Source organism: Salvelinus fontinalis, unplaced genomic scaffold, assembly GCF_029448725.1.
Source record: "Salvelinus fontinalis isolate EN_2023a unplaced genomic scaffold, ASM2944872v1 scaffold_0083, whole genome shotgun sequence".
Classification (NCBI taxonomy): Eukaryota; Metazoa; Chordata; class Actinopteri; order Salmoniformes; family Salmonidae; genus Salvelinus; species Salvelinus fontinalis.
Window position 1 is genome coordinate 312,802 of NW_026600292.1, and position 72,089 is coordinate 384,890.

Sequence of the window (72,089 nt, forward strand, 5' to 3'; positions counted from 1 at the left end):
GCGTTTTGGTCCAATCCATGCTCCTCCTCAGACGAGGAAGAGAACAACCGTTACAGTATCCGCCCACTTCTTCCCCGAAGTAGACCTTGTGAGCATCTTAGATTTGCATGTTTCGCTCTCTGATCGGATTGTCTGAATTCACTAGTCGAGTGTCAATCACAGAAAAAAAAAACATGGATGAAAAAGCATTTTGAGAAAATGTGAATCCCTCGTTCGTTTCTCTGGTCCCTGTCAAAGACATAGACTGTGTATAGGGCAAAGACTTCAGCTTCACCTGTTCCACTGATATGGATTCAGCAAACAAATATGGAAACTCCAATGTTCACACCAGTCTCATACTTTTAAATCCATGACGGAAAGAGTGAACTTGCACACTTGGGAAACGGTTGGGAATCGGGATCTCAGTCTCAGGCATCTTGTTACCAGTTTCTTATTTTGTTATTTATCCAAGTGGATGAGGACATGATTGTGACATTTGAAGAGAGACAGAAGGCTGCAGTAATGTTGAGATGCCAGTAGGGGGAGCTCTAGTCTATAACACTGGAACCTTCCGTAGCACTTTGATGCAGCTGATGAGGAGTGATGGGTCACATTATGTGAGGAAACACATTAAGAAACCCTATAGAACAGTCAACACTTTGTTGTGGATCTGTATTTAACGAAAATACTACGTTGAAAATGGGCTGCATTTAGGCAAAATGTAGGCCCACTCCTCAAATGAAGAAATGTAAATAGCTATGTGGTCTTTAGCAGTAGATCCAGTACATCCCTTTCTGACATGCTGTTGATGCATGTGATTGTCTTAAATCCCTGACTAGGCTACTTTCTAAATGTGTCAATCACTAAAATCACACTACAAGGAAAATTGTCTTGGTTTGTATTTACATCTGAATAACATAGGATTTCTTCCATCTGTGTTTTAGAGTGATAACTAAGTGATAAAGGGATTTACAGTGATATAGTTTTTTAGTCACACTTTATTTGGATGGTCTGGATAGATGCTCTACAGATGGTCATGATATCAACAAACTTCCTGTTGATAAGTTACTGCTTTTATTTACTCTTTCTACTATTTTCACTGTTACCTTGACACAGCTCTCTCTCCACAGTGTCCATCCTGACCCTAACTGGGACACACACACCACTGAAAATGAGGACCAGACACTCTGGCAGTAAGTATGTTATAACATATTCATTAATGTGTTTATTTTGTATGCAGTTTTTGTGTTTGTTTGTGTGAGTGGATAAGTGGGTGAGTGAGAGAAAGACAGAGACAGAGAAGAGAGATGAACACAGAAAGTAGAAGTGAGAGAGAATGCTATAGAGCAGTGTGTAAAGTGCTCATACTGTGTTTCCTGTGTCGCTGTCTCTCTCTGAGTGTGAAAATCTCCCCCAGTGACACGTTCACATCTCTTCAGAGAGACGCTCAGCCCTCCGTGTATCAGACCATCCAGGGGAAAAAAACACCACAGAACCTGGACTGATAGAACCACCACAGAACCTGGACTGAAGAGAACCACCACAGAACCTGGAGGGAAGAGAACCACCACAGAACCTGGACTGATAGAACCACCACAGAACCTGGAGGGAAGAGAACCATCACAGAACCTAGACTGAAGAGAACCACCACAGAACCTAGACTGAAGAGAACCATCACAGAACATGGACTAAAGAGAACCATCACAGAACCTAGACTGAAGAGAACCACCACAGAACCTGGACTAATAGAACCATCACAGAACCTAGAGGGAAGAGAACCACCACCGAACCTGGAGGGAAGAGAACCACCACCGAACCTGGAGAGAAGAGAACCACCACAGAACCTAGACTGAAGAGAACCACCACAGAACCTGGACTAAAGAGAACCATCACAGAACCTGGACTGAAGAGAACCATCACAGAACCTGGACTGATAGAACCATCACAGAACCTGGACTGATAGAACCACCACAGAACCTGGAGGGAAGAGAACCACCACCGAACCTGGATAGAAGAGAACCACCACCAAACCTAGACTGAAGTGAACCACCACAGAAGCTGGATTAAAGAGAACCATCACAGAACATGGACTGAAGAGAACCATCACAGAACATGAACTGAAGAGAACCACCACAGAACATGGACTGAAGAGCTATGGCACCAAACCAAATCTAGACCTTACACCTCTATTCTCTTGCTAATATATTGTTATAAACCAAATCTAGACCTTACACCTCTATTCTCTTGCTAATATATTGTTATAATATCTTGAAGGTCCACCCAAATTACAAAATGACACATTGGTTTCACTACCCTTTTAGCAGTCTATGAACATGGTGTGACAGGAATCCATGCTTTGGTTAATTTTCCCCTGGCACTGTTTCCACTTGCTAACGTTTTAGCATTCGTGGCACAAATCCCATTCGTCATGTGACTGATAAGCGGCATTTCTCGCACATAATTTCGAAATCATTCAAAAGTTTAAAAAAAATGCGTTGTGAAGCTCAACAAAGTCACTTACAGAAGATTTGAACATGATGTGAGAATGTTCTTATGTGAAATCTTAATATCAGTCCCGTGACTTGAATGGGATTTTTGTAAATGTGGGAGTGTTCAACATTGCAGCTGACTTTATAGGCGAGTCGAGATCTACAAATAACCTTGCATGATAAATAACTACTCAATATTATTTATAGATCAGTCAGTCACAATTTACCCATGATACATCACAGTTTTGATGCTCTCGAACACTGTCTGTGTGACTGAGGAAGGAAGCCCTCTCTGCATCAGCTTCTTGGTCCCTAACATAGAGTTGGATAGAGGGTACATCTATGCATCTTTGTCATGACAGCTTCTGTAACAGAATGGGAAGTGCCATTGAGGGCTATTTCGATTTTAAAGAAGTTAACTTGTTATGGCTGCAGGGGGCGTATTGAAAAACTGGAAAATATGTGCCCATTTTCAAACGGCCTCTTACTCAATTTTTGCTCGTACAATATGCATATTATTATTACTATTGGATAGAAAACAGTCTCTAGTTTCTAAAACCGTTTGAATTATTTCTCTAAGTGGAACAGAACTCTTTTTACAGCCCATTTCCTATCCGGAAGTGAGATTTCCAAAATCGATGTCTCTCTTCAAGAGCTTGTCTATAAAAGGGCATGTCACTTAGGACTGTAGAAACACGTCATACGCCTTCCCCTGGGTGTCATGCGGAAGTGAGAGCAGAAATGACTTGATTATCTCGTCCTGGGATTGAACACAACCTCTTGGAGTGAGAGTTGCGCACTTTATTTTTTTTTCTGGGCGCGAAGTAGGACCTGGACTCGGCTCCTGGAAAACCCTCGTTAAAGGTGAATATGATCTCCGGCTTCGATTTTATTTGATACATGTCACAATATCATCCTAAAGTATGTTTTTTCAATATAGTTTAATTATATTATTGAAATTTATTCTGGACTTTAGACGTGATGCGACGCAAGAATTTTGTCAAGACGGAGAGGTTAGCGCCGCACGGCCAGTGTGCTTGCTAATTCAAGAGGGAAATCGTTCGTTCTGGATCCAAATAAAGACGGTTCTGAACAAAGGACCCCTTGGAGACCATTCTGATGGAAGATCAACAAAGATAAGGACCCAATTTGGGATGCTTTTTCATATATCTGTCGAACTGTGCTATCGCTCCCGTTTGACTAGAATCAATGCTGCTGTGTGCTAGCTATTGTAGTAAGCTAATATAACGATATATTGTGTTTTCGCTGTAAAACACTTCAAAAATCGGAAATATTGGCTCTATTCACAAGATCTGTGTCTGTCATTAGCTATCCACCATATATTTTTCTGAAATGTTTTATGATGTGTAATTAGTAGTTGACGTTGGTGTCTGTATTTTCTCTGGCTACTCCCGTGCGATTTCTGACTGTAGCTATGATGGTAGCAGTAATGTAAAACTGATTTATAGCTAAAATATGCACATTTTTTGAAAAAAACATAGATTTATTGTGTAACATGTTATAGGACTGTCATCTGAGGTAGTTTTTTCTAGGTTATTTAGGTTGGTTCTAGGTTAGTTAGGTTGGCTTGTGCATGCTACTTGCATCCTACTTGTGCTGTGAAAAATGTCTGTCCTCTTTTTTATTTGGTGGTGAGCTAACATAAATATGTGGTGTTTTCTCTGTAAAACATTTAAAAAATCGGACATGTTGGCTGGATTGACAAGATGTTTATCTTTCAAATGCTGTATTGGACTTGTTAATGTGTGAATTTTAAATATTTAAAAAAAAAAAATAGATTTTGAATTTCGCGCCCTGCACTTGAGCTGGATGTTGTCATAGGTGTACCGGCGTCGGGCTGCAGCCATAACAGGTTAATGTCTTCTTCTTCAACTTCCTTAAGTTTAATGACAGTTGGCAAACCAACTGAAACGGTGTATTCAATGGCATTAGCCATGCTAAAACAGGATTTGAAACAAATACGCCCTCTATTAAACTCTATGGACACTGACTCATTCAAAGTTTTATCAACCACAGAACTCAAACTACACACTCAGTGTGTTTATTTAGACTGACAGTAAGTTAACTTACAACACGTCTACCCTTCACTCTGTAAGTATGCTTGACGATAAATTAAAATATGTATCTTTTATAATTTGTTTGTAAACATGAACTTCTGTATCCTGTTATGTGCATGGCGATGCTGTTGGAATGTATGTTGTATGGTCTTCTGTTATGTACAGTATACTCTGTAGATATATTTCTGCATATTAATCTGATACAGTATTGTACATGGGGTTTCAAATATAATACTTTTGCAGGCTATTTTAAGGACTCTGAGAGCAATAGATTGTTGTGGAGACTTGTTTGAAAATGGCCTAAAGAAAGAGTGAGAGTAATAGTGGATGGGTGGATGCTTCATAAGAGCTTTAGGAGTAGTATTAACATGAGACACGGTGATGTTGGGTTGTGTTTAGGAGTAGTATTAACATGAGACACAGTGATGGTGGGTTGTGTTTAGGAGTAGTATTAACATGAGACACAGTGATGGTGGGTTGTGTTTAGGAGTAGTATTCAATCAATTTCAATTTTATTTTATATAGCCCTTCGTACATCAGATAATATCTCGAAGTGCTGTACAGAAACCCAGCCTAAAACCGCAAACAGCTAGAATGCAGGTGTAGAAGCACGGTGGCTAGTATTAACATGAGACACAGTGATGGTGGGTTGTGTTTAGGAGTAGTATTAACATGAGACACAGTGATGGTGGGTTGTGTTTAGGAGTAGTATTAACATGAGACACAGTGATGGTGGGTTGTGTTTAGGAGTAGTATTAACATGAGACACAGTGATGGTGGGTTGTGTTTAGGAGTAGTATTAACATGAGACACAGTGATGGTGGGTTGTGTTTAGGAGTAGTATTAACATGAGAGACAGTGACGGTGGGTTGTGTTTAGGAGTAGTATTAACATGAGACACAGTGTTGTGGGTTCGTTGGTTTAGATAAACACAATCACTTTCCTGTTCTACTTTCCTGTCTGTCCTCTGACAGGCCTCCTGAATCATATCAGAAATCTATATATGCACATTAGACTTTATAGAATATGGTCCTCTGTAGCTCAGTTGGTAGAGCATGGCACCTGCAACGTGATGGGTTTTGTTCCCTGGACCACCCATACGTAAAATATATGCACATATAACTAACTGTAAGTCGCTTTGGATAAAGGCATCTGCTAAATGGCATTATTTATGGACAGCAGACTACAACACACTACACAGTCAATACAGCAGGCTATGGTGATGTTCATTGATGCCTCTGCTAGATAAACTTACTACTAGTACTGTACAACAGAGGCTGGTGGGCAGAGATATAGGAGGAATGGCTGGAATTAATGGAACAGTATCCATTCATTCTATTCATATTACTGCACAAATGAATAAGGACATCAGGACTGGAGGCTGCAGTAATGTTGAGATGCCAGTAGGGAGAGCTCTAGTCTAGAACACTGCAGTAATGTTGAGATGCCAGTAGGGAGAACTCTAGTCTAGAACACTGCAGTAATGTTGAGATGCCAGTAGGGAGAACTCTAGTCTAGAACACTGCAGTAATGTTGAGATGCCAGTAGGGAGAGCTCTAGTCTAGAACACTGCAGTAATGTTGAGATGCCAGTAGGGAGAGCTCTAGTCTAGAACACTGCAGTAATGTTGAGATGCCAGTAGGTGGAGCTCTAGTCTAGAACACTGAACCTTCAGTACCACTTTGATGCAGCTGATGAGGAGTGATGGGAACGGGTCATATTTAACCTGTTTATAAAATGTAGGCCCACTCCTCAAATAAACAAATGCAACTATTTTTTGACATTATTATTAGGATGGTGCAGTAATGTTGAGATGCCAGTAGGTGGAGCTCTAGTCTAGAACACTGCAGTAATGTTGAGATGCCAGTAGGGAGAGCTCTAGTCTAGAACACTGCAGTAATGTTGAGATGCCAGTAGGCGGAGCTCTAGTCTAGAACACTGGAACCTTCAGTACCACTTTGATGCAGCTGATGAGGAGTGTAAATTGAATGTGTTTGTAGAATATAATGAATGACATCATGGAACTGACCAAATGTAAATGGAACTTTGACCTGTTCCATGTAGAACTGAGGGACAAGGCAACACATTCTAAGATATTATAAACATTCAATATAGTAGGCTATAGTAAACATGATTCTGTATTTCGTCAATAGAATACATTGGAAACGGCCACATTTAAAAAATGTTAAACCCACTCCTCAAATGAAAAATTACAACTAGATATGCAGTCTGTTGTATATTTTCTTTTGATATATAACTTCCCCTTATGATGTTCTGGTCTGGTCCTCATGCATGTTAATGACTTAAAGAGGAAGGAAAGGAAGTTCTGCGTCAGCTACTTGTGTTCTACTTTAAATATGTATCAACCACAGAACGGACACTTACTAGCAGTTCCCACTCACTACCAGTAAGTTGACTCACTGTACAAGACCTCTCCCCTTCACTTCACTCTGTAAGTACTCTTGACAATGTCTTGAAATATAGTTTTGGGATATTTGTTTTTAGGCGTAAGTCATATTCTTGAGGGTAATGTATCATTTACTTCTTGTTATGTTTTGATCTGTGTTTTGGTTGTTACATCAGGGTCAGTATTCATGAAGTGTCTCAGTGTAGGAGTGTTGATCTACATAGTGGGGGATTTGTACATTGCTAGACATGACCGCCTTGTTGACCTGATAGCCAGCTAGGTGAGACAAGTAGTCTCACCGACAGCACACATGCATAAACATTCTTGTGTAAAGGGTCACCTTGTTGACCTGATAGCCAGCGAGGTGAGACAAGTAGTCTCACCAACAGCACACATGCATAAACATTCTTGTGTAAAGGGTCACCTTGTTAGCACCGGAGAAGATGGCTGCCGTTTTATGGGCTCTTAACCTCTTTGGGCTGCAGGGGCAGTATTGAGTAGCCTCACCATAAACATTCTTGTGTAAAGGGTCACCTTGTTAGCGCCGGAGAAGATGGCTGCCGTTTTATGGACTCTTAACCAACTGTGCTGTTTTGTTAGTTTTTTCTTGTTGTTTGTAACTTATTTTGTACATAATGTTGCTGCTACCGTCTCTTATGACCGAAAATAACTTCTGGAAATCAGGACAGCGATTACTCACCTTGAACTTAATGAAGAATTTCTCTTTAATGAGTTGGACGAGAGGGATTTACTCCAGACACCCGAACAGGCCCTCATCCCCGTCATTCGCAGGAGAAAGAGACGGAAAAGATTTTGAGGAAGAAGATCGGGGTGCCTTGTGACGAGTGGTTAATGTGCCGTTGCCATCTGTACTATTGGCCGACGTACAATCATTGGATAATAAATTGGACAAACTAAAATCACATATATCCTACCAACGGGACATTCAAAACTGTAATATCTTATGTTTCACCGAGTCGTGGCTGAACGACGACATGAATAACACAGCTGCTGGGTAATACACTGTATCGGCAGGATAGAACAGCAGCCTCTGGTATGACAAGGGGTGGCGGTCTATGTATATTTGTAAACAACAGCTGGTGCACGATATCTAAGGAAGTATCAAGGTTTTGCCCGCCTGAGGTAGAGTATCTAATGATAAGCTGTAGTCCACACTATCTACCTAGAGAGTTTTCGTCTTAATTTTTCGTAGCTGTCTACATACCACCACAGACCGATGCTGGCACTAAGACCACACTCAATGAGCTGTATACCGCCTTGAGCAAACAGCAAAACTCTCATCCAGAGGCGGCGCTCCTAGTTGCCAGGGACTTTAATGCAGGGTAACTTAAATCTGTTTTACCTCATTTCCACCAGCATGTTAAATGTGCAACCAGAGGGAAGAGGTTAAATGTGCAACCAGAGAGGAAAAAAACTCTGGAGCACCTTTACTCCACACACAGAAACGCGTACACAGCTCTACCTCGCCCTCCATTTGGCAAATCTGACCATAATTCTATCCCCCTGATTCCTGCTTAAAAGCAAAAATGAAAGCAGGAAGCACCAGTGACTCAGTCAATATAAAAGTGGTCAGATGAAGCAGATACCAAGCTACAGGACTGTTTTGCTAGCACAGACTGGAAAATGTTCCGGGATTCTTCTGATGGCACTGAGGAGAACATCACAGTCGTCACTGGCTTTATCAATAAGTGCATTGATGATGTTGTCCCCACAGTGACTGTACGTACATACCCCAACCAGCAGCATTGTATTACAGGTAACATCCGCACTGAGCTAAAGGCTATAAATGCCGCTTTCAAGGAGCGGGAAGCTTATAAGAAATTCCGCTATGCCCTCCGACGAACCATCAAACAGAAAAGAAGTCAATACAGGACTAAGATAGAATTGTACTACACAGGCTCCGACACTCGTCGGATGTGGCAGGGCTTGCAAACTATTACAGACTACAAAGTGAAGCACAGCCGAGAGTTACCCGGTGAGCCTACCAGCCGAGCTAAATTACAAGAGCCTACCAGACGAGCTAAATTACTTCTATGCTCGATTCGAAGCTAGTAACACTGAAACATGTATGAGAGCATCAGCTGTTCTGGACGACTGTGTGATCACGCTCTCCACAGCCGATATATGACCTTTAAACAGGTCAACATTCACAAGGCCAGATGGATCACGAGGACGTGTACTCCTAGCATGCGCTGACCAACTGGCAACACAGCTTCAAGTTCCTTGGTGTCTACATCACCAACAAACTAACATGATCCAAGCACACCAAGACAGTCGTGAAGAGGGCACGACAAAACCCATTCCCCCTCAAGAGACTGAAAATATTTGGCATGGGTTCTCAGATCCTCAAAAGGTTCTACAGCTGCACCATCGAGAGCATCCTGACTGGTTGCATCACTGCCTGGTATGGCAACTGCTCGGCTTCCGAACACAAGGCACTACAGAGGGTAGTGAGAACGGCCCAGTACATCACTGTGGCCATGCTTCCTGCCATCCAGGACCTCTATACCAGGCGGTGTCAGAGGAAGGCCCTAAAAACGTCTCCAGCCATCATAGTCATAGACTGTTCTCTCCATTACCGCACGGTAAGCGGTACCCGGAGCACCAAGTGTAGGTCCAAAAGACTGCTTAACAGCTTCTACCCCAACCCATAAGAATCCTGAACAGCTAATCAAATGGCTACCCAGACTATTTGCATTGCCCCCCCCCCCCCTCTTTTTACTCTGCTGCTACAGTACTCTCTGTTATTATCTATTTATAAGTCACTTTAATAACTCTACCTACAAGTATATATTACCTCAATTACCTCAACTAACCGGTGCCCCCGCACATTGACCCTGTACCTTTACCCCCTGTATATAGCCTCACTATTGTTATTTTATTGCTGCTCTTAATTATTTGTTACTTTTATTTATTAATTTTTTTGTTGTATTTTTCTTATAACTACATTGTTAGTTAGTGGCTTGTAAGTAAGCGTTTCACTGTAACAATACACCAGATATTGTTGTTGTGGGGAGAGGCCAGGGGGAGGTGCTCATTGTGGAAGTGGGCTGCTCATTTAACTACTACATAGAGCAGGTCTTTACTGAGAATCTGCTTAAATACCAGCCCCTCGTGGTGCTTGGACAGCCTGGGTGGAGGTGCTAGCTGGTGGAGCTGATATTTGTCCGTCTCGGCCACTCTCACAGGCTTGCAGTGCGTGGCCTCCAATTTGCTGGCCTGACAAAAACTAGGGCAAAACAATTGGCTAGGTATTGCTCTGTTTCAGCTGTTGTGGGCAGCATAGCTGTTTGGAGAGTGCCATGCATTCAGGGACCTTTGAAAAGTTCAATTTGATTGGTGATTCAAATAAACTATTTAAAATGTGTGTGTGACACAGTTGATTTAGCTGAGAGCCCTTCAGGACCAGACTAATAGGGAGTAGGGTTGACATCTATACTGTGTAGGATGTGTGTTTTAACTTTCTACATCCATAACAACCAGCTCTCTAGACTTTGATACAGACTCCATGGGCCTTCAATACAGATGGTCTATGTGTGTGTGTGTGTGTGTGTGTTGTCACGAGTGTAGAGAGTCAGGAGGCAGTTGCAGGTTTAGAACTACTGAAATCTATTAAAATAGTAAAGTACTCAGGAAATAGCAGGAAAACAAGCAACATTTACAATGACCGACAAAGACAAATGACAGAGGGAGTATAAATACAGTGATAGAGTGGGGATTGGAACCAGGTGCGTGTGATGAAGACGAACAAGTCCAGGGTTGATGAGTGAAGGGTGTTTGCCAGCAGCAGGTTTGGCAGCAACTAGAAGGCCGGCGACGCCGAACGCCTGAGCTGGACAGGAGGGCGAGCCAAAGCAAAGGATGATGTTGCTGTGCGTGTGTGTGTGTGTGTGTGTGTGTTTGGGTGTGTGTGTGTGTGTGTGTGTGGGGGTGTTTGTGAGTCACTTGCTGTTCAGCCTCACACCTTAGGGATAGGAGCTATCATTGAACCTTGTGGTCAGAAATATGTGTTTACAGTACTACAGATTTGTTCAATAAGTGATTGTTGTTGTTTATAATGATGATGATGACTATTGTATGGTATAGGGGGTTTTGGGTAGAGTGTATGGGTTTGTGTTGAGTGTAGGTGTCTAGGTATGTCTATGGTTGCCTGAATGGTTCTCAATCAGAGACAGCTGTCATTCATTGTCTCTGATTGGGAGCCATATTTAAGGCAGCCATAGGCATTAGACTGTTGTGGGTAATTGTCTATGTGTAGTGTTTAGTGTCAGCACTATTTGTTTGAATAGCTTCACGGTCGTCTGTTTGTTGTTTTTGTTCGTATGTTCGTCTTCAAAATAAAAAGAAGATGTCGTTCTGTCACACTGCGCCTTGGTCCTCTATACAAAGTTACGACGATCGTGACACACACACATTACATACATAGTGCAATAGACTTACAGACAGACAGTATTCACATAGACAACCATATAGAACAATACAACACAACACAATATGAGCCTGGTTCATTTTCAGTAATGAGGCCCTGTACCCCATTTACAGCTTATACTTCATTGTCTCAGTTGGAGTTATTCACCAGCTATAGAGTGAGTTGTTGTTTATGTTTCTAAGACTGCAGGGTGGGAGATGCAACAATGGCCTTGAGAACAGCAGGAAGTGTGTTGGTGGTCTTTCTCTGGTCTGTGACAGGTATGGTCTCATTCCTGTCTTTTAGTTGCTCTGTTTGTCAATCTACAGATATTTCTAAAAGCACAACCACTTGTGTTCTACTGTCAACACATTCGGCAACTCCACTTCACTGTAAATAGTTATCTTTCACACCTCACTGAGTGATGCTTATCTGTGGTTTCCATTCACACTCAACTCAGCAACTATGGAACACAGTGTTAGTGTGAGTCAAAAGACCTTGAACTTAACGTAACGTCCTTGTGATGTCTAACTGTGTTTCAGTGGTACTGGGGCAGAATGGCTGGAGTGTTACATACACCCCTCAGAGTATCTGTACATTGAAGGGGTCAACAGTGGAGCTGACCTGCTCTTACACATATCCCAGTGGTACAGTCACAACAACCTTCTGGTTCACTAAATGGGAGACTGGTGTAGAACCTGAAGATCTAGGTCAGGACCCAGAGTATACAGGTCATCTGGAGTATCATGGGGATAAGAAGAAAGACTGTACCCTGAGAATCACAGACCTGAGAGAGAGAGACTCAGCTACGTACAAGTTCAGATTTATAACAGATCAGACTGAAGGGAGATATTATGGAGATCCTGGAGTCACTCTGTCTGTAACAGGTACAGTTACATGCTTAATACTGCTAGTCTGTTCAATTAATATCTATTGTCCATTTAGGTCTAGAAATTGGATTTGTATATATGAAACAGATTTAAGAATTAAATGTGTTTGAGAATGTCTTGCATCATGTGATTAAACTATAGAACAAGTGATTCAGGGTTTTAATGTTGTGATCTACTCCAGCTCTGCAGGTGGTGACTTATTCAAGTTGGCCAAATTCGGTGAAAATTACCTGTAGCACCACCTGCACTCTGACTGACAACCCCACCTACATCTGGTACAAGAACGGACAACATCTAGATGAGAGCACCTCTCCCCAGTACAGAGACCCAGTCTCCAGTAACTATGAAGACAGCTACTCCTGTGCTGTAAAAGGCCATGAGGATCTCCACTCTCCTGCAGTGTGTGAGTATGAATTCAACTCAGTATTCTAGTATAACTTTTCAAGTATAACTCTTCTGTCTGCTAAACAGCCTCACAGTTGTCTAACCAAACTGCAACACTTTGACAAGACAGGATGGCATAACTACTTTGGATTGCTGAAACTCACAATTCCACTGTGGAAATAATGCCCTCTTTATGTTTCAGGTGTTCAGTATCAGAGCTGCTACAGAGTGACTTACACCAAGAGGAGAATCTGTGTCTTGAAGGGGTCAACAGTGGACATATCCTGTACTTATGTTGGTTATTATTATACCACATCATCATTCTGGTTTAGAAGTGTTAAGTCGACCCCTAAAGACCTAACCAGAGACCCAGGGTATGCAGGTCGTGTGGAGTACACTGGAACATACAGAGGTCCCTTCACCCTGAGAATCACAGATCTGAGAGAGGAGGACTCAGCTGAGTATCGCTTCACTTTTAAAACAGACAACTTTGAATGGGGTCATAGTTTCCCAGGAACAACTCTGTCTGTCACAGGTAATACTACACTGTATGATACAACTGTAAATCATAATGAATTACAGGAGAAAATATATTAACCATCCTGTTAACACAGAGGTGTATGTGGTTTTATACATATTGTTTCAGGTCTGCAGGTGAAGGTGACTCCTGCTGCAGAGAGACAGAAGACACTGACCTGTATCACCACCTGTACTCTGACTGACAACCCCACCTACATCTGGTACAAGAACGGACAACGTCTAGATGAGCCCACTTCCCAACAATACACTAGTAGTGTTGGGTCATTCTGCGGACAGTTACTCCTGTACTGTAGAACACCATGAGGACCTCCACTCTCCTGCAGTGTGTGAGTGTTTCTTTAATACATTATACTGTGTGTTGGTTTCGCTTTGTCATTTGAGAACTTTTAGCATTTCTAGAAAGAACTGAGAATATAATCCAGTTGACCTCTTGTTATGTCACTGTGTTTCAGGTGTTCAGGGTCAGTACTGCAACAGAGTGACCTACACCAAGAGGAGAATCTGTGTCTTGAAGGGGTCAACAGTGGACATATCCTGTACTTATGTTAGTTATTATTACACCACATCAACATTCTGGTTTAGAAGTGATAAGTCGACCCCTGAAGACCTAACCAGAGACCCAGGATATGCAGGTCGTGTGAAGTACCCTGACAAAGAGAGATGGAGATATAACGGTCCCTCCATCCTGAGAATCTCAGATCTGAGAGAGGAGGACTCAGCTGAGTATCGCTTCACTTTTAAAACAGACAACTTTGAATGGGGTCATAGTTTCCCAGGAACAACTCTGTCTGTCACAGGTAATACTACACTGTATGATGCAACTGTATATCATATTGAATTACAGGATAAATAAATTGACCATCCTGTTAACACAGAGGTGTATGTGGTTTTATACATATTGTTTCAGGTCTGCAGGTGAAGGTGACTCCTGCTACAGAGGGACAGAAGACACTGACCTGTAGCACCACCTGTACTCTGACTGACAACCCCACCTACATCTGGTACAAGAACGGACAACATCTAGATGAGAGCACCTCCCCCCAGTACAAAGACTCAGTCTCCAGTAACTACATTGATGGTTATTCCTGTGCTGTAAAAGGCCAGGAGGATCTCCACTCTCCTGCAGTCTGTGAGTGTTTATTTAATTAATAATACTGTTTAACCTGTGTGTGTTGGTTTCACTATGAGAACTTGAGAACTTTTAGCATTTCTAGGAAGAACTGAAAATATGTCACGATCGTCTTCTTGACAGAGATTGGACCAAGGCGCAGCGTGTGCAAAAGACATCCTCTTTTATTGAGAAGAGAGAGAAAACACAAAACGAACACTATATACAAACTAACAAAACAACAAACGACCGTGAAGCTAAATAACGTAAGTGCACAGACAAGCAACAAACGTTCAACATAGACAACTACCCACAAAAGCCTACTGCCTATGACTGCCTTAAATATGGCTCCCAATCAGAGACAATGAATGACAGCTGTCTCTGATTGAGACCCAATCTAGGCAGCCATAGACATAACTAGACAACCTCACTCTTCTCTACCCCATACACATACAACACCCCTAAACTAAACAAAAACACACAAAGACAACCCACCCCAACTCACGCCCTGACCAACTAAATAAATAACAGAAAAAGGAACAATAGGTCAGGAACGTGACATAACCCCCCCCTTAAGGTGCGAACTCTGAGCGCACCAGCATAAAGTCTAGGGGAGGGTCTGGGTGGGCGTCTGTCCACGGTGGCGGCTCTGGCGCTGGTCGTGGTCCCCACCCCACTATAGTCACTACCCGCTTTCGTAGCCTCCTCCAAATGGCCACCCTCCAAATTAACCCCACCGGACTAAGGGGCAGCACCGGACTAAGGGGCAGCACCGGACTAAGGGGCAGCACCGGACTAAGGGGCAGCACCAGGATAAGGGGCAGCACCAGGATAAGGGGCAGCACCAGGATAAGGGGCAGCACCAGGATAAGGGGCAGCTCCGGACTGGCTGGCGGATCCTGGCTGGCTGGCGGATCCTGGCTGGCTGGCGGATCCTGGCTGGATGACGGCTCTGGCGGATCCTGGCTGGATGACGGCTCTGGCGGATCCTGGCTGGATGACGGCTCTGGCGGATCCTGGCTGGATGACGGCTCTGGCGGATCCTGGCTGAATGACGGCTCTGGCGGATCCTGGCTGAATGACGGCTCTGGCGGATCCTGGCTGAATGACGGCTCTGGCGGATCCTGGCTGGATGACGGCTCTGGCGGATCCTGGCTGGATGACGGCTCTGGCGGATCCTGGCTGGATGACGGCTCTGGCGGATCCTGGCTGGATGACGGCTCTGGCGGGTCATGGCTCGCTGACGGCTCTGGCGGGTCATGGCTCGCTGACGGCTCTGGCGGGTCATGGCTCGCTGACGGCTCTGGCTGGTCCTGTCTGGCGGAAGGCTCTGGCTGATCCTGTCTGGCGGAAGGCTCTGGCTGATCCTGTCTGGCGGAAGGCTCTGGCTGATCCTGTCTGGCGGAAGGATCTGAAGGCTCATGGCAGACGGGCGGCTTTGCAGGCTCAGTACAGACGGGCGGCTTTGAAGACTCAGTACAGACGGGCAGTTCATTCGGCGCTTGGCAGACGGACAGTTCAGACAGCGTTGGGCAGACGGGCAGTTCAGGCGCCTTTGGGCAGACGGGCAGTTCAAGCGCCGTTGGGCAGACGGGCAGTTCAAGCGCCGTTGGGCAGACGGCAGACTCTGGCCGGCTGAGACGCACTGTAGGCCTGGTGCGTGGTACCAGAACTGGAGGTACCGGGCTAAAGACACGCACCTTCAGGCTAGTGCGGGGAGAAGGAACAGGGCATGCTGGACCCTGGGAGCGCACATTAGGCCTAGTGCGTGGTGCCGGAACTGGTGGTACCGGACTGGGGACACGCATCTCAGGGCTAGTGCGGGGAGAAGCAACAGGGCACACTGGACTCTCAAGGCGTACTATAGGTCTGGTGCGTGGTACCGGCACTGGTGGTACCGGGCTGAGGGCACGCACATCAGGGCGAGTACGGGGAGAAGGAACAGTGCGTACAGGGCTCTGGAGACGCACATGACGCTTGGTGCGTGGTGCTGGAACTGGAAGCACTGGGCTGGATACACGCACCACAGGGAGAGTGCGTGGAGGAGGAACAGGGCTCTGGAGAGGCACAGGAGGCTTAGTGTGTGGTGTCAGCACTGGTGGTACTGGGCTGGGGACACGCACCACAGGGCTAGTGCGAGGAGCAGTAACAGGACGCACAGGACTCTGGAGACGCACAGGAGGCTTTGTGCGTGCTGTAGGCACTGTCTTAACCAGACGGCTAGCACGCACCTCAGGACTAGTATGGAGAGCTGTTCCCGGTGACATTAACTCACCAACACGTTCATTCGGACGGATGCCGTGCCTCATGCACCAAACCAGTACATCCCTCATAACTCTCTCCTCCAATTTCTCCATTAACTCCTTTACTGTCTCTGCGTCGCTCACCTCCAAATCTGCCCTCACCGGCTCCTTACGGTAAGCAGGAGGAGTTGGCTCACGTCTCCCGACTGACCCAACTAAACTACCCGAGAGCCCCCCCCCAAGAAATTTTTGGGTTTGACTTACGGGGTTCCAGCCTTGTTTCCGTGCTGCCTCCTCATATCGCCGCCTCTCTGCTTTCGCTGCCTCCAGCTCAGCATTGGGGCGGCGATATTCTCCTGGTTGAGCCCATGGTCCCTTTCCGTCCAATATTTCCTCCCAAGTCCACGAGTCCTGGTTTCTCTCACGCTGCTTGATCCATGGTTGGTGGGTAGTTCTGTCACGATCGTCTTCTTGACAGAGATTGGACCAAGGCGCAGCGTGTGCAAAAGACATCCTCTTTTATTGAGAAGAGAGAGAAAACACAAAACGAACACTATATACAAACTAACAAAACAACAAACGACCGTGAAGCTAAATAACGTAAGTGCACAGACAAGCAACAAACGTTCAACATAGACAACTACCCACAAAAGCCTACTGCCTATGACTGCCTTAAATATGGCTCCCAATCAGAGACAATGAATGACAACTGTCTCTGATTGAGACCCAATCTAGGCAGCCATAGACATAACTAGACAACCTCACTCTTCTCTACCCCATACACATACAACACCCCTAGACTAAACAAAAACACACAAAGACAACCCACCCCAACTCACGCCCTGACCAACTAAATAAATAACAGAAAAAGGAACAATAGGTCAGGAACGTGACAAAATATAATCCAGTTGACCTCTTGTTATGTCACTGTGTTTCAGGTGTTCAGGGTCAGAGCTGCAACAGAGTGACTTACACCAAGAGGAGAATCTGTGTCTTAAAGGGGTCAACAGTGGACATATCCTGTACTTATGTTGGTTATTATTCCACCACATCAACATTCTGGTTTAGAAGTGATAAGTCGACCCCTAAAGACCTAACCACAGACCCAGGGTATACAGGTCGTGTGAAGTACCCTGACAAAGTGACTGGAACATACAGAGGTTCCTTCACCCTGAGAATCACAGATCTGAGAGAGGAGGACTCAGCTGAGTATCGCTTCACTTTTAAAACAGACAACTTTGAATGGGGTCATAGTTTCCCAGGAACAACTCTGTCTGTCACAGGTAATAAATACTACACTGTATGATGCAACTGTATATCATATTGAATTACAGGAGAAATAAATTGACCATCCTGTTAACACAGAGGTGTATGTGGTTTTATACATATTGTTTCAGGTCTGCAGGTGAATGTGACTCCTGCTGCAGAGAGACAGAGAACACTGACCTGTAGCACCACCTGTACTCTGACTGACAACCCCACCTACATCTGGTACAGGAATGGACAGAATGTACAAGATAACTCCTCCCCCATGTACTCCATCATCAGTGAGAATGAAGACAGCTACTTCTGTGCTGTAAAAGGCAGTCTCAGCTCTCCTGCAGTGTGTGAGTACAGTTCAATAGTACAGTATTCTACTCAGCAAGTATCATGTATTCAGGCAAAAGAGACATCTTACTTTATCAATCATTACAAAACAAATACATATTTTTTACTAATTGTTAATATTACTCCGATAAATGTTTGGTCTTTTACGTCAGATAAACCAAAGAACACCTCAGTGTCAGTCAGTCCCTCTGGTGAAATAGTGGAGGACAGTTCAGTGACTCTGACCTGCAGCAGTGATGCCAACCCACCTGTCCAGAGTTACACCTGGTGGTTCAAGAAGAATGGAGGTGGCTATCAGAGTATGACAGGACCACAGCATGTCTTCAGTCAAATCCAGTCACCTGACACTGGAGAGTACTACTGTGAGGCCCAGAATGAGATGGGGACAGACAGGTCTAGGACCATAAACATGGATGTGAAGTGTGAGTAAAGTACAGCTCAGTGTTTGAATGGTAAGGTAGCAAAACAATTGTAATTCAATTAATTAGTCCTAAAGCATATCATCTCCAAATGAGTATTTGTTAACGTTTTGTGTGAGTTAGAGTTTTAGATAGTTTTATGATATTAACAGAGAATATATTTTTGACATGTCATTTGTAAATATACTACTGTCCTACCCCTCTGACAAATTCTCCTTTACCAGATGACCCAAAGAACACCTCAGTGTCAGTCAGTCCCTCTGGTGAAATAGTGGAGGGCAGTTCAGTGACTCTGACCTGCAGCAGTGATGCCAACCCACCTGTGAACAAATACACCTGGTACAAGAAGAATGGAGCTTCACTGACAGCATCTGAAAAGACATACAATTTCACGACCATCAGCTCTGAGGACAGTGGAGAATATTACTGTGAGGCTGAGAATAAATATGGACGTCTCAACTCTTCTTCTGTGTCTGTGGACGTTCAGTGTAAGTACACCTAACCTCATCTTTTAATCAGAGGATCACATTTAAATTCATATTTCAATCACAAGTAAAATACTATTTAAAACAATGTTGTTACATATTGTCCTCCAGATGACCCAAAGAACACCTCAGTGTCAGTCAGTCCCTCTGGTGAAATAGTGGAGGGCAGTTCAGTGACTCTGACCTGCAGCAGTGATGCCAACCCACCTGTGGACAAATACACCTGGTACTTTCAAAATAAGACTTTTCTAAATGGATTTGGACAGATCTACAACATAAGTAACTTCCAGTCTAAGGACAATGGACATTACCACTGTGAGGCCTGGAATGGAAGAGGATCTAGGAACTCTACAGCTCTGATGATCATTTTACCAGGTGAAGTTCCATCTTATATATTTCAATACAAAACAATGTTTCAAACTAATATTAATAATTATGCTTTGGCTTATCATATTTTGTTTTATAATTATATATACATTGAGATTAGATCAGTTAAATATTGCACAATTGTCCTGGACTACATTTATGTTAAATTTATAAAATGCCTGTCACGTTCCTGACCTTATTTTCCTTTGTTTAGCTTTGTTTAGTTGGTCAGGACGTGAGCTGGGTGGGCAGTCTATGTTATGTGTTTCTATGTTTAGGTTCATTGGTAATTGACCTTATATGGTTCTCAATCAGGGACAGGTGTTTGACGTTTCCTCTGATTGAGAACCATATAAAGGTAGCCTGTTCACACCGTTTGTTTGTGGGTGATTGTCTTCCGTGTCAGTGTTGTTACCACACGGGACTGTTTCGTTTGTTTAGTCTGTTCCTCGTGTTTTTTTGTAAGTTCTCATGTTCAGGTCGGTCTACGTCGTTTTGTTGTTTTTGTAATTTATTCAAGTGTGCTTCGTGTTCGTCTTCTTTAAAATAAATTCATGTATTCCACAAAAGCTGTGTTTTGGTCCGATCCCTGCTCCTCCTCAGACGAGGAGGAGAACAACCGTTACAATGCCAGTACTCATATCATCCATATTTTATTTTAGGGAAACAAACAGTTCTGACTGCAGCTGTAGGAATCATAGTTGTTCTTCTGGTTCTCATCCTCTGTTTCTCTGGACTCATGTGGTTCAGGTGAGTGAACTTTTAAAGATTATTTCACTCTATTTTTATTAAATTAATTTGTTCATTGATTCATTCATTCAAGAAAAAATAAATAAATTCATGTGCAAACCAGGAAGAAGGCCTCCAAATCCATCTCTGACACAAGAGACACATCAGAGAATGTACAGGTGAGTCTGTTATTATCAGATTATTTGTATTGCTTTGTGGGACATTTCCACTCATGTTGTCTGTCCTCTCTCTCCATCAGGGAGACTCTAGTCCAGTGTATGACAACATCTCAGGCATGACCATGACCTCTACTGCAGCACAGACAGCAGCCACCGTCGACCAGGATGACGTTCACTATGCCAGCGTCCACTTGTCTCGCTTCAAAAACCAGGAAGTGCCTCTGTACTCCACCGTCCAGCTGCATCAACCACAGAAACAGGACCAAGATGTCCAATACGCTGCTGTGAAATTCAACCTCCCCAGTTCTGCCACCCAGTGAGCATATTCTGCCATTACAACAACATAGAGTCTATACTATATAGAACATTGTGAACACAGACAGCATCAAGGTCATTCATATGCTGCTGCTTATTGGAGGAGAGGACAATGATGTCATTAAAATAAGCAAAACAGTTGACCCCTAGTGACCCCTCATTGCTCCCTGAGAACTCCCTCCATCACTATCTGAAGGGTTGAAGGAGAAATCTTCATCTCAAATGACATTTCATTGAACTCATACTATGGTGTAACAGTGGACATTTTGAAAAGTCACAGTTTTAATGTCTGAAAGGTTCCAGGGGTTTTCTTCAGGCCAAACAGCATTTCCTGAAACTACAAACTCTACAACATACATCTCAAGACAGTTACTATGACATGTCTATAATGAAGGAGTGATGTGATGTGATGAGGGTTTTGAGTAACTGTTCTGCTTGCATTCCAAATGGCACCCTATTCCCTATTTAGTTCACTACTGGTCTAAAGTAGTGCACTATAAGGGAGTAGGGTGCCATTTGGGACTCAATTTCAGTTTAACGTCTGTTTCTTTCTCCAGGCCCACGGTGGAACAAGCAGCTGAGGAGGACTCCTCTGTTCTCTACAGCACAGTCAACAAACCCAGAACCAAGAAGACCTGAACACAACAAACCCAGAACAAGAAGAACTGAACACAACAAACCCAGAACCAAGAAGACCTGAACACAACAAACCCAGAACCAAGAAGACCTGAAAACAACAAACCCAGAACCAAGACGACCTTGTATATCTGGACCCGTATATTCAAACTAGTGGTATAATTAAGCAATAAGGTCAGAGGGGGTGTGGTATATTGGCCAATATACTGTACCACGGCTAATGACTGTTCTTCTGCACAACACAACGCAGAGTGCCTTGATACAGCCCTTAGCCGTGGTATATTGACCATATACTACAAGCCCGAGGGCCTTATTGCTATTATAAACTGGTTACCAACATAAATAGAAAGTAAACAAATATTTTTGTGTCATACCAGTGTTCTATTGTCTGATATACAGTACATGAAATGAAATGCTTATTCAGCCAATCAGCATCCAGGACACAAACTACCTGGTTTATAATAGTATCTAATAATATACAGTGCATTCAGAAAGTATTCAGACCCCTTGACTTTTTCCACATTTTGTTACGTTACAGCCTTATTCTAAAATTAATTAAATCGTTTTTTTCCCCCTCATCAATCTACACACAATACCCCATAATGACAAAGCAAAAACAGGTTTTTAAAAAGGTTTGCAAATTGATTAAAAATACAAAATTGAAGTATCACATTACGTAAGTATTCAGACTCTTTACTCAGTACTTTGTTAAAGCACCATTGGCAGCGAGTCTTTCTTGGATATCATGCCACCAGCTTAAATTTTTTTTTTACAGCAAGTAAATTTTGTTATCTGTTACCCAAATAAATAAAATTAGTTTCTATACACTTTATATATAGTTTGCTAGATTTTTTCAAATATTTGTTTAAATGTTTTTATGACAAAGTTATAGCACGATAGTGCCACAAAATTCAGGAAGTAGTTCTGCTTGATGCAATGTTTCTTATTACTTTATAAAAACATTACTAATGTGTGAAGTGTAAACAAATCGTAAACAAATCATAAACATGCCGCTGTAATTCAGCGGCAACGCGTCGTATAGTTCACAATCCACTTTGTTCAGAGCAGCTGTGTGATGCACAACAATGCCAGTTTATGGAAGTCACATCACTTGATTGTCAGAGGTAACAGAGTTAACTTCTAGCTGGCTAGCTTTCGGTTTCAGTGAACAACGTCTGCTTCATGTAGCTAACAAGCCAGCTGAGATAGCTAGTTCACTGAATTCATCTGCCAGTTCCACGTCAACTCTTAATAACACGATATCTTTACATGCGTGGTTTATTCTGTATCGATTTTCTATCATTTTCAAATGTTATTTGACATTTTATTTTGTGTATTTTCATTTGTATTTTTATCTGATGCCATCTTCTGTTTGAATCCTCCGCTGGTATCCCCTGAATCCGCCCACTTCTTCCCCGAAGTAGACCTTATGAGCATCGTAGATTTGCATGCTTCGCTCTCTGATCGGATTGTCTGAATTCACTAGTCGAGTGTCAATCACAGAAAAAAACAACATGGATGAAAATACATTTTGAGAAAATGTGAATCCCTCGTTCGTTTCTCTGGCCCCTGGCAAAGACATAGACTGTGTATAGGGCAAAGACTTCAGCTTCGCCTGTTCCACTGATATGGATTCAGCTAACAAATACGGAAACTCCAATGTTCACACCAGTCTCATACTTTTAAATCCATGACGGGAAGAGTGAACTTGCACACTTGGGAAAGGGATCTCAGTCTCAGGCATCTTGTTACCAGTTTGTTATTTTGTTATTGATCCAAGTGGATGAGGACATGATTGGGACATATGAAGAGAGACAGAAGGCTGCAGTAATGTTGAGATGCCAGTAGGTGGAGCTCTAGTCTAGAACACTGGAACCTTCAGTACCACTTTGATGGAGCTGATGAGGAGGGATGGGTCACAGTATGTGAGGAAACACAATAAAAAACCATATAGAACAGTCAACACTTTGTTGTGGATCTGTATTTAAAGAAAATACTACATTGAAAATGGGCTGCATTTAGGCAAAATGTAGGCCCACTCCTCAAATGAAGAAATGTAAATAGCTATGTGGTCTTTAGCAGTAGATCCAGTGCATCCCTTTCTGACATGCTGTTGATGCATGTGATTGTCTTAAATCCCTGACTAGGCTACTTTCTAAATGTGTCAATCACTAAAATCACACTTCTTCTTTCTATGCACTGCTACAACGGTACGTTGACTCACTGTACAAGACCTCTCCCCTTCACTATGTAAGTTGACGAGATCATTAAATATACACTGCTCAAAAAAATAAAGGGAACACTAAAATAACACATCCTAGTTCTGAATGAATGAAATATTCTTATTAACCTCTAACGAGCCTCTACCCCGGGTCCGGGATCACCCCCCACCCCCCCACACACTGATTAGCATAGCTAGCATAGCTTCACAAGTAGATAGTAGCATCTAAATATCATTAAATCACAAGTCCAAGACACCAGATGAAAGATACAGATCTTGTGAATAAAGCCACCATTTCAGATTTTTAAAATGTTTTACAGGGAAGACAAAATATGTAAATCTATTAGCTAAACACGTTAGCAAAATACACCACTTTTCTAACTCCATCAGTTTCTTACTACTTCAGGTGCTATCACCAATTCGGCTAAACTAAGATATTGATAGCCACTAACCAAGAAAAAACCTCTTCAAATGACAGTCTGATAACATATTTATGGTATAGGATAGGTTTTGTTAGAAAAAAGTGCATATTTCAGGTAGAAATCCCAGTTTACAATTGCACCGACCATCACAAGACGACTAGAATTACTATAGAGAGCAACGTGTATGACCAATTTACTCTTAATAAAACATTTCATAAGAATAGACAAAGCATAGCAATGGAAAGACCCAGATCTTGTGATTCCAGACAATATTTCAGATTTTCTAAGCGTTTTACAGCGAAAACACAATAAATCGATAAGTTAGCATACCACATGTGAAAACGTTACCAGAGCATCGATTCCAGCCAAAGAGCGCTATAACGTAATCACCGCCAAAATATATTAATTTTTTCACTAACCTTCTCAGAATTCTTCCGATGACACTCCTGTAACATCATTTTACAACATACATATACAGTTTGTTCGAAAATGTGCATATTTAGCCATACAAAACCGTGGTTACACAATGAAAATACTAGGAAATCAAGCCTCAAAATGTCTGACGTCATCTTTCAGAGTGATCTAGTTTAATTGAAAGCTAATCATATACTTGACTAAAAAATACAGGGTTGACAGGAATCGAAAGACAAATTAGTTCTTAACCTATTTAATCCCATCGGTCACAAAAGTGACCGTAAAAAACTTTTCGGTTATAAGGCTCTAAATCTTTTATTGAATGACGTATCAATGCATTTACAGCAAATATTGAAATAATAAAGGGTCTCAATGAAAGATGTGTAGTGTCACATGTTTAGTGTAAATTGTCACATGACCAGAGCTGTTTACTTCCTGGTTGCACCATGAGAAGAGGATGGCTGATTCAAAGCTCCCAAACAAAAGGTTAGTAAAGTATGTTAACATAAAGATAGGACAAAGATTTTTGGTACACATCATCTTTAAGGTGTCTAGTATTGATACATGCATTTGCAATTACTCAACTTTGTTCAGTGTGGTCATAGAATGTGTAAACATGTTGACGGCAACAATAGTGACCCGTGGGATATCACAGTGCATCTAGGTATACACATACTGATACACATACATAGGTCTTGTTCTACCTAACTTTCTACTCTGTTCTTTCTTTTAGTTTCACTTTGAGTCAAGTTCGGGATATGTTGGATCAAGGTGACTGCCCAGACAAGGCATGCAACATTGCAGTTATCCCTCAAAATGAGAAAGATGCTGTCCTGAGTGATTGTGATAGCGATGGGTCAGATATGGACTATGGACAAGCCATTTGCCAGCCAGGCTGTTGAATGCATATGCTGAAACATTGCAAACAGATCATGACAGGAACAACGTTATCAGTGATGATGACCTACCCCTCACCCCCCCCCCCCCCCCCCATCCACAACCTCCCCCACCCCCCTCCATTGTTGGTCTCTACCCACCAGAGGGTCCAGTCAGAAGAGCCAAGGGAAAAGCTGCAGGTGACCAAAAACAAAGATTGAGTGTTCAAACGAACGAAGAGGCCTGCCACCGCTGTGATTCCAAAACACATAGTATACAGCCCAAATATGCAAAAGTTTGGCACGAAACCACTGAGCCACGGAAGGAGGTCTTTACTGGCTGCTACTGTTGAAGATCAGGCAAGATATGACAAAGCTTCTCACTGGCCAATCAACACGATGTACCGGTTCCAGAGAAGTCGTCATTGTGACAAACGCACTACCTATGCATGTGAGAAATGCAAAGTGCCACTGCACATTGAGTGCTTCAAGATATACCATGGACAGTAGAAAAGGAGATAAGAGCGAATGAAAAAGGGCTGAAAAAGACAAAAGAAAAATAGAAAAGTCGATAAAGGGTGAGGAGAAGCAGTAAAACGGACTCTAGGAAGAAAGGAAAAGTCGACGAAAAAGACAATCAAAATGACTGAAATGTTTTTGGAAAAGAAGGTCAATTGATTCAAGACACACTGTATGACAGTAGGTCTGACTCATCACAGTTTAAAATAGTTATGCACAAACTAATCTTGCACTTGGTTCTGAAGCCTACCTCTATGATATATATACAGTATATATATATATATATATATAAGCACTCATTGTGCAGTGGCGCTTTTTATATAAATAATTGTATTTTGTTCAGTGTAGGCCTCTACTTGAATGCATATTCTACAGGCTACCTCTATCCTAAATGTTACCTTTATGTTCAGTGTCGGCCTCTACTTGAATGCATATTCTACAGGCTACCTCTATCCTAAATGTTACCTTTATGTTCAGTGTAGGTCTCTACTTGAATGCATATTCTACAGGCTACCTCTATCCTAAATGTTACCTTTATGTTCAGTGTAGGCCTCTACTTGAATACATATTCTACAGGCTACCTCTATCCTAAATGTTACCTTTATGTTCAGTGGGAATGAATCACACGACTGCTATACAGTTGTTAGTGAATGTTGCACTAAAATGTCACAATGACAATGTTACAATGAATATTGCACTAAAGTACAAGTTCAAATGTTACAATAAAGTTACAATATTAATGTTTCAATACATGTTGTACTAAAGTAACAATGTATGTTACAATAAAGTAACAATGTTACAATGTATGTTACAATAAAGTAACAATGTTGAAATACATTGATGGTTGTTTTTTGTCTTTGCTCTCAGTGTTCATATCGATGTAGTGTAATGGTTTTTGATGTGTAAAATAGTCACACTAGAATGTGACGGGGCATTCTAGAGGCAATGCTGGGGACTGCCAGTGACAGAGTTTTAAATGTGTTAATAACTGTGTTGGGATTTATAAGAACTTTGATAACTGCATAGGAGAAATATGTTAATTTAGTATACGTAACATTATCCCACTGGTCACAATTGTGACCGACCATAAAACACACTTTTTCACCTACTTTTCCATAAAAATTTCAGAAAAGAATGATTGATTACTTCAAAGGGTTACTAATGACACTTGATTTGGATATTTTCATGTCTGGGAAAAATTCGGGATTAAATGGGTTAATGCAACCGCTGACTTACATTTTTAAAATTATCCTTACTTTTCAATACAGGGTTCGCCAAGTGACGCGATAACAAACAAAATGGCGAAATATGCGTTTAAAATATTTAGACAGAACAACGATTTATCATATTAAATATTGCTTACTTTGAGCTGTTCTTCCATCAGATTCTTGGGCAATGTATCCTTTCTATGTTGTAATCTTCTTTTGGTCGATAGATGTCCTCTGTCCTTCGAAATGTCCACTAACAACGACCGAGACCCCGAAACGTTCCCAAAGCTAGAAAGTGCACGACAAAGAAATTCCTCAGAATCGCACTAAACGGATATAAATTGCTATAAAACGGTTCAAATTGACTACATTATGATGTTTTTAACAACTATAACGAGTAAAAACATGACCAGAGAAATATTGCTGGCTAAACAACGATTTGGAATGAGGCAAGTCCGATGTCCTTCACGCTTCAGGCGCGCAACGAGAAAGGGAGGTACCTCCACGTTTTGTTCTTTTATAGTGGCTGTGATTGTGCAATCGACTCCATTCAAAACGTGATGACGTACAGACACCCAGAGGAAGACGTAGGCAGTGTCGGTTTCTTCATAGCATTCACTGTCACCTTAAAAACAGACTCCAGATCAGGGGTAAAAATTTCTGAAATCTGACCCCTGTCATGAAAAGTGCTGTAGATATAGTTCTGTACCACTCAGAGACAAAATTCCAACGGCTATAGAAACTAGAAAGTGTTTTCTATCCAATAATAACAATAATATGCATATTGTACAATCAAGAATTGAGCACGAGGCAGTTTAATTTGGAGACCAAAAAATGCTAATGCGGAACAGCACCCCCTATAGTTGCAAGAAGTTCTTAACTGACTTGCCTAGTTAAATAAAGGTGCATTTAAAAGAAAAAAAAAGTTACTTAATTTCTTAATTGATTGGTTGATATCTTCATACATTCATTAATAATATACAACAGGAAGAAGGTCTCCACATCCACCTCCAACACAAGAGACACAAAATATGCTAATGCGGAACAGCACCCCCTATAGTTCCAAGAAGCTAAATACTTTTTTCTTTACAAAGTTGAATGTGCTGACAACAAAATCACACAAAAATTATCAATGGAAATCAAACTTATCAACCCATGGAGGTCTGGATTTGGAGTCACACTCAAAATTAAAGTGGAAAACCACACTACAGGCTGATCCAACTTTGATGTAATGTCCTTAAAACAAGTCAAAATGAGGCTCAGTAGTGTGTGTGGCCTTCACGTACCTGTATGACCTCCCTACAACGCCTGGGCATGCTCCTGATGAGGTGGCGGATGGTCTCCTGAGGGATCTCCTCCCAGACCTGGACTAAAGCATCCGCCAACTCCTGGACAGTCTGTGGTGCAACGTGGCGTTGGTGGATGGAGCGAGACATTATGTCCCAGATGTGCTCAATTGGATTCAGGTCTGGGGAACTGTAACGGCAGCCGTTCTCCTCTTCATCTGAAGAAGAGGTGTAGCAGGGATCGGACCAAGACGCAGCGTAGTTGGTGCTCAACATATTTAATAATACGAACTGTGAACACTACAACAATACAAAAATAACAAAATGTGGCAAACCGATACAGTCCTAGCTGGTGCAGAGAAAACATAGAGACAGGAAACAACCACCAACAATCCCCAACACAAAACAAGCCACCTAAATATGATTCCCAATCAGAGACAACACAAAACACCTGCCTCTGATTGGGAACCATATTAGGCCAAACATAGAAACAGACAAACTAGACACACAACATAGAATGCCCACCCAGCTCTCCGTCCTGCCAAACCGGTTATGCTGGAGGATGTTGCAGGCAGCAGAACGTTCTCCACGGCGTCTCCAGACTCTGTCACGTCTGTCACATGTGCTCAGTGTGAACCTGCTTTCATCTGTGAAGAGCACAGGGCGCCAGTGGCGAATCTGCCAATCTTGGTGTTCTCTGGCAAATGCCAAACATCCTGCACGGTGTTGGGCTGTAAGCATAACCCCCACCTGTGGACGTCGGGCCCTCATACCACCCTTATGGAGACTGTTTCTGACCGTTTGAGCAGACACATGCACATTTGTGGCCTGCTGGAGGTCATTTTGTAGGGCTCTGGCAGTGCTCCTCCTGCTCCTCCTTGCACAAAGGCGGAGGTAGCGGTCCTGCTGCTGGGTTGTTGCCCTCCTACGGCCTCCTCCACGTCTCCTGATGTACTGGCCTGTCTACTGGTAGCGCCTCCATGCTCTGGACACTACGCTGACAGACACAGCAAACCTTCTTGCCACAGCTCGCATTGATGTGCCATCCTGGATGAGCTGCACTACCTGAGCCACTTGTGTGGGTTGTTGACTCCGTCTCATGCTACCACTAGAGTGAAAGCACCGCCAGCATTCAAAAGTGACCAAAACATCAGCCAGGAAGAATAGGAACTGAGAAGTGGTCTGTGGTCACCACCTGCAGAACCACTCCTTTATTGGGGGTGTCTTGCTAATTGCCTATAATTTCCACCTGTTGTCTATTCCATTTGCACAACAGCATGTGAAATTTATTGTCAATCAGTGTTGCTTCCTAAGTGGACAGTTTGATTTCACAGAAGTGTGATTGACTTGGAGTTACATTGTGTTGTTTAAGTGTTCCCTTTATTTTTTTGAGCAGTGTATATATATATATATATATGTGTGTACTGTATCATTTTACTTTTACTTACATTTTTGACCTATAGTTTTGGTTTTGACATCAGGGCTGGTATTCATTAAGTGTCTCAGAGTAGGAGTGCTGATGTAGGATCAGGTCCTACCGGTCCATATAATGATGATCTAAAAGTCTAAACTGATCCTAGATCAGCTCTCTTACTCTGAGACACTTGGTGAATATGGACCCTGGACTGGTTTAATGTATCAGGTGGAGTTATTCACCAGCTATAGAGTGAGTTGTTGTTTATGTTTCTAAGACTGCAGGGTGGGAGATGCAACAATGGCCTTGAGAACAGCAGGAAGTGTGTTGGGGGTCTTTCTCTGGTCTGTGACAGGTATGGTCTCATTCATAACTGTTTTAGTAATGTTATCTTAATGTTATTCTGGTGTGTTCAGTGGCATCGTCTGTTAGGGGCTTCTGCTTTTCTGGAATAGTTATCTTTCACACCTCACTGAGTAACACTTAGGCCTTTTCTGTGGTTTCCATTCACACTCAGCAAGTAGAGTACGGCAACAAGGTATGGACAAATGCTGTTAGTGTGAGGAAATGGGTCTGTAATGTAGAAACACTATAATGTGTGATTGTGTTGCAGTGTTACTGGGTCAGGATGTTACGTACACCACTCAGAGTATCTGTACCTTGAAGGGGTCAACAGTGGAGATGTCCTGCTCTTACACATATCCCAGTGGTACAGTAACAACTACCTTCTGGTTCACTAAACATGATGCTGAGGGGAATCCTGTGACTCTGAGTGATGAACCAGACTACACTGGTCATGTGATGTACTGTAGCAACAATAAGAATGGTCACACCCTGACGATCAGAGATCTGAGAGAGTGTGACTCAACTACTTACAAGTTTAGATTTATAACAGATCAGACCGTAAGGAAATATAGTGGTGATCCTGGAGTCATCCTGACTGTCATATGTACAGTTACATTCAATTAAGCTAAACTGTTGAATTTTGTCTTGCTTTGTATTTATGTCTGTATAACAGGATTTCTTCCATCTCTGTATTAGAGTGATAACTAAGTGATAAAGGGATTTACAGTGATATTGTTTTTTAGTCACACTTTATTTGGATAGTCTGGATAGATGCTCTACAGATGGTCATGATATCAACAAACTTCCTGTTGATAAGTTACTGCTTTTTTAAAACTCTTTCTACTATTTTCACTGTTACCTTGACACAGCTCTCTCTCCACAGTTTCCATCCTGACCCTAACTGGGACACACACAGCACTGAAAATGAGGACCAGACACTCTGGCAGTAAGTATGTTATAACATATTCATTAATGTGTTTATTTTGTATATAGTATTTGTGTTTGTTTGTGTGAGTGGGTAAGTGGGTGAGTGAGAGAAAGACAGAGACAGAGGAGAGAGATGAACACAGAAAGTAGAAGTGAGAGAGAATGCTATAGAGCAGTGTGTAAAGTGATCATACTGTGTTTCCTGTGTCGCTGTCTCTCTCTGAGTGTGAAAATCTCCCCCAGTGACACGTTCACATCTCTTCAGAGAGACGCTCAGCCCTCCGTTTATCAGACCATTAAGGGGAGAGAACCACCACAGAACCTGGACTGATAGAACCACCACAGAACCTGGATTGATAGAACCACAACAGAACCTGTAGGGAAGAGAACCACCACAGAACCTGGACTGATAGAACCACCACAGAACCTGGATTGATAGAACCACAACAGAACCTGGAGAGAAGAGAACCACCACAGAACCTGGACTAAAGAGAACCATCGCAGAACATGAACTGAAGAGAACCACCACAGAACCTGGACTGAAGAGAACCACCACAGAACCTGAACTGAAGAGAACCACCACAGAACCTGGACTAAAGAGAACCATCACAGAACATGAACTGAAGAGAACCACCACAGAACATGAACTGAAGAGAACCACCACAGAACATGGACTAAATAGCTATGGCACCAACCAAATCTAGACCTTACACCTCTATTCTCTTGCTAATATATTGTTATCATATCTTGAAGGTTCACCCAAATTACCAAATTACACATTGGTTTCCCTACCCTTTTAGCAGTCTATGAACATGGTGTGACAGGAATCCATGCTTTGGTTTATTTTCCCCTGGCACTGTTTCCACTTGCTAACGTTTTAGCATTCGTGGCACAAATCCCATTCGTCATGTGACTGATAAGCGGCATTTCTCGCACATAATTTCGAAATCATTCAAAAGTTTTAAAAAATTAATTGTGAAGCTCAACAAAGTCACTTACAGATGATTTGAACATGATGTGAGAATGTTCTTATGTGAAATCTTAATATCAGTCCCGTGACTTGAATGGGATTTTTGTAACTGTGGGAGTGTTCAACATTGCAGCCGACTTTATAGGCGAGTCGAGATCTACAAATCACCTTGCATGATAAAAACTACTCAATATTAATTATAGATCAGTCAGTCACAATTTACCCATCATACATCACAGTTTTGATGCTCTCGAACACTGTCTGTGTGACTGAGGAAGAAAGCCCTCTGCATCAGCTTCTTGGTCCCTAACATAGAATTGGATAGAGGGTACATCTATGCACCTTTGTCATGACAGCTTCTGTAACAGAATGGGAAGTGCCATTGAGGGCTTTTTCCATTTTAAAGCAGTTAATGTCTTCTTCTTCAACTTCCATAAGTTTAATGACAGTTGGTAAACCAATTTAAATGGTGTATTCATTGGCTTTAGCCATGCTAAAACAGGATTTGAAACAAATACGCCCTCTATTAAACTCTATGGACACTGACTCATTCAAAGTTTTATCAACCACAGATCTCAAACTTCACACTCAGTGTCTATTTATTGAGACTGACAGTAAGTTAACTTACAACACGTCTACCCTTCAATCTGTAAGTATGCTTGAGGATATCTTAAAATATGTACCTTTTGTAATTTGTTTGTAAACATGAACTTCTGTATCCTGTTATGTGCATGGCGATGCTATTGGAATGTATGTTGTATGGTTTTTCTGTTATGTTCAGTATGCTCTGTAGATATATTTTGCATATTAATCTGATACAGTATTGTACCTGGGTTTCACATAAAGACTTGTACATGCTATTTTAAGGACTCAGAGCAATAGATTGTTGTGGAGACATTTTGAAATTGGCCGAAAGTAAGAGTGAGAGTGATTTGGTGGATGCTTCATAAGAGGTTTAGGAGTAGTATTAACATGAGACACAGTGATGGTGGGTTGTGTTTAGGAGTAGTATTAACATGAGACACAGTGATGGTGGGTTGTGTTTAGGAGTAGTATTAACATGAGACACAGTGATGGTGGGTTGTGTTTAGGAGTAGTATTAACATGAGACACAGTGATGGTGGGTTGTGTTTAGGAGTAGTATTAACATGAGACACAGTGATGGTGGGTTGTGTTTAGGAGTAGTATTAACATGAGACACAGTGATGGTGGGTTGTGTTTAGGAGTAGTATTAACATGAGACACATTGATGGTGGGTTGTGCTTAGGAGTAGTATTAACATGAGACACAGTGATGGTGGGTTGTGTTTAGGAGTAGTATTAACATGAGATACAGTGTTGTGGGTTGTGTTTAGGAGTAGTATTAACATGAGACACAGTGATGGTGGGTTGTGTTTAGGAGTAGAATTAAAACTTCTTCAGGCTGCAAGCCCGACACCGGTACACTTATGACAACATCCAGCTCAAGTGCAGGGCGCGAAATTCAAAATGTATTTTTTAGAAATATTTAACTTTCACACATTAACAAGTCCAATACAGCATTTGAAAGATAAACATCTTGTAAATCCAGCCAACATGTCCGTTTTTTAAAATGTTTTACAGCGAAAACACCACGTATATTTATGTTAGCTCCCCACCAAATACAAAAAAGGACAGACATTTTTCACAGCACAGGTCGCATGCACAAAGCCAACCTAACTAACCAAGATCCAACCAAACAAACCTAGAAACAACTTCCTCAGATGACAGTCTTATAACATGTTATACAATAAATCTATGTTTTGTTCGAAAAATGTGCATATTTGAGCTATAAATAAGTTTTACATTGATGCTACCATCACAGCTACAGTCAGAAATAGCACGGAAGTAGCCAGAGTAAATACAGACACCAACGTCAAATACCTAATTACTCATCATAAAACATTTCTGAAAAATATATGGTGTATAGCAAATGAAAGACAAAGATCTTGTGAATACAGCCAATATTTCCGATTTTTTAAGTGTTTTACAGCGAAAACACAATATAGCGTTATATTAGCTTACTACAATAGCTAACACACAACAGCATTGATTCCAGGTAATCGGTAGCGATAGCACAGTTCGACAGATATATGAAATAGCATCCCAAATTGGGTCCTACCTTTCTTGATCTTCCATCAGAATGTTGTACAAGGGGTCCTTTGTCCAGAACCGTCTTTGTTTGGATTCAGAACCACCTCTTTCCCTCTTGAATTAGCAAGCACACTGGCCATGCGGCGCTAAGCTGTCCATCCTGAACAAAACCAGACAACGCAACACGCCTAACGTCCCAAATAAATTTCAATAATCTAATGAAACTATATTGAAAAAACATACTTTAGGATGATATTGTAACATGTATCAAATAAAATCTAAACCGGAGATTGTATTCGCCCATAACGACAGCTTTCCAGAAGGCGATTCCAGGTTCAACTTCGCGCTTTCGAAAAGGAAAAAAAATGGCGGACCCCTCACTCCAAGATGATGTATTCAACCTCAGAACAAGATAATCAACTCATTTCTGCTCTCACTTCCTCTTGACATCCAGGGGAAGGTGTATGACGTGTCTGTATACTCCTAAGTGTCATGCCCATTTATAGGCAAGCTCTTGAACAGAGACCTCACGTTCAGAAATATCACTTCCGGATAGGAAATGGGCTGCAGAATGAGTTCTGTTTCACTTAGAGAAATAATTCAAACGGTTTTAGAAACTAGAGAGTGTTTTCTATCCAATAGTAATAATAATATACATATTGTACGAGCAAGAATGAGTACGAGGCCGTTTGAAATGGGCACCTTTAATCAGAGCTACTCAATACTGCCCCTGCAGCCAGAAGAAGTTTTAACATGAGACACAGTGATGGTGGGTTGTGTTTAGGAGTAGTATTAACATGAGACACAGTGATGGTGGGTTGTGTTTAGAAGTAGTATTAACATGAGACACAGTGATGGTGGGTTGAGTTTAGGAGTAGTACTAACATGAGACACAGTGAGAAACATTAGAAACATTAGACTATACAGAACATGTTCCTCTGTAACTCAGTTGGTAGAACATGGCACCTGCAACGTTATGGGTTTGGTTACCAGGACCACCCATATGTAAAATATATGGACACAGGACTGTATATTGATTTGGATTGTTGAGTCGACTAAACTGCATCATTTATGGACAGCATACTACTACAGTAGACTTCACGGTAAATACAGGAGGCTATGGTGATGTTCATTGGATTATCTGCTAGCTAAAGCTACTAAAAGTACTGTACAACAGAGGAGGCTGGTGGGCGGAGATATAGGAGGATGAACTCATTGTATTGGCTGGAATGAATGGAACACTATCCATTACTTTTATTCATCTTACTGCACAAATGAATAAGGACATCAGGACTGGAGGCTGCAGTAATGTTGAGATGCCAGTAGGTGGAGCTCTAGTCTAGAACACTGGTACCAAAGATACTCCCCTTTCATCTGTTCTTGAACCTTCAGTACCAGCTGATGTGGAGTGATGGGAATGGGTCATTGTTTGTCTCTTTATAAAATGTATGCCCACTCCTCAAATATACAAATGCAACTATTTTCTGACATGTTATTTATGCACATTAATGTCTTAACATCCTGACTAGGCTGCTTTAAAATGTGTCAACCCCAGAACTCTCACTTACAGTAAGATACTTCCTGTTTCTCTGCACTGCCAGTAAGTGTTGTTGGTTTAGATGAACTGACTCAGCATCACCTTCCTGTTAACCAGGGTAGGGAGAAGTGTTGACATCTATAATGTGTAGGAGGTGTGTTTTAACTTTCTACATCCATAACAACCAGCTCTATAGACTTTGATACAGACTCCATGGGCCTTATGGGCCTTCCCTACAGATAGTGTCTGTACTTGTGTGTGAGTGTGAGTGTGAGTGTGAGTGTGTGTGTGTGTGTGTGTGTGTGTGTGTGTGTGTGTGTGTGTGTGTGTGTGTGTGTGTGTGTGTGTGTGTGTGTGTGTGTGTGTGTGTGTGTGTGTGTGTGTGTGTGTGTGTGTGTGTGAGAGTCACTTGCTGTTTAGCCTCACAGCTTGGGGATAGGAGCTATTGAATCTGATGGTCAGTCTTCTAGGACCAGACTGATAGGGAGTAGGGTTTATATCTATACTGTGTAGGATGTGTGTTTTAACTTTTCTACATCCATAACAACCAGCTCTATAGACTTTGATTCATTCTACATAAACCTCATATACGCCGTCTAGCAGATACTTTTATCCAAAGTCATTCACTCAGTCATTACAGTCATGGGTGCATAAATCCTTCATATGGGAAGTCCCAGCAGGAATAGAACCCGTGAGCCATGCTGTACAAACTGAGTCACACAGGACTACTGTATTCACACTCAGAGTAGGAGTTCTGATCTAGGGTCAACACCATGTTCTACCAACTAAGCCACAGGACTACTGTATTCACACTCAGAGTACGAGTGCTGATCTAGGGTCAGTTTTGCCTTTTAAACTATGATGAATAAGAAATGAACCTTGTAAATATTTAATAAGTAACTATTTTTTTCTAATATTTTTTAAGTTACAGCAAACTCGGAATCTGATTACAGGAACTTTTGACAAAACGTTCTATATCTGCATTAGGCAGCTGTCACGGCCATCTAGAAGGCTCTGTAAGGTCAGGGAGTGACAGCAGCCTGGAGGTTAAGTTATATTTTACATAACTATTATTTTGTAATGTTATCTGTCTGAAAGAATCATCAGACTTGTGAGACTAAATATGAATGTATTACTTCATATGGTCCTGTAACATGATACACATAATATACGTTTCTGTGATTTTTTAAACTCGTTTTTATGACAAAATTAAGGCACAATTTTGCCTCAATGTCCAGGAAAGAGTTCTGCTTGATGCAATGTTTCTTAATCAATCAATCAATCAATCAAGTTTATTTTATATAGCCCTTCATACATCAGCTAATATCTCGAAGTGCTGTACAGAAACCCAGCCTAAAACCCCAAACAGCAAGCAATGCAGGTGTAGAAGCACGGTGGCTAGGAAAAACTCCCTAGAAAGGCCAAAACCTAGGAAGAAACCTAGAGAGGAACCAGGCAATGAGGGGTGGCCAGTCCTCTTCTGGCTGTGCCGGGTGGAGATTATAACAGAACATGGCCAAGATGTTCAAAATGTTCATAAATGACAAGCATGGTCAAATAATAAATCAGGAATAAATGTCAGTTGGCTTTTCATAGCCGATCATTAAGAGTTGAAAACAGCAGGTCTGGGACAGGTAGGGGTTCCATAACCGCAGGCAGAACAGTTGAAACTGGAACAGCAGCAAGGCCAGGTGGACTGGGGACAGCAAGGAGTCATCATGCCCGGTAGTCCTGACGTATGGTCCTAGGGCTCAGGTCCTCCGAGAGAGAGAAAGAAAGAGAGAAGGAGAGAATTAGAGAGAGCATACTTAAATTCACACAGGACACTGGATAAGACAGGAGAAGTACTCCAGATATAACCAACTGACCCTAGCCCCCCGACACAAACTACTGCAGCATAAATACTGGAGGCTGAGACAGGAGGGGTCAGGAGACACTGTGGCCCCATCCGATGATACCCCCGGACAGGGCCAAACAGGAAGGATATAACCCCACCCACTTTGCCAAAGCACAGCCCCCGCACCACTAGAGGTGGTAATGCTTTTTTTTTTTCTTTTTTTTTATGTGTGTGAAGTGTGATATTTTTGGTAATGAACTTTTCAGAATAAACTTCATTGTCATAGTTTCACCTTGTTATAACAGTATCTTCAGTGGAGACAAAATGGAAATCTTGTACTTTACAGTACATATAGTAACTACAAATAATACATTCACATTGGGTTGTATAGTGGTTTATTCACCTTCAATATCATCATCATCATCATCAGTACAAAATAAACACAGACACTTTCAGAAGGAGCAATGTTCTGTTACATGAAATATTATTTATTGTCATTTTAAAACGCATCATGCAGACACAATATGACATCATGGATGTTTGGAGTGTTGAAGGTAGTTCCACCAGCGAGGGCGTTCCACTCCGGAACACAGAAAGATGGATCATACCGGAATGTTCCATGATTGATAATATTACATCTCACAGTTAACAAATTCAGATTATTTCTTGATTTCAAGCCTTTGTCCTTAGATCATTATCCACCATTTTGTCCAACTAGTAGATAGAGAATAGAATACATCATTGTTTAGTGAGAATGTGATGTCATATGTTTCTTGAACCCCTAACTAGTGTCAAACTTTCCCAGGTAGGAAGAGAGGGGTTGGGGGTGGATGGGAGAGTGGAGATCCAATGGAGAGGCATCGTTTACCCCCCTGACAGCCCCATTGAGTCCGATTATGGGGTTAGCGCATGGGGCGGGGGCAGTGGGGGTAAATATGGGCGTCCCTTCTGATAGGCCACACCCACAGGAAGTGTCACTAAATGACATTGTTGAACAAATGCATGGACTGCATGATGTTCTCATCCTGGACGGGAGGCAGGAAGGGACAAAAAGCACAACGGGTAAGAAGCAGCTGGAGAGAAGGTTTCATTCTATTTCCATGTATCTCTTTCCTCCTAGAAACCCTGTTGTATAAGAACCCAAAGTGAACCGGAGGGCCTTGTTGTGATCACAATAACAACCCTTTGTCAGACATCCCTGTGGTTCTTCACACATTCCTGAGTCAGTACCTAGGGATTAGTAGAGGTCATCCAGAACGTTTTTACATGTATAAACAGCTGGATCTCGTCTGAGAGGTTAGCTGGATATGACGAGACCCGCTACGTACTTAATGCTAATTGGTTTTGGTTCTGCCCACTATAGTGTTGTCTGGTCAGAACATGGTGTTGAGACTCTACTCTTGATGGTCACCACCACATACATGCAGACACAGCTGTTTCCATTTGAAGATGTTTTATAATATTGTGTGGTTATATTCACTGGTCTCACACTTCAGTAAGGAACTGCATGTCAAAAGTCTGCCAGCAACACAACACTTCTTCTCAAGACTGACGATGTCGTGCACTAACTAAAGGTGAGGGGAGGCGGTGTCCTGCAGCGCATCCAAGCGCCCTGATTGGTTGGATGAACAGCAGTGCAAAGGGTGAATGACAGGGCTACAGGCCAGTCAAGTTGAGAGGGCATGCAAACACACACAGTCATTCCACGCCCATAGAGCTCTGGTCAAAGGTAGTGCACTATATAGGGATTATGGTGTCATTTGGGAAGCATTGAGTGTAACAGAATGACAGTGGCATGTTGTACTACTACAAACGTGTGTTTGTGTGGTTAAATGTGACTTAGTCGAGTAGCCAGTGATGTGTTTCACCATTCTATCTGATATATTGTCAGTTTGTAATGTTGTTATTAGCCCAACATTAAAACTTCATCTTAATAGGGGGCGCTATTTCCACTTTGGGGAAAAATAGAGCCCAAATTAAACGGCCTCGTACTCTGTTCTAGATCATATGATATGCATAGTATTATTACTATTGGATAGAAAACACTCTGAAGTTTCTAAAACTGTTTGAATTATATCTGTGAGTAAAACAGAACTCATTTGGCAGGCAAAGTTCCAAACAGGAAGTGAAAATTCTGAAATGGGTCTCTGTGACAGGCCTCGCCTATTCAATTGCCTTGTATTTATGGATATGTATGCACTTCATACGCCTTCCACTAGATGTCAACAGGCAGTAGAACGTTGAATGAGGTGTCTAGCCTGATGTGGGACTGAATGAGAGATTTTGGAGTGACAGGTCAGCCATATTGGCAGTATTTTGCTGCGCACTAGGGTTTGTCACATCGTTTTCTGCAATGCGTTAGGTAGACACGAAGAAATGCTCCGTCTGGGACGTTATTGGATCTATTTCTGAAAAACATACTAAAGATGGATTATCAACTGAGTTTGACCAGTTTATTCGACTATTATTATGACTTTTTGAATTTTTCGTTCATGCGTAAAATCTTCATGGACACTTGAGCTCCACCATGCTAGCCAAAGTTGCTAATTCGACAGAAGAAATGGACATTCTAAAACAAAACAACGATTTATTGTGAAACAAGGATTCCTGGCACTGCATTCTGATGAAAGTTCAGCAAAGGTGAGAGAATATTTATGATGTTATTTCGTATTTTTGTTGAATACGTTGACTCCAACATGGCGGAGAATGGCTGAGCGCTGTCTCAGATTAATGCATGCTTTTTACTAAAGTTATTTTTTTAAATCTAACACAGCGGTTGCATTAAGAACCAGTGTATCTTTATTTATTTGCCCAACATGTATTTTTCAGCAAAGTTTATGATGAGTTTTTCTGTTAGATTACGTGACTCTCTAAAATTTCTCCGGACAATTTGGAGCATTTTGGCGCCATGTTCACAATGTAAAACCAGGATTTGTAGCTATAAATATTCACATTTTCGAACAAAACATAAATGTATTGTATAACATGATGTTATAAGACTGTCATCTGATGAAGTTGTTCAAAGGTTAGTGATTAATTTTATCTCTATTTGTGGGTTTTGTGAAAGCTATCTTTTGCGGTGAAAAAAATGGCGGTGTGTTTTTGGATATTGTGGTGAGCTAACATAAATATATGTTGTGTTTTCGCTGTAAAACATTTTAAAAATCAGATATGTTGGCTGTATTCACAAGATGTTTATCTTTCATTTGCTGTACAACATGTATTTTTCATAAATGTTTTGTGATGAGTATTTATGTATTTCACGTTGCTCTCTGTAATTATTCTGGCTGTTTTGGTGCCATTTATGATCATGGCACCAATGTAAAACCAGGATTTGTAGCTATAAATATGCACATTTTTGAACAAAACATAAATGTATTGTATAACATGATGTTATAAGACTGTCATCTGATGAAGTTGTTCAAAGGTTAGTGATTAATTTTATCTCTATTTGTGGGTTTTGTGAAAGCTATCTTTGCGGTGAAAAAATGGCGTTGTGTGTTGCGCTATTGTGGTGAGCTAACATAAATATATGTTGTGTTTTCTCTGTAAAACATTTTAAAAAATCGGACATGTTGGCTGGATTCACAAGATGTTTATCTTTCATTTGCTGTATAGGACTTGTGATTTCATGAAATTATATTATATTCCCTGTGGCGCTAGGCTAGGCTATGCTAGTCAGCGTTTCTGATGAGGAGGATCCCAGATCCGGGAGGGTGGGTCGGTAGAGGTTTTAATGAGGACATTATTATTAGGATGGTGCAGTAATGTTGAGATGCCAGTAGGGGGAGCTCTAGTCTAGAACACTGCAGTAATGTTGAGATGCCAGTAGGGAGAACTCTAGTCTAGAGCACTTTGATGCAGCTGATGAGGAGTGTAAATTTAATGGGTTTGTAGAATAGAGCGAAAATCTAATGGAAGGTGTAGACCTTACCATGAAATGCTTACTTACAAGTCCATGGAACCAGCCAACTGTTAGCAGCATACCACCCTGCATCCCACTGCTAGCTTGCTTCTGAAGCTAAGCAGTGTTCACCCTGGTCAGTCCCTGGATGGGAGACCAGAAGCTACTGGAAGTGGTGTTGGAGAGCCAGAAGGAGGCACTCTTTCCTTTGGTTTAAAAATATATACATCCCAATGCCCCATGGTAGTGATTGGGGACATTGCCCTATGTAGGGTGCTGTCTTTTGGATGGGATGTTAAACGGGTGACCTGACTCTCTGCGGTCACTAAAGATCCCATGGCACTTATTGTAAGAGTAGGGGTGTTAACCCTGGTGTCCACTGCTAAAATTCACAATCTGGCCCTCATGCCACCTACTCATCCCCAGATTTGAATTGGCTCATTCATCTCTTTTATCTATTCCCCAGGTTGTTGCTGTAAATTAGAATGTGTTCTCAGTCAACTTACCTGGTAAAATAAGGCTTGATAAATAATAATAAATATATATATATAGAACTTTGACCTGTTCCATGTAGAACTGAGATGGGCAAGGCAACACATTCTAAGATATGATAAACATTCTAAATAGTAGGCTATAGTAAACACATTCTAAGATATGATAAACATTCCAAATAGTAGGCTATAGTAAACACATTCTAAGATATGATAAACATTCTAAATAGTAGGCTATAGTAAACACATTCTAAGATATGATAAACATTCCAAATAGTAGGCTATAGTAAACACATTCTAAGATATGATAAACATTCCAAATAGTAGGCTATAGTAAACACATTCTAAGATATGATAAACATTCCAAAAAGTAGGCTATAGTAAACACATTCTAAGATATTATAAACATTCCAAATAGTAGGCTATAGTAAACACATTCTTAGATATTATAAACATTCCAAATAGAAGGCTATATTAAACACATTCTTAGATATTATAAACATTCCAAATTGTAGGCTATAGTAAACACATTCTAAGATATGATAAACATTCCAAATTGTAGGCTATAGTAAACACATTTTTTATTTTTATTTTTTTATTTCACCTTTATTTAACCAGGTAGGCTAGTTGAGAACAAGTTCTCATTTGCAACTGCGACCTGGCCAAGATAAAGCATAGCAGTGTGAACAGACAACAGAGTTACACATGGAGTAAACAATAAACAAGTCAATAACATGGTAGAAAAAAGAGAATCTATATACAATGTGTGCAAAAGGCATGAGGTAGGCAATAAATCGAATAATTACAATTTAGCAGATTAACACTGGAGTGATAAATCATCAGATGATCATGTGCACGAAGAGTTATTGGTACTGGTGTGCAAAAGAGCAGAAAAGTAAATAAATAAAAGCAGTATGGGGGGTGAGGTAGGTAAATTGGGTGGGTAGTTTACAGATGGACTATGTACGCTGCAGCGATCGGTTAGCTGCTCGGATAGCAGATTTTTAAAGTTGTTGAGGGAGATAAAGGTCTCCAACTTCAGAGATTTTTGCAATTCGTTCCAGCGCAGGCAGCAGAGAACTGGAAGGAAAGGCGTCCAAATGAGGTTTTAGCTTTAGGGATGATCAGTGAGATACACCTGCTGGAGCGCGTGCTGCGGGTGGGTGTAGCCATCGTGACCAGTGAACTGAGATAAGGCGGCACTTTACCTAGCATAGCCTTGTAGATGACCTGGAGCCAGTGGGTCTGACGACGAACATGTAGCGAGGGCCAGCCGACTAGGGCATACAGGTCGCAGTGGTGGGTCGTATAAGGTGCTTTAGTAACAAAACAAATGGCATTGTGATAAACTGCATCCAGTTTGCTGAGTAGAGTGTTGGAAGCTATTTTGTAGATGACATCGCCGAAGTCGAGGATCGGCAGGATAGTCAGTTTTACTAGGGTAAGTTTCGGCGGCGTGAGTGAAGGAGGCTTTGTTGCGGAATAGAAAGCCGATTCTTGATTTGATTTTGGATTGGAGATGTTTGATATGAGTCTGGAAGGAGAGTTTGCAGTCTAGCCAGACACCTAGGTACTTATAGATGTCCACATATTCTAGGTCGGAACCGTCCAGGGTGGTGATGCTAGTCGGGCGTGCGGGTGCAGGCAGCGAACGGTTGAAAAGCATGCATTTGGTTTTACTAGCGTTTAAGAGCAGTTGGAGGCCACGGAAGGAGTGTTGTATGGCATTGAAGCTCGTTTGGAGGTTAGATAGCACAGTGTCCAAGGAAGGTCCGGAAGTATATAGAATGGTGTCGTCTGCGTAGAGGTGGATCAGGGAATCGCCCGCAGCAAGAGCAACATCATTGATGTATACAGAGAAAAGAGTCGGCCCGAGAATTGAACCCTGTGGTACCCCCATAGAGACTGCCAGAGGACCGGACAACATGCCCTCCGATTTGACACACTGAACTCTGTCTGCAAAGTAGTTGGTGAACCAGGCAAGGCAGTCATTAGAAAAACCGAGGCTACTGAGTCTGCCGATAAGAATATGGTGATTGACAGAGTCGAAAGCCTTGGCCAGGTCGATGAAGACGGCTGCACAGTAATGTCTTTTATCGATGGCGGTTATGATGTCGTTTAGTACCTTGAGCGTGGCTGTGGTGCATCCGTGACCGGCTCGGAAACCGGATTGCACAGCGGAGAAGGTACGGTGGGATTCGAGATGGTCAGTGATCTGTTTGTTGACTTGGCTTTCGAAGACCTTAGATAGGCAGGGCAGGATGGATATAGGTCTGTAACAGTTTGGGTCCAGGGTGTCTCCCCCTTTGAAGAGGGGGATGACCGCGGCAGCTTTCCAATCCTTGGGGATCTCAGATGATACGAAGGAGAGGTTGAACAGGCTGGTAATAGGGGGTGCGACAATGGCGGCGGACAGTTTCAGAAATAGGGGGTCCAGATTGTCAAGCCCAGCTGATTTGTATGGGTCCAGGTTTTCCAGCTCTTTCAGAACATCTGCTATCTGGATTTGGGTAAAGGAGAAGCTGGGGAGGCTTGGGCGAGTAGCAGCGGGGGGGGCGGGGCTGTTGGCCAAGGTTGGAGTCGCCAGGAAGAAGGCATGGCCAGCCATTGAGAAATGCTTGTTGAAGTCTTCGATTATCACGGATTTATCGGTGGTGACCGTGTTACCTAGCCTCAGTGCAGTGGGCAGCTGGGAGGAGGTGCTCTTGTTCTCCATGGACTTTACAGTATCCCAGAACTTTTTGGAGTTAGAGCTACAGGATGCGAATTTCTGCTTGAAAAAGCTGGCCTTTGCTTTCCTGACTGACTGCGTGTATTGGTTCCTGACTTCCCTGAACAGTTGCATATCGCGGGGGCTCTTCGATGCTATTGCAGTTCGCCACAGGATGTTTTTGTGCTGGTCGAGGGCAGTCAGGTCTGGAGTGAACCAAGGGCTATATCTGTTCTTGGTTCTGCATTTTTTGAACGGAGCATGCTTGTCTAATATGGTGAGGAAGTAACATTTAAAGAATGACCAGGCATCCTCAACTGACGGGATGAGGTCAATATCCTTCCAGGGTACCCGGGCCAGGTCGATTAGAAAGGCCTGCTCGCAGAAGTGTTTTAGGGAGCGTTTGACAGTGATGAGGGGTGGTCGTTTGACCGCAGACCCGTGGCGGATACAGGCAATGAGGCAGTGATCGCTGAGATCTTGATTGAAGACAGCAGAGGTGTATTTGGAGGGCAGGTTGGTCAGGATAATGTCTATTAGGGTGCCCATGTTTACGGATTTAGGGTTGTACCTGGTGGGTTCCTTGATGATTTGTGTGAGATTGAGGGCATCAAGCTTGAATTGTAGGACTGCCGGGGTGTTAAGCATATCCCAGTTTAGGTCACCTAACAGAACAAACTCTGAAGCTAGATGGGGAGCGATCAATTCACAGATGGTGTCCAGGGCACAGCTGGGAGCTGAGGGGGGTCGGTAGCAGGCGGCAACAGTGAGAGACTTATTTCTGGAGAGATTAATTTTTTAAATTAGAAGTTCGAACTGTTTGGGCATAGACCTGGAAAGTATGACAGAACTTTGCAGGCTATCTCTGCAGTAGATTGCAACTCCTCCCCCTTTGGCAGTTCTATCTTGACGGAAAGTGTTATAGTTGGGTATGGAAATCCCAGAATTTTTGGTGGCCTTCCTAGGCCAGGATTCGGACACGGCAAGGACATCAGGATTGGCAGAGTGTGCTAAAGCGGTGAGTAAGGCAAACTTAGGGAGGAGGCTTCTGATGTTGACATGCATGAGGCCAAGGCTTTTTCGATCGCAGAAGTCAACAAATGAGGGTGACTGGGGACATGCAGGGCCTGGGTTTACCTCCACATCACCCGAGGAACAGAGGAGTAGTAGGATGAGGGTGCGGCTAAAGGCTATCAAAACTGGTCGCCTAGAGCGTTGGGGACAAAGAATAAAAGGAGCAGATTTATGGGCGTGGTAGAATAGATTCTGGGCATAATGTGCAGACAGGGGTATGGAGGGGCGCGGGTACAGCGGAGGCAAGCCCAGGCACTGGGTGATGATAAGAGAGGTTGTATCTCTGGACATGCTGGTCTCAATGGGTGAGGTCACCGCATGTGTGGGGGGTGGGACAAAGGGGGTATCAGAGGTACGGAGAGTGGAACTACAGGGTCCATTGCAAACCAAAACAATGACAATGAAAACTAGCCTGAACAACAGTATGCAAGGCATATTGATATTTGAGAGAGACATACAATAAGGCATAAAGTGATTGCAGATCTTGATTGGGAGAGCTAGCTAAAACAACAGGTAAGATAACAGCAGCAATAACAGGGTGCTAGTCTGACACAGCAACAACAGGTAAAAAATGGCGATGACTAGGCAGAGAGGGTCGGATTAACTACACACAGATCCTGAGTTAAAGCACAGAGCCGACAGATAAGACACAAATAAACAGAATGGAGTACCGTGAATTAATGGACAGTCAAGCATGCATCAGCTATGTAGCCAAGTGATCATAGTGTCCAGGGGGCAGCCGTAGATGGAGCAGAGGAGGCCTCCACTAAGCTAGCACGCGGCGTGTAAAGTTAGTAGCCCGGGGGGTGGTCTGCTCAGACGGAGGGGGTCTGCTCAGACGTGGTTGTGTCGACAGAGAATCCAAGCCAGATGGCGATGGCGAAAGAGAGGTTGTGAATTGTAGAATAGTGTTTGCTAACTGGTGCTAGCTTCGTGGCAGTGGCAGTGGCACTAGCTCTTCAGCTAGCCGGCAGATGGGCCTAGCTCGAGGCTAGCTCAAGGCTAACTGGTGCTTGCTTCGGGACAGAGGTGTTAGCCAGTAGTAGCCACTCGGTTGCAGCTAGCTAGCTGTGATGATACGGTGTAATTGTCCAGAGCTTGCGTCAGGAATCCGGTGATGTGGTAGAGAAAAAGCAGTCCTATATGCTCTGGGTTGATATCGCGCTTGCAGACTGGCAGGTATCGGCCCGGTATTGAAGCTGGCTGTGTCCGAGTTAAGGGCGAAGACCGCAGCAGTGGCTAACTGACTACTAGCTAGTAGCTAGTTATCTGGCTAGCTTCTGATTGGGGTTACGGTTCAAAAGTATATAAAAAATAGCAGGTCCGTACCACATTGGGTGAGGCGGAATGTAGGAATGTATATTCAGTTCCTAGATGGAAAGTGAAATTAAAATAAATACGAAATGTATACGAAAAATACGAATACTATTTACACGGGACAAGACAGGACAAAGACACATCCGACTGCTACGCCATTCTTGGAATGCATGCACTCCATATTACATTCTAAGATATTATAAACATTCCAAATAGTAGACTATAGTAAACACATTCTTAGATATTATAAACATTCTAAATAGTAGGCTATAGTAAACACATTCTAAGATATTATAAACATTCCAAATTGTAGGCTATAGTAAACACATTCTTAGATATTATAAACATTCCAAATAGAAGGCTATAGTAAACACATTCTAATATATTATAAACATTCTAAATAGTAAGCTATAGTTAACACTATTCTAATGTGCTGTTCTGATAGTCATGCATATTAATGACTTAAAGAGGAAGGAAAGGACAGTTCTGCATCAGCTACTTGTGTTCTGACTACTATAAATATGTATCAACCACAGAACTGACACTTACTAGCAGTTCCCACTCACTACCAGTAAGTTAACTCACTGTACAAGACCTCTCCCCGTCAGTCTGTAAGTACTCTTGATATCTTGAAATATAGTTTTTTGTTTCTAGCCACAAGTCATGTACTCAAGGGTCTCAGACTTGGAGTGCTGATCTAGGATCAAGTCCTCCTGGTCCATATAATTATGATCTAAATGGGAAAACTAATCCTAGATCCTACTCTGAGATACTTGGTGAATACAGACACTATCATATAATGATGATATAAAAGGTATGTGTGACTTGCTGTTTATCCTCACAGCTTGGGGACAGGAGTTATCATTCAAGCTGGTGGTAACTGCCTTGCTCAAAATGGCAGATTTTTCCACCTTGCCAGCTCTGGGATTTGAACCAGTAATGTTTCAGTTACTGGCCCAACGTTCTTAACCACTAGGCTACCTGCCGATACCGCTGACACTCCATATTACCAAACTATTATGATGTAATTTACACACCATCCACTCAAGGCTGTGATGATGATGTGTTGCTATATCTGCATCCCAAATGACACCATATTCCCTATAGAGTGCACTACTTTGACTAGAGCCTTACCTGCTGCCCCTGGTGGTTTGTATGTAGTTATTCACCAGCTATAGAGTGCACTACTTTGACTAGAGCCCTACCTGCTGCCCCTGATGGTTTGTATGTAGTTATTCACCAGCTATAGAGTGCACTACTTTGACTAGAGCCCTACCTGCTGCCCCTGATGGTTTGTATGTAGTTATTCACCAGCTATAGAGTGCACTACTTTGACTAGAGCCCTACCTGCTGCCCCTGATGGTTTGTATGTAGTTATTCACCAGCTATAGAGTGAGTTGTTGTTTATGTTTCTAAGACTGCAGGGTGGGAGATGCAACAATGGCCTTGAGAACAGCAGGAAGTGTGTTGGTGGTATTTCTCTGGTCTGTAGCAGGTATGGTCTCATTCTTATCTTTTAGTTGCTCTGTTTATCAATCTAAAGACATTTCTAAAAGGATAAGAATCATAATGTTATTCTGGTGTGTTCTGTTAGGAGTCTCCACTTCACTTAAATAGTTATCTTTCACACCTCACTGAGTGATGCTTATCTATGGTTTCCATTCACACTCAACTCAGCAACTATGGCAACAAAGTGTGGACAAACCCTACCTTCAGTGTGAGCCAATAGACCTTGTCTTCATTCTGATACCATTGTGTTGTGTGACTGTGTTTCAGTTGTACTGGGTCAGGATGGCTGGAGTGTGACTTACACCACTCAGAGTATCTGTGTCTTGAAGGGGTCAACAGTGAAGCTGTCCTGCTCTTTCAGCTATCCCAGAGATCATAAAGTCACATCAACCTTCTGGTTCACAAAAAAATATGCTACTGAGAATTATGTGAGTCTGAGTGATGACCCAGACTACAAAGGTCATGTGGAGTACAGCGGGGATAAAAAGAAGTACTCCACCCTGAGAATCACACACCTGAGAGAGAGTGACTCAGCTGAGTACAAGTTTAGATTCATAACAGACCGGATCGGAGGGAGATATACTGGTAGCCCTGGAGTCACTCTGTCTGTTACAGGTACAGTAATATTATATATAGTGTTGATCTGTTTAATCACTCTGTCTGTTACAGGTACAGTAACATGCTTTACACAGCTATTCTGTTTAATGAATATCTACTGTCCATTCAGGTCTAGAAATGAGATTTTTATACATAAAACAGATTTAAGAATTACATGTGTTTGAGAATATCTTGCATCAGGTGATTAAACTAGAGAACAGGTGATTCAGGGATGTAACGTTGTGATCTGCTCCAGCTCTGCAGGTGAAGGTGACTTATAAAACTTGGCAAAATTGGGGGTCTCTGACCTGTAGCACCACCTGTACTCTGACTGGTAACCCCAACCCCACCTACATCTGGTATGAGAACAGACACAAAGTACAGGAGGACACTTCCAGCTCGTACACATACTACTTTAATGATGCAGACAGTTACTCCTGTGCTGTAAAAGGCCGTCTCAGCTCTCCTGCAGTGTGTAAGTACAGTACAATAGTACTGTCACGCCCTGATCTGTTTCACCTGTCCTTGTGATTGTCTCCACCCCCTCCAGGTGTCTCTTATTTACCCCAGTGTATTTATCCCTGTGTTTCCTGTCTCTCTGTGCCAGTTCGTCTTGTATGTTCAAGTCAACCAGCGTGTTTTTCCTGTGCTTTTGCTTTCTATTCTCCTTTACTAGTCCTCCCAGTTTTGACCTTTGCCTGTTTTTCTGGACTCCATTCCTGCCTGCCTGACCATTCTGCCTGCCCTGACCTCGAGCCTGCTTGCCATTCTGTACCTCGAACTTTGAACTTTGAACTGGTTTTGACCTTTTGCCTGTCCACGACCACTCTCTTGCCTTCCCCTTTTGGATTGTTAATAAACATCTTGGACTCTAAGCATCTGCCTCCTGTGACTGCATCTGTGTCTCACCTTGTGCCCTTATAAGTACAATATACTACTTAGCAAGTATCATGCATCTTACTTGTTCAATCATTATAAATGATTGGGGCGGCAGGTAGCCTTGTGGTTAGAGTGTTGGACAAGGTTGCAAGATCGAATCTCAAATCTGTCGTTCTGCACCTGAACAAGGTGGTCTGCACCTGAAAAAGGTGGTTAGAGTGTTGGAAAAGGTTGCAAGATCGAATCTCAAATCTGTCGTTCTGCACCTGAACAAGGCAGTTAACCAACCCACTGTTCCTAGGCCGTCATTGAAAATAAGAATTTGTTCTTAACTGACTTGCCTAGTTAAAAAGGCAAGATAAAAAATAGAACAAAAAGCCTTTTCTACTCATTGTCTATATTATAATAATTATTATGAAAGTATTGTGACATTAAGGCTTTGGGACATTAATATTTTACATCAGATAAACCAAAGAGCACCTCAGTGTCAGTCAGTCCCTCTGGTGAAATAGTGGAGGGCAGTTCAGTGACTCTGACCTGCAGCAGTGATGCCAACCCACCTGTGCAGAGTTACACCTGGTGGTACAAGAAGAATGGAGGTGAATATCAGAGTATGACAGGACCACAGCATGTCTTCAATCAAATCCAGTTATCTGACACTGGAGAGTACTACTGTGAGGCCCAGAATGAGATGGGGACAGACAGGTCTAGGACCATAAACATGGATGTGAAGTGTGAGTAAAGTACAGCTCACAGTTTGAATGGTAAGGTAGAAAAACAATTGTAATTAAATGAAGTAGTCCTAAAGTATAACATCTCCAAATGAGTATTTGTTAACGTTTTGTGTAAGTTAGAGTTTTAGATAGTTCGCTGACTTAACAGAGAATATATTTTTGACATGTTATTTGTAAATAGACTACTGTCGTAAATATACTACTGTCATAACCTTCTGACAAATTCTCCTTTACCAGACGGCCCAAAGAACACCTCAGTGTCAGTCAGTCCCTCTGGTGAAATAGTGGAGGGCAGTTCAGTGACTCTGACCTGCAGCAGTGATGCCAACCCACCTGTGGACAAATACACCTGGTACAAGAATAATGAAGCTTCACTGACAGGATCTGAAAAGACATACAATTTCACAACCATCAGCTCTGAGGACAGTGGAGAATACTACTGTGAGGCTGAGAATAAATATGGATGTCTCAACTCTTCTTCTGTGTCTGTGGACGTTCAGTGTTAGTACACCTAACCTCATCTTTTGATCAGAGGATCACATTTAAATTCATATTTCAATCACAAGTAAAACACTATTTAAAACACTGTTGTTACATATTGTCCACCAGACGGCCCAAAGAACACCTCAGTGTCAGTCAGTCCCTCTGGTGAAATAGTGGAGGGCAGTTCAGTGACTCTGACCTGCAGCAGTGATGCCAACCCACCTGTGGACAAATACACCTGGTACTTTCAAAATGAGACTTTTCTAAATGGATTTGGACAGATCTATAACATAAGTAAGTTCAAGTCTAAGGACAATGGACATTACCACTGTGAGGCCTGGAATGGAAGAGGATCTAGGAACTCTAAAGCTCTGATGATCATTTTACCAGGTGAAGATTCATCTTATATATTTCAATACAAAATTACATTTCAAGCTGTTATTAATAATTATACTTTGGCTTATCGTAGTTTGTTTTATATTTATATATACGTTGAGATTAGATCAGTTAACAAATGTTGTATTATTATCCTGGATTATGTTTATGTTCAGTTTATAACATGCCTGTACTCATATCATCCATATTGTATTGTAGGGAAACAAACAGTTGTGACTGCAGCTGTAGGAATCATAGTGGTTGTTCTGGTTCTCATCCTCTGTCTCTCTGGACTCATGTGGTTCAGGTGAGTTAAAATTGATATTTGTATTATTCTTTCACCTTAGACCTCTGATTTGTTATTAACTTAATTCATTCATAAATGTATTTATTGGCCCAACTCCCTTAACTGCTAAACTGTATTAGTAACATATCAACTTCCACTAGAGGTCAGTAGAGAGCAGAACTCACTCTGTCCCTCATTACAGGAGATCCACAGGAGGAAGTGATGCCACAACAGACACACAGGTGATTCTATCAGTTATCAGTTATCAGTTACATCAGGGTTTTCCATTCCATCCCCCATGTACAGTCTAGGCCTAAAGTTTTGAGAATTACACAACAATTAATTTCCACAAAGTTTGCTGCTTCAGTGTCTTTAGATATTTTTGTCAGATGTTACTATGGAATACTGAAGTATAATTACAAGCATTTCATAAGTGTCAAAGGCTTTTATTGAGAATTACATGAAGTTGATGCAAAGAGTAGAAATTTGCAGTGTTGACCCTTCTTTTTCAAGACCTCTGCAATCCGCCCTGGCAGGCTGTCAATTAACTTCTGGGCCACATCCTGACCGATGGCAGGCCATTCTTGCATAATCAATGCTTGGAGTTTGTCAGAATTTGTGGGTTTTTGTTTGTCCACCTGCCTCTTGAGGATTGACCACAAGTTCTCAATGGGATTAAGGTCTGGGGAGCTTCCTGGCCATGGACCCAAAATATTGATGTTTTGTACCCCGATCCACTTAGTTATCACTTTGATTTGTGACCTCTGATTTGTTATTAACTTCATTCATTCATAAATGTATTTATTGGCCCAACACCCTTAACTGTTAAACTGTATTAGTAACATATCAACTTCCACTAGAGGTCAGTAGAGAGCAGAACTCACTCTGTCCCTCTTTACAGTAGATTCACACGAGGAAGTGATGCTATAACAGACACACAGGTGATTCTATCAGTTATACCAGGACCCCCCCCCCCCCCCCCCCCTCCATAACTCATCAGGCTTTGATTATATGAATCTGTTGAGTAGTGCTAGGGGAAAAAAACACAATGTGCAGCTCTGAGCTCAAAACGTGCAGGGCCCAGCTCTGAGTTTGGGAAACCCTGAGTTACAACTCCATTTTCATTAATTTACTGTGTCAAGACAGTCTCTTTCGTACTATTTTCATTGTTACCTCTCTCTCTCCACAGAGTGTCCGTCCTGACTGTAACAGTGACACGTACACAGGTCTGAACATGAGGACCATGTCCCCTGACTACGACACTCTGGCAGTAAGTCTCTTATCATTCATTTTGATTGTTTGTGAGTGTGTTTGTGTTTTTTACAGTACTTGAATGTGTATAGAGAAAATGATGGAAAGACTGGTGTCTCAATGAACTCATGCATTTCCTCTCTCCCTCCATCCCCCCCTCTCTCTCCCCCTCCCTATCTCTCCCCCTCCCCCTCTCCCCCTACCTCTCCCCCTCCCCCTCCCCCTCTCTCCCTCTCTCTCTCTCTCTCTCTCTCTCTCTCTCTCTCTCTCTCTCTCTCCCTCCCTCTCTCTCTCTCTCTCTCCCCCTCCCTCTCTCTCTCTCTCCCCCTCCCTCTCTCTCTCCCCTCCCTCTCTCTCCCTCTCCCTCTCTCTCTCCCTCTCTCTCTCTCCCTCTCTCTCTCTCTCTCCCTCCCTCTCTCTCTCTCTCTCCCCCTCCCTCTCTCTCTCCCCTCCCTCTCTCTCTCCCCTCCCTCTCTCTCCCTCTCTCTCTCCCTCTCTCTCTCTCCCTCTCTCTCTCTCCCTCTCTCTCTCTCTCTCCCTCTCTCTCCCTCTCTCTCTGTCTCCATCCCTCTCCCTCCCTCCCCCTCCCTCTCTCTCACTCATAACATTTTTAGAGGGAGTGCTAATTCAGTATGTCTTCTTTCAGAATGTGAGGGGAATCACCCACTGAAGAGAAGCACCACAGAACCTGGACTGAAGAGAAGCACCACAGAAACTGTACTGAAGAGAAGCACCACAGACCCTGTACTGAAGAGAAGCACCACAGAACCTGGACAGAAGAGCTAAGGTTCCAATCCAAAACTAGGCCTCAAACCTCTGTCTTGCTGCCATATCTAGAAGGTTTTCCAGACCATGACCTCTAACTTTTCAGTAAATGCTGGAATAGATGTTCTTTTCTTATAATGATAATGATGTATATTGATGATAAATGAGATGGGTTATATTTTTCCATATTTTCCTAAATATTCCATATTTTTTCATATTTTTTAACCTACTTTTCTTGCATACCAATCTGTTTAATATCTATTGATTAAGATTATATTAGTGATTTCTTTTCTATGGGATTTTGCCAGATACAGATTTTTTATAACGTCAATAGTCCTACTTTCCTCAGAAACTAATTTGAATAATTTCGATAAAAGCTTTTTTAATATTTTTATCTCTTTTATATTTTATATTATGTAATACTATATTGTTCAGTGTGATATTGCTTGTTCTTTTTAGAAAAATAAATGTAATCAATACATAGCGTTTCTACAGTGTGGTTCAGTGTCGTACGTTCTATTGCTGTCAGACATTATTGCACATTTTATATTCATTATTATTTTATATTAGATAATACCATATTTTTCAGAATCATGATATCACTTATTTAATCATCAAAATTGTTATTTCTGCCTATTTTAGATTATTGCCTATTTTGCCTATTGCCTATTTTTAAGTTCAAAACCTAACATGACACAAAATGTAATAAGACAGCAATTTGCTACATTTCTACAGTAATACCGTATTGAAATATATTCCATATTTAAAAAATGAAATACTATAAAAACAATTAGACCAACCACAGCTGATTCCATTGTAGCTGGACACCTGCCCAGGTGTTAGTCTTTCAATTTTATTACCATCTATACAAAAGGGGACGTCTCAGGAATAATGATGTAATATCAACATGGACCCAGCCAGAGATAGAGAAGTGGCTGACAGAGGAAGAAGAGTGGCTGGGAGAGGGAGAGGAGTACGTATGCGTGGTGGAAGAAGACTGAGAGGAAGATCAAGAGCTGTAGTCTCAGATGAGATTAGGGCTATCGTAATTGATCATGTAATAAATCATAGTCTATCAATGAGAGAGGCTGGTCTGAGAGTGCAGCCAAATCTGCAACGCTCAACAGTGGCATCTATTGTGAGACATTTCTGGCAAAACAACAGGTAAGATGTGCATTCTGCAAGGGCATCTGACTGAACTGAACATTACAGAAGTCAATTGAGCAAAGCCTCCAAACCCACTTGTGTCTAATTGTTTATGTATTTCTGCTTAGGAGCCAACGGTTACCTCCCACAGGAGGGAGAGGGAAGATGTTCACTGCTGTGCAGGAAACTGCAGTCGTTGATGTGGTCATCAGAAACAATGATATACAACACACAGAGATTCAGAACAGAGTTTTGGCAGACAACATTACATTAGGAAATATTCACAATATAAGCTTAACTATTTCTAGAGTCCTGAAACAACATCAAGTCAGGAGGAAGCAGTTGTACACTGTCCCCTTTGAAAGGAACTCTGAACGAGTCAAGCAACTCAGGAACCAATATGTCCAGGTAAGATGACTATAAAATACAGAACTGGTTTTGAACAAAACCAAACAGGGCAGAGGCACACAATGGCATGTTTTTAGGTATAATGTAAACTACCGTAACAGCCTAACTCTTATAATGCCATGTGGATTTATTTTAGAGAGTCATGGAGATTGAAGCCAGGCAAACACCCCACATATTCATCTTGGTAGATGAGGCTGGTTTCAACTTGGCCAAAACACAGCGGATTGCCAGGGATGGACCAGGCATGCCAAAATATTATTTTCTAGGTGTATTGCCCAAGATGACATAAGATGTGATGTGGATGAGAACCTGTGGCCAAATGCATAAGACAGGGTTGACTAGTATTGTAACTGTATCTGCATCGGTAGATGGTGTATATACACATTCTTGTATTTTGGAATCACTCAATGCCAAAATATGACATAAAACATATTGAAGCATATTGCATCATGTCTGATTCATTCCTGGTTACTTCCGGCGCCGACCGAGATGGCCGCCTCGCTTCGCGTTCCTTGGAAAATATGCAGTATTTTGTTTTTTTTATGTGTTATTCCTTACATTGGTACCCCAGGTAATCTTAGGCTTCATTACATACAGTCGGGAGGAACTACTGAATATAAGAGCAATGTCAACTCACCATCGTTCCAACAAGGAATATGACTTTCCCGAAACGGATCCAGTGTTTTGCCTTCCACCCAATACAATGGATCTGATCTCAGCCGGCGACCCTATGCGACGCCGTAAAAGGGGCAAACGTAGCGGTCTCCTGGTCAGGCTTCGGAGACGGGCACATCGCACTCCACTCCCTAGCATACTACTCGCCAATGTCCAGTCTCTTGACAATAAGGTTGATGAAATCCGAGCAAGGGCAACATTCCAGAGAGACATCAGAGATTGTAACGTTCTCTGCTTCACGGAAACATGGCTAACTCAAGGGACGCTAACGGAGTCGGTGCAGCCAGCTGGTTTCTTCACGCATCGCGCCGACAGAAACATACATCTTTCTGGTAAGAAGAGGGGCGGGGGTGTATGCCTTATGATTAACGAGACGTGGTGTGATCATAACAACATACAGAAACTCAAGTCATTCTGTTCACCTGATCTAGAATTCCTCACAATCAAATGTCGACCGCATTATCTACCAAGGGAATTCTCTTCGATTATAATCACAGCCGTATATATTTCCCCACAAGCAGACACATCGATGGCCCTGAACGAACTTTATCTGACTCTTTGTAAACTGGAAACCACACACCCTGAGGCTGCATTCATCGTAGCTGGGGATTTTAACAAGGCTAATCTGAAAACAAAACTCCCTAAATTCTATCAGCTTATCGATTGTGCTACCAGGGCTGGTAAAACCTTGGATCATTGTTATACTAACTTCCGCGACGCATATAAGGCCCTCCCCCGCGTTCCTTTCGGAAAAGCTGACCACGACTCCATTTTTTTGCATCCAGCATACAAACAGAAACTAAAACAACAAGCTCACTCGCTCAGGTCTGTTCAACGCTGGTCCGACCAATCTGATTCCACGCTTCAAGACTGCTTCGATCACGCGGATTGGAATATGTTCCGCATTGCGTCCAACAACAACATTGACGAATATGCTGATTCGGTGAGTGAGTTCATTAGAAAGTGCATTGACGATGTCGTACCCACAGCAACGATTAAAACATTCCCAAACCAGAAACCGTGGATTGACGGCAGCATTCGCGTGAAACTGAAAGCGCGAACCACTGCTTTTAACCAGGGCAAGGTGACCGGAAACATGACCGAATACAAACAGTGTAGCTATTCTCTCCGCAAGGCAATCAAACAAGCTAAGTCCCAGTACAGAGACAAAATAGAGTCGCAATTCAACAGCTCAGACACAAGAGGTATGTGGCAGGGTCTACAGTCAATCACGGATTACAAAAAGAAAACCAGCCCCGTCGCGGACCAGGATGTCTTGCTCCCAGACAGGCTAAATTACTTTTTTGCTCGCTTTGAGGACAATACAGTGCCAGTGACACGGCCCGCTACCAAAACCTGCGGGCTCTCCTTCACTGCAGCCGAGGTGAGTAAAACATTTAAACGTGTTAACCCTCGCAAGGCTGCAGGCCCAGACGGCATTCCCAGCCTCAGAGCATGCGCAGACCAGCTGGCTGGTGTGTTTACGGACATATTCAATCAATCCTTATCCCAGTCTGCTGTTCCCACATGCTTCAAGAGGGCCACCATTGTTCCTGTTCCCAAGAAAGCTAAGGTAACTGAGCTAAACGACTACCGCCCCGTAGCACTCACTTCCGTCATCATGAAGTGCTTTGAGAGACTAGTCAAGGACCATATCACCTCCACCCTACCGGACACCCTAGACCCACTCCAATTTGCTTACCGACCCAATAGGTCCACAGACAACGCAATCGCAACCACACTGCACTTTGCCCTAACCCATCTGGACAAGAGGAATACCTATGTGAGAATGCTGTTCATCGACTACAGCTCAGCATTTAACACCATAGTACCCTCCAAACTCGTCATCAAGCTCGAGACCCTGGGTCTCGACCCCGCCCTGTGCAACTGGGTCCTGGACTTCCTGACGGGCCGCCCCCAGGTGGTGAGGGTAGGTAACAACATCTCCACCCCGCTGATCCTCAACACTGGGGCCCCACAAGGGTGCGTTCTGAGCCCTCTCCTGTACTCCCTGTTCACCCACGACTGCGTGGCCATGCACGCCTCCAACTCAATCATCAAGTTTGCGGATGACACTACAGTGGTAGGCTTGATTACCAACAACGACGAGACGGCCTACAGGGAGGAGGTGAGGGCTCTCGGAGTGTGGTGTCAGGAAAATAACCTCACACTCAACGTCAACAAAACAAAGGAGATGATTGTGGACTTCAGGAAACAGCAGAGGGAGCACCCCCCTATCCACATCGACGGGACAGTAGTGGAGAAGGTGGAAAGTTTTAAGTTCCTCGGTGTACACATCACGGACAAACTGAATTGGTCCACCCACACAGACAGCGTTGTGAAGAAGGCGCAGCAGCGCCTCTTCAACCTCAGGAGGCTGAAGAAATTCGGCTTGTCACCAAAAGCACTCACAAACTTCTACAGATGCACAATCGAGAGCATCCTGTCGGGCTGTATCACCGCCTGGTACGGCAACTGCTCCGCCCACAACCGTAAGGCTCTCCAGAGGGTAGTGAGGTCTGCACAACGCATCACCGGGGGCAAACTACCTGCCCTCCAGGACACCTACACCACCCGATGTCACAGGAAGGCCATAAAGATCATCAAGGACAACAACCACCCAAGCCACTGCCTGTTCACCCCGCTATCATCCAGAAGGCGAGGTCAGTACAGGTGCATCAAAGCAGGGACCGAGAGACTGAAAAACAGCTTCTATCTCAAGGCCATCAGACTGTTAAACAGCCACCACTAACATTTAGCGGCCGCTGCTAACATACTGACTCAACTCCAGCCACTTTAATAATGGGAATTGATGGAAATTATGTAAAAATGTACCACTAGCCACTTTAAAACAATGCCACTTAATATAATGTTTACATACCCTACATTACTCATCTCATATGTATATACTGTACTCTATATCATCTACTGCATCTTGCCATCTTTATGTAATACATGTATCACTAGCCACTTTAAACTATGCCACTTTATGTTTACATACCCTACATTACTCATCTCATATGTATATACTGTACTCTATACCATCTACTGCATCTTGCCTATGCCGTTCTGTACCATCACTCATTCATATATCTTTATGTACATATTCTTTATCCCTTTACACTTGTGTGTATAAGGTAGTAGTTGTGGAATTGTTAGGTTAGATTACTTGTTGGTTATTACTGCATTGTCGGAACTAGAAGCACAAGCATTTCGCTACACTCGCATTAACATCTGCTAACCATGTGTATGTGACAAATAAAATTTGATTTGATTCCTGTAACATATACTGCATTGAATTCTAAACAGTAGAGAGGTGTCATTCTTGTTTTGTAAAGACATTTGACGAAACAAAACGATGTGTAATGCTACCTGTTGTTAGTGTGTTTTAGGTCATTGTTTTATGAGGGACAAAGTGTGCTTGTTGGGTGACAACCTTTGCTAGTGTTATGGAAGAATGAGTTGATTTGAGACATGTATGAAGTGTTTTGGTAGTTTTAGTGCATTTTGGATGTGAAATTAACTGCTGTTCCAAGCTGAAAGTTGGTTAGGAGAACTGTGTGAAGAGTTTTGAAAAAGTGACCTAAGTATTGAGAATTAGGTCCTAGCGATTGTAATAAAAACTGTAACTGCAAAATTGTATTAGTAACATATCAACTTCCACTAGAGGTCAGTAGAGTGAGGCTTAAGTATTTTCCAGTGTGTGTGTGTGTGTGTGTGTGTATGTGAGTCACCCTCTGTTTATCCTGACAGCTTGGGGATAGGAGCTATTATTGAACCTGGTGGTCAGTCTTTAGGCTGCTGTACAGCTTGACGGACCTTAGAGGATTGAACATTTATCCTCCTATATTTGGGGTTCTGAGAATAAAACAGCTTCAGAACAATCAATATAGAAATATGTGTTTACAGTACTACAGATCTGTTCAATAAGTTATTGTTGTTGTTGTTGTTTATAATGATGATGATGACTATTGTATATATTAGGAATTTATTTTTGCAACATGTCAGTCTAAATAGACAGACGTAGACAGACATGCAACACATCACACACATTACATACATAGTGCAATAGACTTACAGACAGACAGTATTCACATAGACAACCATATAGCACAATACAACACAACACAATATGAGCCTGGTTCATTTTCAGTAATGAGGCCCGGTACCCCATTTACAGTTTATACTTCAATGTATCAGTTGGAGTTATTCACCAGCTATAGAGTGAGTTGTTGTTTATGTTTCTAAGACTGCAGGGTGGGAGATGCAACAATGTCCTTGAGAACAGCAGGAAGTGTGTTGGTGGTCTTTCTCTGGTCTGTAGCAGGTATGGTCTCATTCTAATCTTTTAGTTCTCTGTTTATCAATCTACAGACATTTCTAAAAGGATAAGAATCATAATGTTATTCTGGTGTGTTCTGTTAGGCATCTCCACTTCACTTTAAATAGTTACACCTCACTGAGTGATGCTTATCTGTGGTTTCCATTCACACTCAACTCAGCAACTATGGCAACAAAGTGTGGACAAACCTTACAGTCAGTGTGAGCCAAAAGACCTTGACTTAATTCTGATACCCTTTACATTGTGTGACTGTGTTTCAGTGGTACTGGGTCAGAATAGCAGGAGTGTGACCTACACCAAGAATAGTATCTGTACCTTGAAGGGGTCAACAGTGGATCTGTCCTGCTCTTACACATATCCCAGAGGTCATACAGTCACAACAACCAAGTGGTACAAATGGAATAGTTGGAGCTGGACTCAAATCCAAGATGAATATGAGGATCGTATAGAGTACCGTGGGAATAAGGAGAATGACTGCACCCTGAGAATCACAGACCTGAGAGAGGAGGATTCAACATCATATTACTTCTCATTTACAACAGGCTCATGGACATCTGGCTCAGCTGTCACTCTCTCTGTCACAGGTTCTGTAATCTGATATAAAGAGTATAGTTACTTCTAATGATTTATTACGTTTTCAATGAGAACCTTGGAATGGTGCTGACTGACAGACATTCTCCATTGTTCTTTATTCTGACATAAAGAGTATAGTTACCACTTCCATGCTTCTACACCTGCATTGCTTGCTGTTTGGGGTTTTAGGCTGGGTTTCTGTACAGCACTTTGATATATCAGCTGATGTAAGAAGGGCTATATAAATACATTTGAGTTGAAATTTGATTTCTAATGATATATTGCATTTTCAATGAGAACCTTGGAATGGTGCTGACTTACAGATGTTCTCCATTGTTGTTTCATAACAACAGATCTAAAGGTAACTGGGGGAATGTGGACAAGAGGGGAGTATAGGAAGACACTGACCTGTATCACCACCTGTACTCTGACTGACAACCCAACCTACATCTGGTACAAGAACGGACACAAAGTAAAGGAGGACACTTCCAGCCTGTACTCAGACTACTTTAGTGATGCAGACAGTTACTCCTGTGCTGTAAAAGGCCATGAGGATCTCCACTCTCCTGCAGTGTGTAAGTGTGGACTTTTACATACAACATTTGTTTCAGGTTGTCAGACAATCATTATTTAATTTGCTGTGAATGTGACGTCCACTTCTGCTTTAGTTGCGTATGCTTTGCCACACAGTGTTGAACGAGCTTCAAGATATATAATCAAATTCATGAAAATGCACTCAATGGATGAATTTACTTCTACCAGATACCTTTCATTACGTGTTTGCACTTGTACACCATTGCACTACTTCTTTGAGCACTGAAGAACCATGGAAAAAAAAAAGTTTAAAAACTACAAAGCTGAGGGGAAAGTCACTTCCTGGTTACTTTCACAGCATATAATTTAAACATTATATATATTTTTTTTTTCATTTATATTTGGAGGTATATTTGGATGCCCTGATTGGCGTCACTCGTTAGTCAGTATGTGTTAAAACTGTGCTGGCATGTGGGTTTTTTATTTTGTTTTTCCTCTTCTTGGGAAAATGTTGTGGGCGCTCGTGGTGGGCACTCGTGGTGGGCGCTCGTGGTGGGCGCCCATGTCTTTTTGGTTCCAGTTGTTGTTGCTAGTCAATTTTCAATGGACTCCCCCATGAGTGTCTTTCAGAACCCCTCCTAAAAACCCACTGGTCTCATTTTTGTAATTGTCAGTGACTCTTGTTAATTCCCCCTTTTGTTTGGGTGCCATTTTAGTTTTTTTTGCTGAGGAACGTAACAGCATAAGTGTATACAGTAGATATTGTAATTAAAGAATGTTATAAAGGTGTTATATTGTCTTGTATTTCAGGTCAGAACTGTTGGAGTGTGACTTACATCCATCAGAAGATCTGTGCTTTAAAGGGGTCAACAGTGGACATATCCTGCTCTTACACATATCCCAGTTATCATGAGATAAAAACAGCTTTCTGGTTTACTAAATGGTCTGATATGGATGCTGAAGATCTGAGCTCAGTGCCAGGCTATGAGGGTCATATAGAGTACCTTGGGGATGAGGAGAGTGACTGTACCCTGAGAATCACAGACCTGAGATTGAGTGACTCTGCTGTGTACAGGTTCAGATTGATAACATCTGGGGGAAAGTTTTCTGGCTCACCTGTCTCTCTGACTGTCACAGGTAATCTGTCACACATCTCACATCTATTACTGTAATTACCTTATTAAGGGCAGTCATACAGACATAATAGTGGTATGTGATTGAAAAATACAAAATCTAGTATTTCACATAAGAGGACATATTGCACACTGAACAAAAATATAAACACAACATGTAAGGTGTTTGTCCCGTGTTTCATGAGCTGAAATAAAATTTCCCAAAAATTTGCCATACGCACAAAATCCTTTTCTCTCAACTTTTGTGCACACATTTGTTTACATCCCTGTTAGTGAGAATTTCTCCTTGGCCAAGATAACTCATCCACTTGACAAGTGTGGCATATTAAGAAGCTGATTCAACAGCATGATCACAACACAGGTGCGCCTTGTGCTGGGGACAATTAAAGGCCACTCTAAAATGTGCAGTTTTGTCACACAACACAATCCCACGGATGTCTCAAGTTTTGAGGGAGTATGCAGCTGTCATGCTGACTGCAGGAATGGACACCAGAGCTGTTGCCAGAGAATGTAATGTTAATTTCTCTACCATAATTCACCTCCAACGTCGTTTTTGAGAATTTGTCAGTACGTCCAACCGGCCTCACAACCGCAGACCACGTGTATGGCCAAAAACAACACCCTGATCAACTCTATGCAAAGGAGATGTGTCACGCTGCATGAGGCAAATGGTGGTCATACCTACTGGTTTTCTGATTCACGCCCCTACCTTTTTTTTAAGGTATCTGTGACCAACAGATGCATTTCTGTATTCCGAATCATGTGAAATCCATAGATTAGGGCCTAAGGAGTTTATTGAAATTTCAAGGACTGATTACCTCATTTGAAATATAACTCAGTAAAATCTTTGAAATTGTTGCATGTGTGAAACAAGCATTTCGCTACACACAATCATTTCGCTACACTTGCATTAACATCTGCTAACCATGTGTTTGTGACTGACCGATAAAGGTTGATTTGATGTTGTGTTTATATTTTTCTTCAGTGTATTAAATAGATAAGAATATAAACAGAGTCATGTTGAATACTAACTTATATCACGGGTGACATGGCTGGATGTATGACGCATTAAACAGGCCAGTCATGTTCTTCCACACCGATCTCGAAAATTCATTTCTGTATGGACCTCACTTTGTGCACGGGGGGCATTGGAAAGGGTCTTCCTCAAACGGTTGCCACAAAGTTGGAAGCACAGAATCTTCTAGAATGTCATTGTATGCTGTAGCATTAAGATGTCCCTTCACTGGAACTAAAGGGCCTAGCCCGAACCATGAAAAACAGCCCAGACCATTATTCCTCCTCCACCAAACTTTACAGTTGGCACTATGCATTCGGGCAGGTAACGTTAATTTAGCTCATGAAACACTTTGCATGTTGCATTCATATTTCTGGTCAGTGTAGTTGAAACAGAGACATGAGAGAGACTTTGACTGTCATGTAGTATCTATATAATAGTTGAATCAGATCCAGGAGGGCAGTATGACATGGAGTTACTCTGTCACAGGTAATATTGTGTTAAATACTAGAGTAATTCAATACAAATGTGCCTCGTCTATCTACGGACTAACGTCATTTGTATTCTAACAAAATGAATAGTCTAGCTATTGTAGGCTAGTTCAACACATATCTTGATTTGTGTTTATTCAGTATAAGGGTCAGGATGATAGTCTGTACAGACTGTAATAGGAATGGCTTGCATCATTTCTTCAGAAGAGAACTCAGTAAATTCATACAGTTTTTCATGTGTTGTATTTCTCTCCAGATCTTCAGGTTAAGATTACAACTTCACTGTTTTCAAGCTGGGTGATTCTGACCTGTAGCACCACCTGTACTCTGACTGACAACCCCATCTACATCTGGTACAACAATGGACACAAAGTAAAGGAGGACACTTCCAGCCTGTACTCAGACTACATTAGTGATGCAGACAGTTACTCCTGTGCTGTAAAATACCATGATGATCTCCACTCTCCTGCAGTGTGTGAGTGTAGATTCAACTACAGTATTCCTCAGTAGGCTATATTCATTCATGTTGGTGAATTACACATCTGAAACACTCATCACACAGAAAGATCTGAAAAGAATACAGAAAACACTATATTGTCATGTTATTGTTTAATAAGGTGTCCGTGGTCAGAACTGTTGGAGTGTGACTTACCCCCATCAGGGAGTCTGTGCCTTGAAGGGGTCATCAGTGGACATATCCTCCACGTATGACAGTGGTGATGCTACGATCACATCATCACTCTGGTTTAGTCCGAAACAGGGTGCCAGCTGGAGGGATAAGTCGATACCTGAGGACCTAACCACAGACCCAGGGTATGCAGGTCGTGTGGAGTATGTTGGAGAGAAGGAGAGCGGTCGCTCCACCCTGAGAATCACAAATCTGAGAGAGGAGGACTCTGCTGAGTACAAGTTCATATTCAACACACAGACATCAAGATGGGGATACAGCTTCCCTGGAACAACTCTGACTGTCACAGGTAACACTGCACTCACAATCTTCAGGTGAATGTGACTCCTGCCTGGTGTTGTAACATGTTGGTAACTTTCCCAAAGTTCCCAGCTTTTCCAGAAATCCTGGTTGGAGGATTAATTCCTTCTGATTCTGGGATTATTCTGGAAAACATGGGGATTTTGGGAGAGTTACTAGAGTTTTGCAACCCTGTTCCTGCGACATTGTCAATGTATTATTTAATATTGATACAATGGCGACTTCGGCGATGTCATTTACAAAATTGCCTCCAACACTCTACTCAGCAAATTGGATGCAGTCTATCACAGTGCAATCCGTTTTGTCACCAAAGCCCCATATACTACCCACCACTGCGACCTGTATGCTCTCGTTGGCTGGCCCTCGCTTCATATTCGTCGCCAAACCCACTGGCACAAGGTCATCTATAGGTCTTTGCTAGGTAAAGCCCGGGATTATCTCAGCTCACTGGTCACCATAGCAGCACCCACCCGTAGCACACGCTCCAGCAGGTATCTTTCACTGGTCACCCCCAAAGCCAATTCCTACTTTGGCCGCCTTTCCTTCCAGGTCTCTACTGCCAATGACTGGAACGAACTACAAAAATCTCTGAAACTGGAAACACTTACAGTGGGGCAAAAAAGTATTTAGTCAGCCACCAATTGTGCAAGTTCTCCCACTTAAAAAGATGAGAGGCCTGTAATTTTCATCATAGGTACACTTCAACTATGACAGACAAAATGAGAAAAAAAATCCAGAAAATCACATTGTAGGATTTTTAATGAATTTATTTGCAAATTATGGTTGAAAATAAGTATTTGGTCAATAACAAAAGTTTATCTCAATACTTTGTTATATACCCTTTGTTGGCAATGACAGAGGTCAAACGTTTTCTGTAAGTCTTCACAAGGTTTTCACACACTGTTGCTCGTATTTTGGCCCATTCCTCCATGCAGATCTCCTCTAGAGCAGTGATGTTTTGGGGCTGTTGCTGGGCAACCCGGACTATCAACTCCTTCCAAAGATTTTCTATGGGGTTGAGATCTGGAGACTGGCTAGGCCACTCCAGGACCTTGAAATGCGAAGCCACTCCTTCGTTGCCCGGGCGGTGTGTTTGGGATCATTGTCATGCTGAAAGACCCAGCCACGATTCATCTTCAATGCCCTTGCTGATGGTAGGTTTTGTTACTTTGGTCCCAGCTCTCTGCAGGTCATTCACTAGGTCCCCCTGTGTGGTTCTGGGATTTTTGCTCACCGTTCTTGTGATCATTTTGACCCCACGGGGTGAGATCTTGCGTGGAGCCCCAGATCGAGGGAGATTATCAGTGGTCTTGTATGTCTTCCATTTCCTAATAATTGCTCCCACAGTTGATTTCTTCAAACCAAGCTGCTTACCTATTGCAGATTCAGTCTTCCCAGCCTGGTGCAGGTCTACAATTTTGTTTCTGGTGTCCTTTGACAGCTCTTTGGTCTTGGCCATAGTGGAGTTTGGAGTGTGACTGTTTGAGGTTGTGGACAGGTGTCTTTTATACTGATAACAAGTTCAAACAGGTGCCATTAATACAGGTAACGAGAGGAGGACAGAGGAGCCTCTTAAAGAAGAAGTTACAGGTCTGTGAGAGCCAGAAATCTTGCTTGTTTGTAGGTGACCAAATACTTATTTTCCACCATAATTTGCAAATAAAATCATTAAAAACCCTACAATGTGATTTTCTGGATTTTTTTTTCTCATTTTGTCTGTCATAGTTGAAGTGTACCAATGATGAAAATTACAGGCCTCTCTCATCTTTTTAAGTGGGAGAACTTGCACAATTGGTGGCTGACTAAATACTTTTTTGCCCCACTGTATGTCCCTCACTAACCTTAAGCACCAGATGTCAGAGCAGCTCACACATCACTGCACCTGTACATAGCCCACCTGTAGCCCATCCAACTACCTCATCCCTATACTGTTATTTATTTATTTCACTCCTTTGCACACCAGTATCTCTACTTGCACATTCATCTTCTGCACATCTATCACTCCAGTGTTTAATTGCTATATTGTAATTATTTTGCCACTATGGCCTATTTATTGCCTTACCTCCCTTATCTTACCTCATTTGCATACACTGTATATATACTTTTTCTATTGTGTTATTGACTGTATGTTTGTTTATTCCATGTGTAACTGTGTTGTTTGTGTCGCACTGCTTTGCTTTATCTTGGCCAGGTCGCAGTTGTAAATGAGAACTTGTTCTCAACTAGTCTACCTGGTTAAATAAAGGTGAAATATAAAATACATTTAAAAATGGGAACCATCTGTGTAGGAAAGTCTTTGTTTATTGTAATAGAGATCAGGTGAATCCGGGTTTAATTATGTTTTTTATTCCAGGTCTTCAGGTGCGGATTAAGGGTCCAACCAACATCATAGAGGGAAAGTGTCTTTGTCTGTTCTGTGAGTCCATATGCTTTCTGCAGGACAACCCCTCTTACATCTGGTACAAGAACGGACAACGTCTGATCAGACATGAGACTAAGTACCTGTACCTGAAGTCAGTCAGCAGTGAGGATACAGGCAGATACTCCTGTGCTGTAGAAAACTATGAGGATCTCCACTCTCCTGAAGAGACTCTCACTGTCACATGTGAGTATGTGGGATATAATTCTAGAACTACACACTGAGTATACAAAACATTAAGAACACCTGCTTTTTCCATGACATAGACCAGGGTTCCACAACTGGAGGTCCGCGGGCTGAATTTGACCTGCGGGTGGTTTTATTTGGCCCCCCGCAAGTTTTCTGAGCAAGGTAAGGGAACACATTGTTGCATTATACTATGTGTACTCTTACCTTTTCTGTCATCCTCTTTACCAGATAAACCAAGGAGCACCTCAGTGTCAGTCTGTCCCTCTGGTGGAATAGTGGAGGGCAGTTCAGTGACTCTGACCTGCAGCAGTGATGCCAACCCACCTGTGGACAAATACACCTGGTACAAGAAGAACGTAACCTCACCAAAAGCATCAGGACAGAGTTACAGCATCACTAACATCAGCTCTGAGGACAGAGGAGAATACTACTGTGAGGCCCAGAAGGAAGTTGGAGCCAAAATATCCAAGCTTGTTTATGTAAATGTTTTATGTAAGTATTGCATTTCATCTCCATTTTCTACGCTATTTTACTTTAATTGTGATTCGACAGATATATTTTCTGAACTCAAACGGCAAGTATTGTGACGCACTTTTCTATCAGATAAACCAAGGAGCACCTCAGTGTCAGTCAGTCCCTCTGGTGAAATAGTGGAGGACAGTTCAGTGACTCTGACCTGCAGCAGTGATGCCAACCCACCTGTGGACAAATACACCTGGTACAAGAAGAACGTAACCTCACCAAAAGCATCAGGACAGAGTTACAGCATCACTAACATCAGCTCTGAGGACAGAGAAGAATACTACTGTGAGGCTGAGAATAAATATGGACGTCTCAACTCTTCTTCTGTGTTTTTGGACGTTCCGTGTAAGTACACCTTCTCTTCCTCTATTCATTGATAATCACACAGGTCAACAACCATAAATAATAGTTAGCAATGTGAGACACTTATCATACCGTATGACATAGAATTAAATAAATATTGTTTCATTTTGTTCCTCCCTGGTTTCCCCTATATCTCCACCATGCATTTATAACCTCATGATACTACAGCAGTGTTTCCCTGGTTTCCTCTATGTCATATCTCCACCGTGCATTTATAACCTTATGATACTAGAGCAGTGTTTCCCTGGTTTCCTCTATGTCATATCTCCACCGTGCATTTATAACCTCATGATACTACAGCAGTGTTTCCCTGGTTTCCTCTATGTCATATCTCCACCATGCATTTATAACCCCATGATACTACAGCAGTGTTTCCCTGGTTTCCTCTATGTCATATCTCCATCATGCATTTATAATCTCATGATACTAGAGCAGTGTTTCCCTGGGTTCCTCTATGTCATATCTCCATCATGCATTTATAACCTCATGATACTAGAGCAGTGTTTCCCTGGTTTCCTCTATGTCATATCTCCATCATGCATTTATAACCTCATGATACTACAGCAGTGTTTCCCTGGTTTCCTCTATGTCATATCTCCACCATGCATTTATAACCTCAAGATCCTGCAGCAGTGTTTCCCTGGTTTCCTCTATGTCATATCTCCACCATGCATTTATAACCTCATGATACTACAGCAGTGTTTCCCTGGTTTCCTCTATGTCATATCTCCATCATGCATTTATAACCTCAAGATCCTGCAGCAGTGTTTCCCTGGGTTCCTGTGGTGGGGGTGGGGGCTGTCCTGACTGCTGGAGCTCTTCTTGTCACCATCTACTGCTATATGAAGAGGTGAGACAGCCATTTACATCTACTGTATTAGTAACATATCAACTTCCACTAGAGGTCAGTAGAGAGCAGAACTCACTCTGTCCCTCTTTACAGGAGATCCACAGGAGGAAGTGATGCCACAGCAGACACACAGGTAATAATGTCAACAACCAAAGTTATTTCAATCCCAATACCACAGACATAGACAGTAAGTGAATGGATTCATGTATTTGTGTTTTATGCAGTATTGAGTGTTTGTGTTTCTGTGTCTCCCTCCACAGAGTGCCCATCCTGATCCTAACAGTGACACTTACACAGCTCTGAACATGAAGACCAGGTCACCAGAGTATGACACCCTGGCAGTAAGTCTCTTATAACGCAGTCTGTGTGTCCGTGTACATAAAAGTGTTAGAGGGAGTGGTTTGTAAAGTGCTCATTCAATGTGTCTTCTTTCAGAATGTGAGAGACTTCGCAGTGACACAGCCCCTCAGATAGATGCTGAGCCCTCCGATTATGAGAACTTAAGAGAACCACCACAGAACCTGAACTGAAGAGAACCACCACAGAACCTGGACCGAAGAGAACCACCACAGAACCTGGACTGAACAAAACCACCACAGAACCTGGACTGTAGAGAACCAAAACAGAACCTGGACTGAACAAAACCACCACAGAACCTGGACTGTAGAGAACCAAAACAGAACCTGGGCTGAACAAAACCACCACAGAACCTGGACTGTAGAGAACCAAAACAGAAGCTGGACTGAAGGAAACCACCACAGAACCTGGACTGAAGAGAACCAAAACAAACCTGGACTGAAGAGAACCAAAACAGAACTTGGACTGAAGAGCTACAGCATCAAACCAAAGCTAGGCCTCACACCTCTGTTCTCCTGCTATCATATTGCTATCATATTGTTATGCTATCCAGAATGTTTTCCATAGCTTTAACTTTTGAGTAAATTTGGAGTTGAATTCTCTTTCCTTGTAGTGATAATTAAGTATATTGATGATAAATAAGAATGACTGTGGTTCTGCTCTTTTCCTGTGGGGTTTGGCCATTTAGAGATTTTTTTATTACATAATGTACTTTTCTCAGTGACTGGTATTGATAACATTGACAACAGCTTTTTAATGTGTAAAGTCTCGGACCAAGTTTATCTTGATGTGTTGAAATGATGTACTTTGTATTGCTGTCAGACATTATTGAGCAATGGCAATAATGAGAAGGAGAAGTTACACCATAATCACACTTTTTTTTACATACAATTATGAATTATTACCTAATTTAGATAAAGTATGATTCAGTGTAATTTATGCATCATGTTGTAAATAAGCTCAAAGATTAAGACAATTCATACAAAAAAAAAATATTTTAAATGTTGCAGGTTAGCCTGTCATTCAAAAAAATTTAGAATAAAGATTTTAAACGTATTCCACAGTTATTATAATATTGTATGACATAATGGCTGTCAAGCATGTAAATGTGGCCGCGTTCGACATTGCAGCCGACTTTAAAGGCGAGTGGAGACTGACTGATCTACAAATAATCTGAGGTAGTTATTTATCATGCAAGGTGATTTGTAGATCAGTCAGTCAGTCAGAATTTACCCGTCACAAGTCACAGTTTTGATGCTCTTGAACACAGCCTGTGTGAATGAGGAAGGAAGCCATCTCTGAATTAGCATCTTGGTACCTGACATAGAGTTGGATAGAGGGCACAGCTTTGCATCTTTTCATGATGGGTTCTGTGACAATATCGGCAGTGCAATTGAGGGCTCTCTGTATTTTAAAGTTGTCAATTTCTTCTTCTTCAACCTCCATGATTTAATGACAGTCGATAAACAAACTGAAAGGATGCATACAATGGTATGCCCATGCTTAAACAGCCTTTGTAGCTAGTGTGCCTTTTATCCAACTCTATGGTCTTTCACTACTTCAAAGTTGTGTCAACCACAGACCTCATACCTCACAGTCAGTGTCTGTTTCCTCAGACTGACAGATAGTTCATTACAAGACCTCTCTCCCCTTCACTCTGTAAGTATGCTTGACAATATCTTAAAATATGTATATTTTATTATTTGTCTATAGCCATGAACCAAATTCCTCTGTTATGGGCATGGCGATGCTATAGGAAATGATGTTGTTTTGTTTTTCTGTTATGTACAGTTTACTCTGTAGATGTATTTTGCATATGCATCTGATTGGGAGATATACTGTATAAGTGGTTTCATGTATCAGACTTTTGCATGTTATTGTGAGGGTTCTGAGAGTAGTAGACTATAGTGGAGAGGTTTGCATGTTATTATGAGGGTTCTGAGAGTAGTAGACTATAGTGGAGAGGTTTGCATGTTATTGTGAGGGTTCTGAGAGTAGTAGATTATAGTGGAGAGGTTTGCATGTTATTGTGAGGGTTCTGAGAGTAGTAGATTACAGTGGAGAGGTTTGCATGTTATTGTGAGGGTTCTGAGAGTAGTAGATTATAGTGGAGAGGTTTGCATGTTATTGTGAGGGTTCTGAGAGTAATAGATTATAGTGGAGAGGTTTGCATGTTATTGTGAGGGTTCTGAGAGTAGTAGACTATAGTGGAGAGGTTTGCATGTTATTGTGAGGGTTCTGAGAGTAGTAGACTATAGTGGAGAGATTTGCGTGTTATTGTGAGGGTTCTGAGAGTAGTAGATTATAGTGGAGAGGTTTGCATGTTATTGTGAGGGTTC

At 42.2% G+C, this 72,089-nt stretch overlaps 3 protein-coding genes across 3 annotated transcripts in view; all 3 read left to right on the forward strand.

Annotated features, from left to right (window-relative positions):
- The first annotated feature begins 4,348 nt into the window (after positions 1-4,348).
- Positions 4,349-23,208, forward strand: LOC129842977 (B-cell receptor CD22-like). Its single transcript, XM_055911700.1, has 14 exons — positions 4,349-4,580; positions 6,919-6,998; positions 11,586-11,663; positions 11,925-12,269; positions 12,454-12,675; positions 13,649-13,993; positions 17,945-18,154; positions 18,308-18,577; positions 18,799-19,062; positions 19,171-19,434; positions 20,088-20,175; positions 20,279-20,333; positions 20,414-20,649; positions 21,206-23,208. The coding sequence occupies exons 3-14, from the start codon at positions 11,609-11,611 to the stop codon at positions 21,285-21,287; spliced, it is 2,436 nt and encodes an 811-aa protein (XP_055767675.1). The 5' UTR covers positions 4,349-4,580; positions 6,919-6,998; positions 11,586-11,608; the 3' UTR covers positions 21,288-23,208.
- Positions 23,209-50,572: 27,364 nt separating this feature from the next.
- LOC129842986 (B-cell receptor CD22-like) lies at positions 50,573-51,680 on the forward strand. The gene is made up of 4 exons (XM_055911708.1): positions 50,573-50,585; positions 50,823-51,086; positions 51,195-51,403; positions 51,663-51,680. Exons 1-4 carry the CDS (start codon positions 50,573-50,575, stop codon positions 51,678-51,680), a joined length of 504 nt encoding a protein of 167 aa, XP_055767683.1.
- Positions 51,681-60,211: 8,531 nt separating this feature from the next.
- Positions 60,212-72,089, forward strand: part of LOC129842987 (sialoadhesin-like) — a 59,586-nt gene continuing 47,708 nt past the window's right edge. The window contains exon 1 of the mRNA XM_055911709.1: positions 60,212-60,301. Coding sequence (XP_055767684.1) covers positions 60,247-60,301 — 55 coding nt within the window. The 5' untranslated portion in view covers positions 60,212-60,246. The remainder of the gene's footprint in view (positions 60,302-72,089) is intronic.

What these genes read in the sequence shown, in the direction of transcription:
- LOC129842977 (XM_055911700.1), top strand. Translation starts at nt 11,609, where the DNA reads ATGGCCTTGAGAACAGCAGGAAGTGTGTTGGTGGTCTTTCTCTGGTCT. An exon ending in CTTTCTCTGGTCTGTGACAG is followed by an intron (nt 11,664 to 11,924) that starts GTATGGTCTCAT and finishes ACTGTGTTTCAG; the next exon opens with TGGTACTGGGGCAGAATGGC. An exon ending in AACAACTCTGTCTGTCACAG is followed by an intron (nt 13,994 to 17,944) that starts GTAATACTACAC and finishes ATATTGTTTCAG; the next exon opens with GTCTGCAGGTGAATGTGACT.
- LOC129842986 (XM_055911708.1), top strand. An exon ending in TGTGTCTGTGGACGTTCAGT is followed by an intron (nt 51,087 to 51,194) that starts GTTAGTACACCT and finishes ATTGTCCACCAG; the next exon opens with ACGGCCCAAAGAACACCTCA.